This window comes from Uranotaenia lowii, chromosome 2, assembly GCF_029784155.1.
Source record: "Uranotaenia lowii strain MFRU-FL chromosome 2, ASM2978415v1, whole genome shotgun sequence".
Classification (NCBI taxonomy): Eukaryota; Metazoa; Arthropoda; class Insecta; order Diptera; family Culicidae; genus Uranotaenia; species Uranotaenia lowii.
In genome coordinates this window covers 31616774-31687402 of record NC_073692.1, presented here as the reverse complement: position 1 = coordinate 31687402, position 70629 = coordinate 31616774, and the positions used below count along the sequence as shown (strand labels likewise).

The following is a 70629-nucleotide window of genomic DNA, read 5'->3' as shown; positions in this document are numbered from 1 at the left end:
TGACAACTTCAATAGTCAATGCTAGAGCCGCTTCAATACCTAAAGTTAAACATAAATTTAATCAACCTTTAATTGATGATGATCTTCAGTTTTTGATACGACTGAAAAACATTCGTCGACGCCAATTTCAACGAACTAGGGATCCTTATTTGAAATTAATTTATTGCGACCTTCAAAAAGAGATCAAACGTCGTTTAAATTTCATTCGTAATGAAAATTTTGCTAAAGCAGTAGAGGACATAAAACCCTACTCAAAGCCATTTTGGAAATTAACTAAAATTCTAAAAAAGCCCCAGAAGCCAATTCCTACTTTGAAAGATGGGGATAAACTTCTTTTAACTAATTCAGAAAAAGCTCAAAAATTAGCCCAACAATTTGAGTCTGCTCATGATTTTAATTTAAACGTTGTAAGTCCAATTGATGCTCAAATTTCCCTAGAATTTGATGATATTCTTTCTAAGCAAATTGTGTTTGAAAGTTCTTGTGAGACAAATATTGATGAACTTAAATTGATTTTCAAAAAATTTAAAAATATGAAAGCCCCGGGGGAAGATGGGATTTTCTATATTCTTATTAAAAAGTTGCCTGAAAGCACTTTAAATTTTTTAGTTAAAATCTTCAATAAATGTTTTCACTTGGCTTATTTTCCCAATAAATGGAAAAATGCCAAAGTAACTCCAATTTTGAAACCTGGAAAAAGTGCTTCAGAGCCTTCAAGTTATCGACCAATTAGTTTGCTTCCTTCTTTAAGTAAACTATTTGAGAGAGTTATTTTGAATAGAATGATGATTCACATTAATCAGAATTCTATTTTCCCTGATGAACAATTTGGTTTTCGTCATGGACATTCTACTACACATCAACTTTTGAGTGTAACTAATATGATTAACGCTAGCAAATCTGAGGGTTATTCAACTGGTGTTGCTCTTCTTGATATTGAAAAAGCTTTTGACAGTGTTTGGCACAAAGGTATAGTAGCTAAATTAGCTCGATTTGATTTTCCTGTATATCTCACCAAAATTATTCAAAATTATTTGACTAGCCGAACTTTGCAAGTAAGCTATCAAAATTCATGCTCTGAAAGGATACCCATTAGAGCTGGTGTCCCTCAGGGTAGTATACTTGGGCCCAGTCTTCTGAAAATCAATCAAAACAAACACTCAGGATGCGTTTCCTGTTGGAAACATTCAGATTGTATAATGGGATAGCGCCTCTCGCAACTGCTTCGCCTGGCTGGTATGCAATCTCGATCAGCGCTCCTATCAGCTATGCAAACCGAGTCGCATCATTCAGAATCATCGGTTCAACAAACATCGCATATCGGAGATGAGTGAGATACAAACTGATCCATTCTGAATGTATCTCACTCAGTATCGGCCTGAATTATATGAAATTCAAAATTATGTTCTGCAGGACGAGAAAAATCAAACAGTTGTGCGGGACACCATAAATTCTCAGTAGTTTTAACGTGACGGACGACAGTTTAATAAGAGAACTTGTAAAATTTGTAAAACATGGCGAAAGTGAACATCTTTCCCTTACAAACACAACTTCAATTTGATTTTGATCATACTGATGTTAAAAAACGTTATAACAACAAATAAATTTATTAATTTGCTATATATCAAATCAAACAAAATACGCTAATGATCGGCTTCATGTATCACTCACTCACTGCCTGATCCATTCACTCCTGATCGAAGACCAACAAGATTCGCCATATGCATTGCGCATTGGTGAGATTCCAATTTGATGATGGTGCTGCACTGTTTTGACAGCAAGCATCGTACGAGGTGATCTGTATTTTAGCGATGAATTGAACGATCGATGATCGGGTAGGTCCAGTAGCAATCAATAACGAAACCCGACCGTTGTACGTTCAGTTGCGAAGTGCAATCAGAAACATTCATTGAAAATGAGTGATATTCAGAACACTGCTTGGGCCTATTTTATACAATATTTTTACTTCTGATCTTCCTGATGTCCCAGCAGGAAAAGGTAGAAGATTATTTGCTGACGATACTTTGCTTTCAGCCAAAGGTCGAAATTTACGGGTGGTACGCAGTAGATTGCAACAAAATTTAAATTCCTTTTTGAATTACTTGAAAATGTGGAAAATTTCTCCTAACGCTTCCAAAACTCAACTTATTTTATTTCCCCATAAGCCAAGAGCAAATTTGTTAAAACCTAATGAAAATCATTCCATTACTTTTAATGGGGTTTCTTTAGAATGGTCTGATCACGTGAAGTACTTGGGACTCACACTTGATCGGAATCTTACTTTTAAAAATCACATTGAAGATATTCAATCTAAGTGTAATAAATATACTAAATCTCTTTATTCTCTCATCAACAGGAAATCCCGGCTGTGCCTGAAGAATAAGATGCTTATTTATAAGCAAGTTTTCCGACCAGCGATAATGTATGCAGTTCCGATTTGGTCTAGCTGCTGCGCGACGAGGAAGAAAGCCATCCAGAGGATTCAGAAAAAGGTTCTGAAAATGATTTTGCGGCTTCCACCTTGGCACAGCACCGAAGATCTTCATCGGATTGCAGGCATTGAATCTATCGAAGAGATGGCTAACAAAATCATCTCCAACTTCAGAAGCAAATCGATGCAGTCTTCCATCGCAGAGATTCGCTCTCTCTACAATTAGTTTAATTTTAGGATAGCTTTAGTTTTTAGTTTAAAATATTTTTTTTTTTCACTACAGGATGTTCTCCTTTATAAAAATGCTTGATTGTGCTCAGCAAATTTAAATCGAATAAATAAATTTTAGTGATTATTAAACTATAGGGCTCTGAAAGTTCATTATTGAACTGAACACCTAATTTAATGTATTAATCTATATATATAAAAAGCAATTTCTGTATGTTTGTTTGTTTGTTTGTTTGTTTGTCCTCTATAGACTCAGCCGTCTTAAGAGCTGGAGAGCTGAAATTTGGCATGGATGCTCATTAGGACCAGGAAGGATGAAAAATGTTTTTAGATTTTCGGATGACCCCTTCTGAAGGGGGTCGTCCATAGAAGACAAATATTGTTTTCGCGATATTGACGTTACATTTCGTCGGATCGTGTTGGAAATTTGCACATGAGAGTTTTGAAAGACGAGCAATCGATTTCTGGTGTTAAATTTTGTGTAAGAGGTCAGCCAAAGGGGTCATCCATATAAACTGTTCACTGTTTTTGCGATATTGACGTTATTATATATCGTATTCAGATGAAAATTAGTACACGAGAGTTTTGAGTGACATGCAATCGATTTGAGGTATCAAATTCAGTGTAAGGGGCCGGCAAAAAGGGTCGTCCATATACAATTTTCAGTAGCTTAGTGATATTGACGTTTTTATACATCGGATTGGGATGAAAATTTGCACATAGGAGTTATTAGGGACAATCGACTGATTTCACTTATCCAAACTAAAATCAGGGGTCGGCCAAAGGGGTCGTCCATATTAACTATTCACTGTTGATGCGATATTGTCGTTATTATACATCGGATTCAGGCGAAAATTAATACACGAGTGTTTTGAGAGAAGAGCAATGGATTTCAGGTATTAAATTCACGTACGGGACCGGCAAAGGGGGTCGTCCATATAAACCTTTCAATTATTTTGCAATATCGTCGTTATTATACATCGGATGGGGATGAAAATTTTCACACGGCAGTTTTCAGGGACGGGCAATCGATTTCAGATGTCAAATGTTTTGCCAGGTGTCGACGAAAGGGGTCGTCCATATCAATTAATTTTTCCCTGTTTTTAGCAATATTGACGTTATTGTACAGTGGATAGCTTTGAAATTTTGCACACGGGAGTTTTGAGGGAAGGGCAATCGATTTCAGGTATCCAAGATTGTATAAGAGCCCCCGGAAGGGGTTTAACTTTTGGCAATAATTGCGTTGTTATGCAATAATTTAGTCGAAATTTATACACGTGGTTTTTTGGCACGGTCAATTGATTCCTGATTTTAAATTTAGTATCAGACGACAGACAAAAGGATCGTCCAATATTTTTTCAATTATTAATAACCAAAGAATTCAGAAGTGCATCTGGAGAATGCTTGGCAATAGACTTTCATACAAACTGTTCATGACATCCTACTCAAAGTTGAAAGCGAAACGGAGTTCGTATGGGATCAGCTAGTGTAATATAAATGTAATGATGAATTGGTACTAATAAAGATATATTTAAAAAAAAAAAAAAAAAAAAAAAAAAAAAAAAAAAAAAAAAAAAAAAAAAAAAAAAAAAAAAAAAAAAAAAAAAAAAGGTTTCTCGAAATCATCGGGAAACGGCGTTGATGGTCAAGAGAGGTTGTTCTTCTGGGGTTACCAGAAAACAGCCTGCTAGAAGGTCCCACCGCTCGCAAGCTGAGGTTATCAGCCACCAGAATCGACGTAAAGTTCGATTTGTCATCGATTCTGGTGCCACTCAACACATGGTGCGAGATCAGAGCCTGTTGGTTGATGTCAAGACTCTGGAAGAGCCATATGTCATCAACACAGCTAAGACTGGCGAGTGTTTGAGAGCCAAGCGAACTGGAACAATGCATCTGAGCAGTGTAATTGGAAAGTCCATTGTTCCAATTATACTGTACAATGTACTTGTGATTCCAGAACTCGACGAAAACCTACTTTCGGTCAGAAAGTGCACCGAGAACGGGAAAAGGGTTACTTTTCTCGGAAAGCAAGTCCAGTTTGAGTATTCAGGGGAGGTTTTCGCCCAAGGAAAACTCCTGAATGACTTATACTGCTTGGATTTGTTTTGGAGCCCTAAAACCAGGCGGAAAGCCTTGCTTGGAAGTCAGCCAGCAGTCAAACAATGGCATATGCGTCTCGGACATCTTGGTGTTGGAGCGTTGCAGCGAATGGTCCGTGACAATATGGTAGAGGTATCTGCCATATTCCAGCCAAGGTGAAGAAACAAGATGTCTGCGAAAGCTGTATGGCAGGTAGACAAGCAGCCAACAGTTTCCACAACGTCGAGTTGCCTAGGTCGGGTAGACCATTAGAGCTTGTGCACTCGGACGTGTGTGGGTATATGGAGGTGCCGACGTTTGACGGATTCCGTTACTTCGTCACGTTCATTGACGACTTCACCCACTTCATGACTGTCTATCTGCTCAAACACAAGAGCGAGGTGTTCGAGCGTTACAAGCAGTACGAGGCTATGGCAACTGCACACTTCGGTCAGAAGTTGTGCAAGCTGCGATGCGACAACGGGCGTGAATACGTTAGTAACGAGTTTCAAAGACATTGTTCTGAGAAAGGAGTTCAGATGATATTCACGGTCCCGTATACTCCGCAGCAGAACGGCGTCAGCGAGCGAGCGAATCGTACACTGATGGAGAAGGCCAGAGCGATGATCCATGGTAGCGGATTGTCGAAGACGATGTGGGGCGAAGCTGTTTTGTGCGCTGCGTACCTCACAAACAGATCATCAACAAGAGGTCTTGTGGTCAACAAGACTCCTTTCGAGATGTGGTACGGTCGGAAGCCAAAGCTGAGTAACCTGCGCATTTTCGGTTGTCCAGCGTACGCACAGATTCCCAAAGAAAAGCGGCAGAAGCTTGATCCGAAATCCAAACGTCTGGTATTCGTGGGATACGCGAATAATGAATATCGGCTTTGAATGGTTCGAGCCGATCCATCGAGATTCACCGCAACGTGGTTTTTGATGAAACCAGTGTTCTGGAGCCAGTGCGTGGCGGTGCTGCGCCAGAGAAGGGCATTGAGAAGCCTATCGAAGACCCACCAGAGGCCATCACATTTGAGCGGTTAGCCGATGTGTATGAGCCAGAACAACAGCACACATCCGAGCAGCCCATCGAAGTGCGTGCACCTGAAAACACATTCGAGCGGTCAGCCGATGTGCCAACAACAGAAAACACATCTGAGCGGTTAGCCGATGTGCCTGCTGATCCCGATCACACTGTGGTTAACAGTGTGGTTGTTGACGATCACGGCGAGAGCGACTACGAGAGCAGCGCGGAATTCCCGGACGATGACGATGATGACCAAGATTCCGTCACCCCTGAACCGGCCCTGAGACGAAGTCAGCGAACAAGAGGGACTACACAGCGTTACGTGGCTAACGTAGCTGCTGTTGTTGATGAGGAGCTACCTCAGAACATCACGGAGCTGAAGCGCCGGGAAGACTGGGATTCCTGGAAGGTCGCCATCGACGAGGAGATGACAGCCCTGAAGGAGAACAAGACTTGGGAAGCGGTTAGCTTGCCCCCGGGCCACAGGAAACCCATCCTGTCCAAGTGGGTGTTCACCGTGAAGGACGATGGTCGCTACAAGGCTCGATTGGTCGCGAAAGGATGTTCCCAAAGACCAGGATTGGACTACTGGGAAACATACGCTCTGGTCGCCAAGATGGAGAGCGTTCGGACCGTCTTGGCGTTGGCGAACGAACACGACATGGTCGTTCATCAGATGGACGTCAAAACTGCATTCTTGAATGGAAATTTAGAAGAGGTTATCTTCATGCAGTTGCCAAACGATGACGTCGGCAAATCGAAGGTCGTTCGATTACAGAAAAGCCTGTACGGCTTGAAGCAAGCGGGTCGTGCTTGGAACCAGCGATTCGACGACGAGATAAGAAAGCTTGGTTTCTATCCGTTGAAGAGTGACTGCTGCGTTTACCGATCCTGTAAGCGAGGACTCACTCTCATCCTGTACGTGGATGACATCCTGATTGCTGGAAAAGACGTTTCAGAGGTTATCTGGATCAAGACCGAGCTTGGAAGGTTATTCCAGATGAAGGATCTCCTGGAAGTCAAGACTTTCTTGGGGATGACCATGAAGCGAGACTTTCCGAATAGCGTCATCGAGATTTCGCAATCAGGATACGTCGAGAAGGTTCTGCAACGATTCGGTATGGCCGATTGTAAACCCGTAAGCACACCGCTTGACACAAACGTTCGCTGGACGAAGCTGAACGATGGTGAGGCTATCACCGAACAACCATTCAAAGAATTGATCGGTTGTTTACAATATCTGGCAACATCTTCGAGACCAGATATCTGTGCTGCGGTTAGCGCACTGAGCAAGTACCAGGCCAGCCCGGCGGATAGGCACTGGCAAGGCCTGAAGCGTATTCTGCGATACCTTCGAGGTACGACCGATACGGCGTTGGTATTTCGCATAAACGCGAAATTGGAACCACTCATCGGATATGCTGATGCAGATTTTGCCAACGACTCTGATGATCGAAGATCTGTATCAGGTTACGCTTACATGATCTTCGGGAATCTAGTTTTGTGGTCAACGAAACGTCAGCAGACGGTCAGTCTGTCGTCGACCGAAGCTGAGATAGGAGCCCTTTGCCATGCGGTCAAGGAAGGTTTGTGGTTTACAAACTTCCTTGGTGAATTGGGTGTGGTTACCCCTCCTTTCACGTTAATGGAGGACAACATCCCGTGCATCCAGTATCTGGAAGAGGCGCGGACTCATCAGCGGATGAAGCATCTGGATGTGAAGTATGCTTTCATCAGAGACATCATAAGAAGCGGTCAGCTATCTTTGCGACACATCTCCACTGAGGATCAGCCAGCTGATGCGTTCACGAAGGCGTTACCAAGGGCGAGGCACGCGAAGCTGTTCAGCATTCTCAATCTGCGAATTGAGGGGAGGTGTTGATACTTACAGTTTCGGCAGAGGAAATCTGCCGCTCCGTCGGTGAAACCAAAACAGTTTGTTTTGGTTCCGCATGCTTTGAGTCAATTCGCAATTGAAACAATAGCGGTGATGATTGATGATGACAGCTGATGATGGTAAACACGGTATAAATGTTTACATCATCACACGGTCAAGCGAGACAACACAAATTGGGTTCGTGGTAACACAACAGTGTTGCCAGATATTCTGGGTAAAAATATCAAAGTACTCATTGAGAAATGAGTACCTTCCCGGTTAGGGAATATAAGAGGTGGAAGTGACAATTAGCTATCGCTAATTAATATAGTTGTAATCTAGTGACCTCATAGACGAAACATGAATAAAGATAACTCTATTCCACCACTGAAACCTGCGTTTTCAACATAAACTATGCGTGCTTTCGTAGAAAATATGGCAGGAACTGAGCGCTCACAACCAAGACGATCCATAGTTTGGAGACGAATTTCCTTGAGTACGAGTCTTTAGCAAATCACCAGGTTTCTATTCGTCAGCGTCTGTGGGGATAAATTAGAAAAGTAAAGTTTACGCCAGCAAACCGAAGAACACTGATGAACTTGAGGCAAAAAGCCCGAAATACTGGTCAATATTAAGCAAAATGCCTGCAAAAGAGCTGCTTTTGTGTATCAAATGGAGATTGAAATTTTATCGATGTTTTATTCTAAATCTGGTTTGGAATAATTTGTGTAAAATTTTCGAAAAGAATCTGGTTTGTTTTATTAAAATCAACTGAAATTTGCGAGGGTTATTCGAAGTTGAAATTAGATACATCCTGATGGCGCTCCTTGTAGAAACCGGTTTTTTCATTAATTAATTTTTTCAATATTTTTTGAAATTTTTAATTTTTATAAATACGACATAAATTAAGCGAGAAAAATGTGCTAAATCATTTTTTAAGCATTGCAATAATCTTGGGCAATAATAAAATTATGAAAATTTGACTTTTGCACAAAAATCCGTATGTTCTCTTTCAAAGGGCCTTCAAATATGAGAATTTGCATTGAAAATGAACTTATTTTGGATTTTTTTTTTCTCGAGACAAGTGAAATCTAGTTGGGCATATCAGGGCATATTGTTTTAAACCTCCCAAACTTTGCTCGGCTTAATTTGTATTATTTGATAAATCAAATAAAAAAATTTCTCTTTGAAAATTTTTAGATTTTGTGTATAAAATCGATTTAAAAAAAAATCAAAATGAACATAGTTTTTTTTAATCCTTGGATACAATTTTAACACTGCTGCTGTAATTTAATGAAAAATTTTAATTTAACGTATTTTTTTTCTTTTTCCTTTTGAATGTTTAATAATAATGTCTAGATTTTGTTCAGATTTGCCAATTTTTTTAAATAATTTTTTTTCAAAATTCGCCCCGAATTGCACGACCGTGGGGTTAAAATAAGGTTGCCAGAATTTTTTCCACTCTCATCCGGGCCTAGCAATTCCGGGCATTTTTTCAAAAAAACCTGGCAAAATCCGGGCATGGATTTCAATTTTTCAAATTCAAAAACCGGGCAAAATTTAAGTTTTATTACATATATAAAAAATGGAAAAAAAAAATAAATTAACATTTTATTAATGTAATTGCAGACGTCCAAAAAGTTTTTGGAGCACTTAAAAAGTTAAAGGTTTATAAAAGTGAATCCGCGAAATTATTTGAAACAACCGTTGAAAATTTCCATTCCGTTAATCGATGTTGCTGAAACTTACTCAAAAAATTTGATTTTTTTTGGTTCCTTGTGAAAATTGTGAAAAAATCCGGGCAATATCCGGACTTTTTTCACGATATCCGGGCAACCGTGCCGGACCGGACTTTCTCGAAATTTTGCATCAAATATCCGGGCAAACCCGGATAAATCCGGGCAATCTGGCAAGCTTAGGTTAAAAGTATGGTATGCTTAAGGATAAAGATCATCGTTTTTTTTAACAACTATTTTGAGAATATCTTTGTCGAATTCTATCTTCATCTAATTCGATATCAAATAAACAATTTCAAAGTGCTTGGCACTTGTATCGACATGTTTGGTCCCAGATTTTACAAGAACCGAATCTTCTTGGTGATAAACGCTTTCGAAGCGAAAAGTTATCTGATAATCTTTCAGATATTGGTGACATTTTGGAAAATCAGAAAGACCATTACTTGAAAAAGATCTTGTAGCACAAAATCTGGTAATATCATCTGGTTGAAAATGATCGATGCAAAAACATGAGAGGCATGAGAATGGAAAAAAGAGGAGGAAAGTGAAAAAGTCGCTTTATTCATTTAAAACTCAATAGAATGATTGACCGAATATTGGGCGTAATATTCGTTTGGCCGAATAGTTGACAAGGCCAATATTCGGTATTCGGCCGTCTCTAAAATTGGCCAATTATCTTTCGATATGTATAACAAAATATTTCAGTGTTCGGTGATTGAATATTTTAAGGCGATGTCTATCAACTTAATAATGACAAGCAACAAACCGCCAAATTAAATCAACTTCCTGCGAGACCTCAACGTAAGTCGTTTTAATTGTCACGCGTCAACACACCGATAGACCAATATAGACATAATGAGTTAGGAATCGATCGTTTCTGCCCCCCAGAACTGAGTGATGAAAAATTAAACTTTGATGACAGTTTTGCTTGGTAAACTAGAAACAAAAAAAACTATTTTGAGGTAAGCAACAAAGTAAAAAAAAATACATTTTTGTTATGAAGACATTTTTGGATTGAAGAAAATGAAATTTTCAAAGGTAAGGATTTTATGAGATGTAGAAACCCAAGGAAAACTGTTAATGGCTAAGGATTACAATGCCAAATGTTGCAAAAAAACTTTCTTAAGGCAAAAGTGTTAAACCACCTTAAATGATAGGGCAGTTTGTATCAATTAGTTAGGCATCCCATCGCGATAAACGGTTGCCCCTCACTAATCAGCGCGATACGCTCTCCGCTAAAACACAAGAAGGAAAAATCTGAATCCAAAAGAAAGGTCGAGGTGCTGCAGCACGTCCGAAAGGTCTAAACGACACACCGGCGACTGTAATGTTTTATTTGTTTTTTCGCGGCTCTTTTTTGCAAAAAAAAAAACATAAAGATAACGACTGGGTCTTCTCCGTCGCGACCGGTGGCACTCATCATAAACATCTAAATCATTTATGATCATAAAGCATGGCGGTTGGCCGGCGGCGCCCAACTAGCGAACTTGACCCTCGGAAGCCTTAATTTGACCCCCCAGATAGATGGGGCCTGTCGGCAAAGTTCGCGAAGACGTCGACAAGGGAAAACATTCGCGGCCACCAAATAAACTTCACAACTATTATAAGCGATCACCAGACGGTTTGACACGGTCAGAGTTCAACCGATCGTTGACAAGAATTGGAGTGTTTTTGGTTTGGCGGTGTCGTTTTTTTTCGGAGGCTAAGATGAAAGTAGGTCTCTAAGTGGATCTCACTTTTAAAATGGTGTGATTTAAAGGGTGAAGTTCAAGTGCTATTTTTATTTGTGGTTTCACAGGTGCTGTGGATCACCTTCGCTGCGATCGCGATAGCCGAAGGATTCTATTTGCCACAGGAGAGCTTCTATGATGAGTCATATCAGAGTCCGGAGTATTACGAAGCACTTCCGGAAGTGAGTGGAGATGATTGGTTCCTCCAAATGGCACGGATCACTTACGATTGGTTGGATTATTATGCTCCGTTTCTGGATGAACAACCTCGTTATATGAGCTTTGTGGCTCCACAAAAGTCTCTTATTGACTATACTCCAGTGCAGCCAGGATCTTCCGAAAGGCCGAACGTTTTCGTCGAAGGCCAAGGTTATACCACGAACAGATACGTTGCGCCGAAAATGGTGAAACGATACTTGGCCATGAACCCGCGGTAGAAATCGTCAACGACACTAGCACAATATTAGTGATATTAGATAGATGAAATTACCAAATTGTTTTCTGTTATAGAGAAATAAAGTGACTTTATTCAAAGATCTTTGCGCACTGATAGATAGGAAAGAAAGGGGACATCTCTAGATTGAAGTTTTGTGTTTGACTTTTTTTGGTGATAGGATAGAAGCGGTAAGATCGACAGTTCTAAGCGGTTCCTGGAGCCGGAGCAAGATTGAGCTGATGCTGGTTGATGGCATGTCCCGGAAGTGGGGCCACGTGAACGGCTCCTCGATTGGCCGTTACGGATGTAGCTGCCGGAACTGGAGCTGGAGCAGCATCAACGGCCACAACGGGACCAGCTGGAGCTGCAATCGGAGCAGCTGGCCAGGCTGCCCAGTGTCCTGGCCATGCTCCTGGCCAAGCTCCAGGCCACGCCCCAGCCCACGGAGCCCATGGCCAGGCCGGATTTGCCTCAGCAGCCAAGGCCAAAGCCAACACGACGAACAAAGCGGCAGCCTGCGAGTAAATTTATAACCACATTATTCACTTTTCCACTCAAAAAACAACCCCAAAAACCTTCACTCCCAACACTCACTTTCATGTTTGGTATTCTAGCTTCTGAAATTTATTCCCGTTAAAACACTTAACAACCTCCAAGCTGTAGAACGCACCAACTAACTGTGACATTAGGACCTCACCCTTAGAACCTTTTTATACTCCAAAACCTCCAGGAACTAGTCTGCGCAAGCAACTCCCCAGGCCAAGAACCAGACCCATTTCTTTTCCTTATCTCGTCAACCGCTGTTGTCTGTCTTGTAGTCTCAAGCTTCCAGTTCTAATCCAGAGATAGCTTTTTCCAGGTATCCACCCTCAGAACACCCCCGCGAATCCCTTTAGTAGGTATTCTAATGATCGACAAATAAAATCAAGCAAAAACCGGACCCAGACCATGGAACAATACGCCGAAAGCAATGTCTCAACTAATTCAAATCTCAACGCACCCCCATCTCGCGGCATGCATTATTCATCATAAATGCACTTTTCAACGTGGAAGTTGCTTTCCTTGCGACCACGGCGTGGCGTGGCGATGATAAAATAAATTACCTTACCCTAATTGAGACACTTTCGGTCCGGATCGAGAAAGGTGGTTTCGATTAACAAACTTTGTCGCTAAACCGTCGATGCTGGTGCATACGATTAAGCTGACGAAATGACTTAGACTCAGCTAGCGCCACCCGCTGCGTCTGACGCAACTGGTAAATCCTGAGTCATCAAACTTGACAGTTACATTCGATCAACATTTTACGTCTGGCGGACATTACATGATAGTACATGACAAGTATTTTCCCAAGCTTTTTTTTGGAACCGTCAAAGAATTTGGGATACAAAATTGGCTAAATAAGTATCACCAGAAAAAAGCTCAGCTGATACCTATTGAGCGATGTTCAAACCTAAAGCTACATAAAGGGTGATACAGTCAAAATTTGGTCAAAGGAAAACGCGTGTAAATCGGAGAAATCGTTTATTTAAAAAATCAAATTAAATTTCTTTTTCAAGTTTAATTAGTATAAAATTCAGGAAAATATTCAGCTAGGCTTCCGCTTTTCCAAATCCGAATTACCGGGCCTTACGCTTAGGGGCTGTTCACTAATTACGTTAGCACATAGGAGGGGAGGGGGGGGGGGTTTTACATTTGCTTACATTTTCTTACAGGGGGGTAGGGGGGGTTTCCAAAAATCTTACTACTGCTGGAGCAACATACTCGGTTTTCTATTGATGACTCAACCTACGAAATAAAATGGCACAAGTTGAATCGAAAAGATATACAAAAGGTATATGTAACACAAATATTATTGACCGTTTGAGTTGAAAATAACATTTGTTTACTCGTGTATTAGATTCCGTACACTTTTTTGAAAAATTTTGCTGTGTAGTATGAAATTCAAATGTACGTAAATTTTTCTCAGTGTGTTTATTCAATTCAGAGTGCAACAGTTGACGCAATGTTTTTGTTTTGAAGTGACGACGTGAATCAAAGTGGCAATTTGTTATTAATCCTAGTGATTATGTCGAAGCAAGGAGATCTCCACATCAAGCTGCAGCGAGCTTTTAAGGAAGCTCATCCCGAGCTCTCTGCAGCTGGTGCTCAAATAAAAGCAAACGATTCGTGGCGTGCGCTGAAAGCAGCTTCCAAATCTGCAGATGAATTCCATAGTTTAGTGGCTTGTGAAATTAAAAAGCTGGAAGCGATTAAATTGAAGAGGCGCGGTAGTTATGCACATTTCTTTAGTAAAGTAACTAGCTATCATTTTTTTTTATAAATCCTTTTAGTATTAAATGTTCGATTCACATTATGCGGCTTCTCGGTCGAGTGATGACAAATCATCTTCCGATCAAAACTCTTCCTACCATTGCGATCAAACTGATGTGAATTCCCCAACAGAAGGGCAACCAATAGCAGGAACCAGCTCAAAAAAACATCACACTCCGTCGCAGGATAAAATTGTGGCTGAAGTTGCTGCACTTGTTGCCAAGCAAACAGCTTTAAAAACAGCGCGCGATGCAGGTTTGGACAATGGCTCGGAGGCAAAACTAAGAAAAGTAAAAAAAGATATTGATCAGATGCAACAAAATTTGAAGCGTATGCGTGATAATGCAGCATACCAGAAAAAATTCCGGGAAAAGAGACGAGAACTAATGAAGAAACTGGTTGAAGCTGCACCGGATGCGTCTACATTAATAAACATTCAGGAAGCACCTGGTCGTCCTCGAATGGAAAATGAAGATGCAATGCTAGCAGCTATCGTTGATTTAGTTCTGCTCAAAAGTGCGGCTGATGATAAGAGACGAACCGAAATGATTCGAACTTACCGAACGTTAAATGATTTGCATGAAGCTGTCAAGGATCATGGATTTGAAATATCTCGAAGTGGATTATATCTAAGGCTTCTGCCGCGGAATTCGGTTACAATCGATGGAAAAAGGCACGTTAAAACCGTCCCGGTAAGCATTTCTTCATAAAAAAAAAAAATTAAATTGATAATTTTTTAAATTATGATGGATTTGTTTGAATTATAGGTGAAATTATGCAAAGCACAAACAGTTGAGCATAAACTGCATATTTATGGCGTCTTTTGTACTTCAACCATCCGTAGTGTGGAGGCGCTAGCGTCTGTTTTGGGTCCGGATTAGGCAATATTTTTAAGTCAGGATGACAAGGCGAAGGTTCCAATTGGCCTTACTGCGGCGAACAAACAAGCACCGCTGATGATGCACCTTGAGTATCGTGTGAAACTGCCAGACCATGACTGGGTTGTTGCGCCCAAACACAAACTGACTCCTTCAGTCTACAGCACGATGGTTATCAGAGAACAGGGTCTTGGTTCACCTGATGCAGTTTCGTACTCTGGTCCGACGTATATTGCAATCAGGAGCCAAAAACACTCAGCGTCAAATGCCAACACACATGCTGAAGATTTCGACAAGATTCTTAATTTCGAGATTTTTAGAGAGCATACCAGAACAAATGCTGGTTTGTTGAAACCAGTTGTGATCATTTCAGTGGACGGAGGGCCAGATGAAAATCCAAGGTTTGTTTTACCATTGCACCTGAAATTATTAGTAGCTAAAATGTATCAATTTTCCACAGATATCCGAAGGTGATCCTGTTTGCAATCAAACATTTCAAAGATCACGACCTTGATGCAATGTTTGTTGTGACGAATGCTCCAGGAAGAAGCGCTTTCAACAGGGTTGAGCGACGTATGGCCCCTGTGAGTGCTCAGCTAGCCGGATTAATTCTATCTAGCGACACATACGGGAGCCACCTAAATGGAAGGGGTGTTACTCAAGACACTGATCTTGAGATGAAGAATTTCAAAGCTGCAGGTGAAGCTTTGTCAAGCGTTTGGAACACATTGGTCATCGATGGCTATGAGGTAGTTGTAGAATATAAGGAAGCCAATAATGTTCCAGACTTGCCTCGTCAATCGGATCCAAAATGGTACTGTGCACATGTTCGAGATTCACAATACGCTCTTCAAATTGTGAAATGTACTGATCTATCATGTTGCAAACCGATGCGAAGTAATATCCTCAACGTACTACAGAACCGATTCCTGCCTCCACCGTGTCCGTTGAGACAAACGTCAGATGGGTTGATAATTCCTGATGTGAAAGATGTGAAAACGACGGATCATTTTATGGCTTTATTTCAAAATTTAACGATAAATCTTCCTCGCCCCAAGCCAGCTCTGGCGGAAATGATGCCATATGATATGTTTTGTCCTTCGGTTGCATCTGAACTTGTCGGAAGAATCTGTTCAACGTGTGGATTGTACTTTGCATCAAAGAAAAATTTGGAGATCCATTCGAAGGCTCTTCATGGTGGAATTAGTAAATCTAAAAAAACCGGTAGACAATCAACACGCGTCAGTGGCAGAAGAGGAAATGAAGTACTGTGCTTACTTCACGACGAGGTTACAGGATATCAAGATGTAAAATGGATAGATATCAACGATATTGCTGTAGGAGAAATCCACCAAACAATCGATTATCCCGATGGATCTTGCGATGCTGAAATCCACCCAGTCAATGAGTGGGCACAAAATGAGTTCACTCTTTTTGATCAGTAAGCCTGAAGCAAACGAATCTTTTTTTTGTTATTTTTTTTTAATAAATTTGAATTTCATCTATAAAATCGTTTCTTAAAATTATTCCAATAGTAAGATCTTATCAGGGGGGGGGGGGGGGGGGGGGAGGGGGGGTTATGAAAAATCTTACTTTTTCTTACATGGGGGGGGAGGGGAGGTTCAAAAATTCAAAAATCTTGCTTACGTAATTAGTGAACGGCCCCTTAACCCCTGCCATCAGATTGTGTACAGCAGCCTTGTCAACCTTTTTCGCCGGAGAAAGCCAGTTTGCCTTGAACTGCTGCTCGTCCTAAGCAGTTTTTATGGTCTTATTTAGGTTACGCTTAACAATAGCCCAGTATTTTTCAATTGGGCGGAGCTCTGGCGTGTTGGGAGGGTTCTTGTCCTTGGGAACCACCTGCACGTTGTTGGCGGCGTACCACTCCATGGCCTTTTTACCGTAATGGCAAGATGCCAAATCCTGCCAGAACAGTACGGAACAACCGTGTTTCTTCAGGAAAGGCAGCAGACGTTTATTCAAACAATCTTTCACGTAAATTTCTTGGTTGACCGTCCCAGAAGCTATGAAAATGCTGCTTTTCAAGCCACAGGTACAGATGGCTTGCCAAACCAAATATTTCTTCGCGAACTTTGACAGTTTCATGTGCTTGAAAATATCTGCTATCTTTCCCCTTCCTTTTGCCGTAAAAAACTCCTGTCCTGGAAGCTGCTTATAGTCGGCTTTGACGTAGGTTGCGTCGTCCATTACCACGCAGTCAAAATTCGTCAGCATCATCGTGTACAGCCTCCGGGATCGCTTTGGCCGTCGTATTTTGATTATCATTGCGATTTAGAGTCACTACCTTCTTGTAAGTCGATAGTCCGGCTCGTTTTTTGGCTCGATGCACGGTTGTAGACGATACACCCAGCTTATTTGCGGCATCTCGGAGAGAGAGGTTAGAGTTTCGCTTGAAACTACCGGCTACTCTCTTTGTCGTCTCAGTGGCTTCCGGTTTTCGATTTCCCCCCGATCCAGGCTTCCTGGCTGTCGACAAACGTTCCCCAAACACTTTAACTACATTTGTAACGGTTGATTTGGCAACTTATAGCGATTTTGCCAGCTTTGCGTGCAAGAAGCTCGGATTTTCGAGCGAAATTTTGATACGCTGCTCTTCTTCCTTGGACGGCATTTTGACAACTGAAGAGTGAATTCCAAAATCAAAATAGTAGCAACATTCTACACACACACACACCTTCAAATTGAGGGGTGTTCAGGTTTTAATGCAAAATTGAAAGAAATACGTCAAGTTGATATTGACCAAATTTTGACCGCATCACCCTTTATTCGGCCGATCGAATATTCGCTGCTACTCAAGTTTGGACGATCTGGGATATTTCTTTGCTTAGTATCTGCTGACTTCCTTTTCTCTTTATTCCAATCGCTTTGTAATCTTCAGCAAAATTGCCAGTGAATCCATGCACGGATATTTTATCATTTGCAGGGAGGGAGTGGAGAAAATTTTGAACACAGGATAAATCAATACTCTTCAAAAAAAATTTAACAGTTTTTTCAAAACATAATTTCAATCCACCTCCTATCCTCATTTAAAAAATTAAAAAAAAATCATACGATGGTTTTAACAAAAAAAAAAAAGAAAATATCAAAGACATTATGAATTTTCATATTCATAAATTGATCGAAAACTGTGCGAAAACTTTCTTACATCCATTAATCACTGTCATGTTTGGAGGCAAAAACTGTATTTGCCTTGTAGCGATTTTTATTACACAAGTTCTGGTTTGAATTTTATAGGAGTTAATGATAAAAATGTAACTTTCGAGTAATACTGTTAGCAAAAGAGTCATCAAAATTGATAAAATTGAAAAAATTGAACAACTTGAAAGTATGAGATACTTTATTGAGCATTCCTAATTTAGGCAACGATCAACTTCTGGTTGATGGCATGACCTACCAGAGGAGCAACATGAACTGATCCTGGATTGGCAGCAACATACTTGGCAGCAACGACTGGAGCACCATGAGCAACATAGTTGTTGTATCCATGTCCATAGCCATATCCGGCCCATGGAAGACCCCACGGATTGACCTTGGCAACATTGGCCTGAACTACGGTTGGCTTCGCTCCATACCATCCATTTCCGTTGATCCAGGCATTGTCATAAACGGAGCTCACTGCTGGCCAGGATCCATGAACGGAAGAGTAAGGATACGAAACCAGACCCTTGGTGTTCCAGTTGTTCCATTCATTCCATCCATTGTTCCATCCGTTGTTCCAGGAGTTCCATCCCAGGGATTTGACTGGCCACGAGTTCTCGACATATCCGGCTTGAGCTGCAACGGCCAAGCTGGCTACCAGGAATGCGACGAATGCCTGTTTACAAAATAGTGAAATTAATTAATAAGCTTGTAGGTATATGAAGAAGTTGACCAAATTTACCTTCATTGTGTTATGGTTGGATGAGCTCGGGAGCTACTGTTTGGTTTGAAGTACTGCTGACTGAGTGTGTTGTTTGCTCCTCGTTGCTTGACTATTTATATCCTTGCAAATATGAAAGGTGCTTCAATCGCTTCCTTTTGCTTCTCAACTCACTGAACCATTGATGGTTGACATTATTGTCGAACCGTACTTGTATTCTTTGAACTTACTGGCCAATCATGGTTTGAAAAAAAAAAGGAAAAGTGATTGGAAACACATTTCATTTTCGATTTACTTTCCAAAACAAAGTCTCAGGATATAAAAAGGCTGATTGCACTAGTTTACAAAATTTAAAAAAAATCGTGAACTTGATTAACTGACCAACATTTTTAATGTAAAATCGGGCGCTGAATCCGAAAATGAAATTCAAAAAAATCTCAGTAGAACCGTTTTTGAGTTATGCTCCAAATATGAAATTTCAGAAAAATTAAAAAAGTTCATGTACTTAGATTTAAATATCTCGGACGGCATAACAGTAATTTGAAATCCCTCTTTTGCATATTGAAGGTGAATAAATTTTCTATCGATCGTCTGAACACTGTTTTTGCGTTTGACTAACAATATTATTGATATTAGTGACTTTATGAGAAAAAAATTTATAAAAAACGCATTTTTTTAGAGAAAATTTTATTTCAACGAAAGTTTTAGACTCGATGGTAGCATTTAAAAAATCTGATTTTCTTTTGCGCTTAAATGTCAATTTAAAACAATGTTTTCAAGTGGTTATTTATCGAAATCGGTTGAAAATTGAAGAAGTTATGGCTGCTTTACCATAATAGTATTTTTTGTAGTTTTTCATAATTTAACGAATCTCAGTACACTTATCATAGTATAGGAAGAATGAAACATGATAAATCTCACTCGCTCCAAGTCAAAATTATTTATTAGTTTACCAGAATGTCATATGCCAAGTTTCACTGACCATAAGGAGGGGTTGCTTGAGTCTCGAACGTGAATAAAATTTTGAGGTATTTTGCCCGGATGGAACGAAAAATACTGGTTTTTCCTCTATAACTTCTTTCATCATTAGCTGATTGTTTTTTAAAGCTGATTTTCTTAAAGCCTAAGTTGAGACAAATATTTCACCCGAAGACTGTAACTCGATTGGATTTGAAACAGAACAGTGAGTTGAGAAGCAAAGGAAGCAATTGAAGCACCTTTCATATTTATTTATTTTTCCTCAAAAAAGGTGAGCAAGGATATAAATAGTCAAGCAACGAGGAGCAAACAACACACTCAGTCAGCAGTACTTCAAAGCAAACAGTAGCTCCCGAGCTCATCCAACCATAACACAATGAAGGTAAATTTGGTCAACTTCTCATAAACCTGCAAGCTTATCAATTTATTCCACTATTTTGTTAACAGGTATTCATCGCATTCCTGGTAGCCAGCTTGGCCGTTGCAGCTCAAGCCGGATATGTCGAGAACTCGTGGCCAGTCAACTCCTTGGGATGGAACTCCTGGAACAACGGATGGAACAATGGATGGAATGAGTGGAACAACTGGAACACCAAGGGTCTGGTTTCGTATCCTTACTCTTCCGTTCATGGATCCTGGCCAGCAGTGAACTCCGTGTATGGCAATGCCTGGATCAACGGAAATGGATGGTATGGAGCGAAGCCAACCGTTGTTCAGGCCAATGTTGCCAAGGTGAATCCATGGGGACTTCCATGGGCCGGATATGGCTATGGACATGGATACAACAACTATGTTGCTCATGGTGCTCCAGTAGTTGCTGCCAAGTATGTTGCTGCCAATCCAGGATCAGTTCATGTTGCTCCGCTTGTTGGACATGCCGTTAACCAGAAGCTGATTGTTGCTTAAGTTAAATCAATGAATAGAAACTAATGCCAAATTGAAATAAATTTCTTGATATTAGTTTAAAATGTGCTTCATATTTTTCTCATGTTTTCTTCCTTTCAGTCATTTCACAAGTTTGGTTTTCGATTTTGCATTTTTTTTAAATATTGGTTTCTGAAATAACGAACAATCAACTTTTGTTCTTCACTTTACTATTGTTGATAGTTTGTTAACTAGAGATTAACCTTCATGCATGAGAGAGTGCAGTAGGCGTTGATAGGATCGGACGTAAAATTTTTTTTCGCGTGTGTCAAAATTGTAGTCGAAAAAATTCTTTTCCATTTTATTCAATAAGGGGCAAATTAAGTTAAGCATTTTCCTCTAATAGTAGAGATGTATTAACCTAAGAGGCCCTCAAATTCTGATGCTGCTCTTCCCAGAATTTCCAAGAGCGAGTGAATAAGTCTAACGAGTGTTGTTCCCCGGCCGGGTGTGACCCAATGGCCGAACTGCGCGCGATTCTTTGGCAAAAATTCAAGTAAACTGAAGCTAAGTATTCTTTTAGTTTTTAATTAATTTTTAAAGCGAGTTCCATGATTTCAAAATGTTGTTTTGCAACGGTTTGCGATGCACATTAAGTGTTCTAAGAAGCATGAAAATTCTGATTCACTTTCCGTTTTTTTTAAGTTTTAGTTTAAATTAAAGTTTTCGTTTTAACATTTCACGGTTCGTTTGAGTTAATCAGGGATTTTTATATCATAATTTATTTTTATTCTGCAATTGATTACATTTTATCAAAATTTACTCGTTATTACAATGAATCTGTAAAATCTGTCTTACAAAAATTTTAAAAGAAAACACTTTTCAAGTAAAATTTGACAATATATATCGTATCTTTATATCGATCTTCACGAGGTTTTTTTTAAATCAGTAATGTATATCTCTGTCGTTTTTTAGCGATCTTATTTTGAAGTTTAATTTAGAAGAGCGAAATATATCAATGTCATTATTTGGTTTCTCATCATTTTAAGGTCAATTGTAAAAAATAATATAAGCATATTCGGATAACTAGGTTCAAAATAATAGGTAAAAATCTCAAAAATTTTCTAGACTTTTTCTTTTATTATTGTTTAAGCAATTGTTTTCTATCCCTTTTATAATCTGTCAACGTAATATCTAACGCATAATTTACTTGCTTCAAGAGAAAGCATTTTTCAATTTGTCTTTTTAGAAAAACAAAAATAATGGGTAGTATTAAAGTTCGCGAGCTCAAATACTTAAGTACCAAAAAGTATTAAACTTTCTGCAAACCTTTCCCAAAATTCAACATGTTATCAAATTGCATCATCTTTAACTTTTTGATTCTTCATTCTTTGTTTTTTTAGTGTTCATTTGTTAATTCTGTTCAATAGTCCTTTCGTGAATCAGTGATGTGTTAGAGATTATAGTGAGGGATATAGCTAGCATATAGAAAATTCGAATGGTTGCTTTTCTAATTATTTGAGAGTTCATAATTCTTTTTAAATTTTCTAATTAAAACACCTCGCAGATACTATTATGAGTTTCCTTACGAAAATGACTAGGAGCATAGGAGGTTTAGGTCAACCAAAGATCGCACCATTTTCCAAAAATGGCTACTGATCTAAACCTCTCCCTTACCACAGAGAACAGACGTACAAGCTCGAACAAAAAATCTTAAAAAAAGTGTGTAAAATTTCAAATGCTGACACCCAAAAAATACGTTGAAAATTGACTTGAAACAGTGCCATCTATTGCGCTGTTCAAAAGTTACAAACCAAATTTTCACAGTTCTCTTTGGTGTATTTGGAGAAATCTGGTGACTAAGCTAAAAAGGAAAAATTGGTTAAAATGTTCGTTGGAAATTTTACACAAGTTTCGTGAAATAGCTTGTACGTCTGTTCTCTGTACCCTTACTAAAAAAACCCTTTCTGAGATACTTGAATATAGATTCGCAGACGTATAGACGGTTTCTATAGCGGGTGATACTGATTTTTCATTGTTTCAGAGTTTTCAAAACAAGCTTTTGAAAAAAAAACTGAAATAACAGATTTATGGTTGATCCTAAAAAGTATCTTACTAACAATCCTTCCTTCATCTCTATTTGACTACTAGGACGTGGCCGGCACCGTTATTGATCACTAGCTGATCCCATACGAACTCCGTTTCGCTTTCAACTTGTTGTATGAATACGCCAATTGTCAAGCATTTTCCAGATGCACTTCCGAAATCATTGTTTAGTTATTTTTGCAAAAATATTGGACGTTCACTTTTCTGTCGTCTGCTACTAAATTTGAAATCAGAAATCAATTCAACGTTCCAAAAAATCACCGTGTATGAATTTCGACTCGACAGTTTCATAACAACGCAATTATTGTCAAAAAGTTAAACCCCTTCAGGTGGCCTCTTATACAATCTTTGATATCTGTAATCAATTTCCTTCCCTCAAAACTCCCGTATGCAAATTTTCAAAGCAATCTATTGCATAGTAACGTCAATATTGCTAAAAGCAGTGGAAAACTAATGGACGACTCCTGTCGTAGACCCCTGGCAAAACATTTGACAACTATAATCGATTGTCCGTCCCTGAAAACTACCGTGTGCCAATTTTCATCCCAATCCGATGTATGGTAACGACGATATTGCAAAAATATGGAAACGTTAATATGGACGCCCACCTTTGCCGGCCCCTTACCCTGAATTCAATACCTGAAATCGATTGCCCGTCCCTCAAAACTCTCGTGTACAAATTTTCATCCCAATCCTTCATCCTTTCATGAAAAACATTTTTTACACCCATCATTTTTTAGGAAGCTTGAATAGATTTGGCTTAATAGTTTTATCTTCGAAAGATTAAACTGCTTTTTTATCTTTTCCATCCCCTATCTAATGAAAATATTTGTTGAAGATACACTTTGCATATTTTTTTTTTATTTGCTTGTATGTATTTTTTCGCTTTTCAATTTCGCACTGTTTTTAAATATTGAAAGTTCTACTAATAACTTTTTGAAGTTATCAACAACAAATCATCTCGGACACACCATTTTTATATTATGAAAAAGGTTTTTTTTTAGTTCTGTTATTTTTTTTATGGGTACAAACATCCCATTAAGAGATGGTAGAATCGACCACATTTTTCATCAATGATAACTCAAAAGTTCAGAATGGGGGTAGGCTTAATAGCGGCACGTTATCCAAACATACGGGAAAATTGTGCCTAAAAATGGTTGACTTTCAAAGCCCCCAGCAGCGGTAAAGAGCACTTTGAAAGCCACTACTATTCTAGTCAATATATTCCTAACAGGCTAGTTGTATTTTTCAATCAAAATGTAGGCTTATAATTGGCGATTTGCAGCTCAAAACGACTCTCAGAGGGCCCTGCGATCAAAATGATGATGTTATGAGCTCTTATGTCAAAACACGTATTAATTTTCCAAAACAACATATAAATTTGCGAAATTTCGGCATTCAATAAAATAATTATAAGAATTTCACGACACAATTAGGTAAGAAAATGTGAATTACGTCGACCTGTTCAATGTTGAATCTTCATTTTATTTTAGTTTCTTGAAAATTAGCCGCAGCTTGGGAGAAAGACCTGTGGTTGTTATCATGTTTCCAATGTAGGCTTTTGGAAGCAAGGTTTTTTTTAAAGGAGCAACTTTATGGACGCAGTTTTAATCACTGGTAATCTTGAACAATGATCAGATCTCGAAAAAACTGTTTTATTATTTCTGGAACGTTTATTTGTAGATATTCACCAAGCATTGAAGAAGATTTTTTCAGATAAATAAATTGCTGCCAAAAGCATTCGGTTTGCAATTATTTAGCCTAGTCCACACTAGGCAACATGAACTACTGTTGTTGTTGTTGGAAACCTGAGACGATCTCAGTGTCTCCCGAAGAAAATGGGTCTCGAGACGAACCGTCTCCTAGGCTTTAGAGAGAATTGCGTGTGTGGAAAGTGCTCGAAATAAAAATAAATTTGAACTAAACTAACATAGGATTTATTCAAAATATTATTATGCGCGTAAGTCTAAAAAAGATAAACTGATATTTTTTAATTATATGTAGATGAATTAACACGCAATCTCTATCTGCGAAGGAAGAACATTAAATTCGAAAAATTCAAACAAGGAGATTCAAACGAGAAAATGTATTAAAATCATTCAATTTATTGTTGAAAATTCTATAATAAATGAGGATTTGATGAAAATTATTTAAATTTCTAAAAAAAATCCGAAAAATAATCTAACAATTTATAGGGACAATGCGTTTTGAAATTTAGTATTACAAGTTAGAATAATCAAAATATGGTCACAAATTCAAACGAATCCAAAAGGAAAATAGTCAAAATTCCCAGAATATGAGAATAATCACTATCGATTCAACTGGCCGAATATAGCTTCGAGTTGGACGAAAAAAATCATCACCAAAATCTATTTCTTCTGAAATTGCCTCTTCTGGATTCAAATCCAAAATAAGCGCTTTGGTGTGGTGGGCTGCTAACAAACAAAAACTCAGTTGATTTTATTAAGAAAAACTATATTTGCACATGCAAAAAGTATTGGCACTAATAATTTGATGATTTTCTTACAAGATTCAGTCGTTTTGATATTCTAAAATTCGACAGTTTTCCCAGAATAATGAAATTTATAAACAATTTGTATACGCAACCATGTTAAAATTCAGTTATCATCACCCTTTTGTTAGTTCCAAATGTGAAAATCAGTTGGCGTTGCATGTCAAAAAGTTTTGCTGCAAATTGCCAATTGTATCCAAATATCTCGTACCGGTAGCATGTGCTTTGAACAGTAAAAGGTACAAAAAACACCCGCCAAAATTTTCACTTTCAAAATTTTAATGCTCAGCAAGCTTCGATTTGCTACCCAGTACATGTGAGCTCTGGATGGTCGTTTCTAATAGCCTGCCCATGGTGATGGTGAAAATAATCCCGCCAACGAAACGAACGGAAACGAAAGTCGGTTCACAAAATGGGTGCCATGACTTTTGGTTCGGGAGAATAAAACCGTTGTTGTTTGGATGACCGCCCTCAAAAGGGGTCATCCGAAAATCTAAAAACATTTTTCATCATTCCTGGTTCTAATGAGCACCCATGCCAAATTTCAGCTCTCTAGCTCTTAAGGCAGCTGAGCCTGAGCCTATTGAAGACAAACATACAAACGAACAAACGGAAATTACTTTTTATATATATAGATTTTTTTTTTAAGGGAGAGCATTGTATCTTCTCGATGCGTTATCTCAGGATTGGTTGAAGCTTAAAACAAGAAATTTTCTGACTTTTTCTGAAATTAGAAGCTCTTCAACCTCTCATTTTTTTCTATTTTTGAATAGTGTTACCAGAGTCACTGAGCAAAAAAAAAGGACGGCTACCGGTTTGCATGGGATGGACCAGGATTAATGTATTTGAGTTTCTAAATTAAAATTATCGAACCGATTTTCATGTACTAGATATACCATATTGGAATCTCTCACATGTTCACTATCTATTCATGAAGCAATATGAATTGTGGCTTTGAACCAGATGTTTACTCAAATTATTTTAAAATAATAGTTATAGGTATTGAATGCTGTAAAAATGATATTTATGTATATCAGGGCCGAAAGAAGAGCCGGCTCATTGGGGAGTGGTGTTGGGGAGAGAGGTTAGGCGAAAAACTTTTCTCATATCAGTTTCGCTTGAAAATTTCAATATTAAAGAGCAGAAAAAATGTGTTGGTTCTTTAAAATTATTCAGCTTTGAGTTATTGCACTATCAGAGTTAGATATCTGTTTTAAATCCCAACTTTAGAAACTAAGTCTTAGAAATTAAAATTTGTTTTTATGAAGATTCATACATTAAATAATGGAATTTCGAGGTTTTATTTAAGAGGAAAGCATTTTGTATGTACCTGAATAAGCAAAGCTTAATCTTATTCTTTTTAACCACAAAATATTTAGAAATAAAAATGAGAGATTATGTTTGCGATTCAAATCAGATTCATTTTCTACTTTTATATACTCGATTAAATTTAAAAAGAAACATTGTTTTTGAATAACTAAGCAGTTTTGAATAGTTTATTCATTCTGTGAAGTCTCAATCGACTAAGGTGGTGTATGTCTTAAACTTGCAATATAAAAACAAATAAAATATATTTAGAGCTTAATTTTCGCTTGAAGATAAAGTTCAAGTTCTTTGACCAATAAAAATTCATAAATAATTTCTACACAATAAGAATTCTGTGAAAATTATTTTTTAAACAAAAACTTATATCTGTCAAAGAATGAAACTTTCGAAATGAATCCAAACTTAATTTTATATATTTTAAAGAAGAATGACCTTAATCGGTCTAATTCCTATAAATAAAATTATATACGTATTTCGCCTGGTTTCTGTTTAAAACCGACTCTAATTAAGTATAAAATTTAAATTTTGAATCTATATTGAAAACTATGAAACTGCGATCTTTCGAAGTTTGAGCCCTCATGAAATTCTCTTATTGATATAATTCTCTTAATTATTAAACTTTACTTTAATCTGTACCTGAATTTGATTTTTTTTCTATTTGAATTTTTGATCTGAATCCTGCCTTTTGAACCTGAGTTCAAAATCTGAGTACGAATTTTTTAAATAGTTCCGGAAAATAATCTCTTTTAATTATGAACCAACAAGCGAAATTGTTATCAAAACCCTCAACCAGAAACCTTAAGCTTGAATTCTGAACTTTGGCCTTTTTATATAAATTCTTTCTTCAGTTATTTATTTAAAATTCAATTTGTAATTTTAAATAAAAATGTTCAATTCTTGATCCCCGTTACGAAGCTTTCTTAAGTTCCGAATCTGCAAAAGTATTGAAAGTTGAAGTGTTAAGTTTTTTTCACATTTCGAAATGATAAGTATTAACGATGGAAAAGGCATCCAGTTGAGGTTTCAAATGCAACACCAAGATTCGAATCAGGATTTTTCCCCAATGATGATTCAAACAGGCTTTCTAAGCTTCAGTTTATGTTTGAGCTTTAACCAATCCTGAGATAATGCATCGAGAAGATGCAACTCGGGTCATATATGTAGACCCTAATCGAGCATGAAGGTTCTTATCAAACTATCAACAAAGACCGGTAAAGAAAAAAGGTAGATTATTCTCTATTCGAGAAACCAATATTTAATTTTTTTTTTTGTAAAATCGATAACCAACTCGTGAAAAAACTTCAAGAGAACACCTGAGAAAAGAATGAAGCCCATTTTAAACTAATATCACGACATTTATTTTAATTTGGCATTAGTTTCTTTTGATTGAATTGACTTAAGCAACAATCAGCTTCTGGTTAACGGCATGTCCAACAAGTGGAGCAACATGCACTGTTCCTGGATTGGCAGCAACATACTGGGCAGCAATGACTGGAGCACCATGAGCAACATAGTTGTTGTATCCATGTCCATAACCATATCCGGCCCATGGAAGTCCCCACGGGTTGACCTTGGCAACATTGGCCTGAACAACGGTTGGCTTTGCTCCATACCATCCGTTTCCGTTAACCCAAGCATTGTCATAGGCAGAGTTCACTACTGGCCAGGATCCATGAACGGAAGAGTAAGGATACGAAACCAGACCCTTGGTGTTCCAGTTGTTCCATTCATTCCATCCATTGTTCCATCCGTTGTTCCAGGAGTTCCATCCCAAGGAGTTGACTGGCCACGAGTTCTCGACATATCCGGCTTGAGCTGCAACGGCCAAGCTGGCTACCAGGAATGCGACGAATGCCTGTTTACAAAATAGTGTAATAAACTAGACAGCTTTTAGGTATATGAAGAAGTTGACCAAATTTACCTTCATTGTGTTATGGTTGGATGAGCTCGGGAGCTACTGTTTGCTTTGAAGTACTGCTGACTGAGTGTGTTGTTTGCTCCTCGTTGCTTGACTATTTATATCCTTGCTCATCGTTTTTGAGGAAAAATAAATAAATATGAAAGGTGCTTCAATCGCTTCCTTTTGCTTCCCAACTCACTGAACCATTGATGGTTGACATTATTGTCGAACCGTACTTGTATCCTTTGAACCTACTGGCCAATCATTGGAAACACATTTCATTTTCGATTTACTCTCCAAAACAAAGTCTTAAGATATAAAAAGGAAGATTGTAGAAGAACTCATCATATTCAGTTAGCAGTACTTTGAGGCAAACAGTTGCGCCTTAGCTCCATCACCCAAAACAATGAAGGTAAGAATTTCAAGACATTCTACTAGTGTTGGTTACATCAATTTTGTTTTTCCAAACAGGTATTCATCGCATTCCTGGTAGCCAGCTTGGCCGTTGCAGCTCAAGCCGGATATGTCGAGAACTCGTGGCCAGTCAACTCCCTGGGATGGAACTCCTGGAACAACGGATGGAACAATGGATGGAATGAATGGAACAACTGGAACACCAAGGGTCTGGTTTCGTATCCTTACTCTTCCGTTCATGGATCCTGGCCAGTAGTGAACTCTGCCTATGACAATGCTTGGGTTAACGGAAACGGATGGTATGGAGCAAAGCCAACCGTTGTTCAGGCCAATGTTGCCAAGGTCAACCCGTGGGGACTTCCATGGGCCGGATATGGTTATGGACATGGATACAACAACTATGTTGCTCATGGTTCTCCAGTCGTTGCTGCCAAGTATGTTGCTGCCAATCCAGGATCAGTTCATATTGCTCCTCTGGTAGGTCATGCCATCAACCAGAAGCTGATCGTTGCCTAAATTAGAAATGTTTAATAAATAATGTGATACAATCAAGTTATTTGATTTTACAATTTTGATGACAGTTATTGCATACAATGTCAAGATTTAAACTAGATCTTGATTTCAAAATTTCAAAGAAGTGTAAAATCCATACGCCATCGCCTTTTGTACTTAGCACTATGGTTGACATGCATTACAATGTGCAAATAGCATAATTAGTCATTGTCAATTTGAATAACGACAATGTCATTCCTAGGTTCTTGTGTACACAGGTTAATTCTGGGAAGAAAAACCTTCATTTCATGTTTGTTCAAAGTTTAAAGGAAAAAATTATCTAAAATAACCTAAAAATATCTTTTCAAATTCGCATTGCACCGGTCCTTAGAATATATCGGAGATCTGCCGGGTTTTTTTTTTTTAATTTTTCCGGTATTTTCATTCTCGTGGATAATTTATCTCTTAGAATTGAATAACACAGTATCACTTGATCCCCTTTTCGTATTTTCATCATATCTTTATGGCAAAATTCAGCAACTCACCGTCTTTTGCATTTTCCGTCAGCGTGTAAATTCAAGTTTATATTCTCCAAAAGTTGACGTAAACGGAGTAAAAAATATTTCACAAATTAATTAAAACAAGTTAATGTATGCTTTTTAATTATATGGAAGAGTGGGGAATCATGGGCCACTTTTTTTTGTTGCTCCATAACTTCTTTATTATAAAAGATAAAATGCAAATAAAAAATGGTATGGTTTTCTACATTTCCTAGGTATCATAATGTATTTTTTTATAATTTTAAATAAGTTATTTTCCCCAAATTCTGACTGTTTTAAAAATAGCAATATTTTTTGGATTTTGAAAAATGGTGGGGAATCGTGGGCCACCAAATCCAAATTGACCAAATAACAAGCAAAGTTAATGAATTGACCCAAAACTGTGATTTCCTAATTCATTTCGTCATTTTAAAGCAATTTCAGATGATGAAATAAAAAAGAGAGCTGTGTTTGATCGCATAGATTCCAAAACCTGACTCGCGAACGTTTTGGCAAAATTTCTTAAATAGGATGGACAAAATATTTTTCATAACTCTTTATTTGGCATCAGAAAACTTTGCAGATAGGAATGTGTATAAAAACATAAAAATATTGGTGGTTCAAGTAGTGTGGCCCACGATGCCCCGACTTATTGATGTTTCAACAAAAATTCCTTTTCCACGTGAAAGATCATGACAAAACTAAGATCATAAGCGTATGAGCATATTTTTGTTATGCACTTTAGGTTCCCCATCGATGAAATAAGCGGGTGTTTTTTTAATATGTAAGTTAATTTTTCTAACTTTTTTTAGCTTGATAAATAAAAGAAGCATATGATGCGTATTTCAGTCAGCAACATATAGAAATATATGCTCACGCAAAGCGACGACGATGACAGTTGGTTTGAGATTTGTATCTCAACACACATCTGAGATATTAAAAGTGGCCCACGTTTCCCCATGGCCCACGATACCCCACTCTCCCCTACATTTTTAATAAGTTTTTATGAACAACTGTGGGTTATGTAGTTATAAAGAAAAAGTTTTTTAAGAGCATTCGCGCGCGAGCACTCGGGTAGTTCGGTTCGCTGATTTTGGTTGCTTGTTGTGTTCGGATTTCGAAATGTCGGAGAAAACTGGATTTTGGAGTGATAATGTTAGTTGTACTTGCTGGGCAAACTGGATTAGTTTTGTCAATTATTTGAATGATAGTGACCGAATCAGTAATAGTGTGCAATATCAGCGAAAATTACGATAATTCTTGCTTGAAGAAACATATTGGGGAAAGTAACAAAAAAAAAAGTCCCAGGTGACGCAGTCTTCCGTCGTAGGGGTGAAAAATTGTGAAATGGGAGAAAAAATGAAAGTGATGAGAAAGATTGTGTGACTGTGTGTATTGACGAGTTGAATTAAGAAAATACGTCAACGTATTCAAATTTGATAAGGGCTAGGAGAAAATTATACAGTGAAATATGTGTCCGTCGAATTTGTTCAGCCTTTTGAATAGTGTGAGGTGTTGGAATCAAAAATGAATCATTGAAGAACTGTCTGGGGGGTTATTTCAATTATTTTAACAAATTTAATTAAATATTGGAAGGTGTAGCAAAGCACACCGGGTCAGCTAGTTTTATAATATAATTCTTACTGAAATAAATGCGAATTTTGGGGAATCAAGTAGTGAACATAATTTTCATAACATACGGGAATTTATGTGCAATATGATGGATCTGTGGAACAGTGTATGTGTATTTGAAGAAATTAAGATTTGTAAAAGAGTATAAACAATTTATTTGATCTAAACCTAACATTGAGTTAACTGATTGCAGTCTTCAACAAACGTGATGATAAATAATAAATTTTAAAATATGTCAAATTCAAGAAAGTTCATAATATAAAAAAACAAAAGCACTGTTTTCAAACATATTTTGAGAAAAGTGTTACTTTTACAATGTACTCTAATGCCTGTAAAAATTTGCAATAACAAATAGATCTGAGAACATGATCAAGTTTTTGCTATGAGGTAAGGTTGAAGAATCGCCTCTTTTTTCATATAGAAGGTGTTGTTAAAATTTTTTGACCGCAGTGGACAGCATTTGGTCCACAATATTGAAACTAAAGCATTAATGCTACAGGATTTTATAATATATCCATTGAATTTAAGGACAGATCGTCAACCTTGCCCAGAGTGTGTGAATTTTTTAATCATTAGCCGATCTTTCGTTTGTCAACACTTCTGCTGTCGATCATATTCCTCTGACAGATAAAAAAAAAATTGGAACGCGACAAGCATGGCGAAAACATTACATCACATATTGTAATTTTTTTTTCTTAAGACGATCTGGATTGACAAATTTTCCCAAAAACAATTAAATCGTTTCATGATCTCCAAATTAATAACTTTCCAAAAGGTATAAACATACATGCTTGCACTAATTCGCTGAAGTTGACCTTCAAAACATGTTGCGTAAAATATTGGGAATTGTGTTTCTGTTCATTTTATAATTGTGATATGTATGAGATGCCTATATACTGTTACGCATGGCTAATTCCAATAAAAACCATCACTAAGAACTTTATCGGTTCTATGATAGAAGAACTTTCAAATTCGAAAATAGTTCAACCGTGGAGTCCTATTCCTATAAACGAGAGGCTAAATACTATAAAAGAAGCTCCCCAATCGACTTCAAATATCAATCAACTTCCAGATTACTCTAGGAAAACATCCTGAACTTTTCGCAAAATGAAGGTAATTTGTTGGCTTTACTAAGCTTCTAATTAGATTGTAATAAATTCCTTTCGCTAGATCTTCATCGCATTCCTGTCCTTGGTGTTGGCCGTTGCTGCTGAGCCATCGTATCTTCCAACGACGACGGTTGTTGCCCATCAGGTTCCAGTGAGCACCTCTGTTTGGCCCCCGTATGGCGTGTATGGAAAGGCTGCCGTCCTGAACAAGTACGCATACCCAGCATCAGCAGCGGGAGTCTACGGAAGCTGGGGTTGGCCAGCCACGTACGGCAACCGCCTTGCCTATTCGGCTCCAATTTTGACCACCGGAACAACAGCCAAGATCGTCGATAACGGCCTCTGGAACTACGCAGGCTACGGCCATGGCTATGGATTGAGACTCAACAACAACTACTTTCTTTAAATTCATCATGGCAAAATAAAACTTAATTGCAACGAATTGACGGGGCAGTGATTGATTTTCATTCCGATTCCGAAACACATAAACCTACTCGAATTGTGTCTCATGAGCGTAATTCAACCTGTATGGATTTTCGAATCAACGAACTTACGGAAGCCGACAGAAACATGTCTCGACGGAAATCGCGCCAGTCCGTCAGTCAGTCAGTCAGTTAGAATGGCGAGACACGGTTCATTGAGATGTGATTCGAAATTGTGTCTCCCTCGTTGGAACAAACGTATGTGAGTCAGGTATGTAAGCGGCCACTCCAAGAAACTGTTGTTTGTGATACGCCCACGCGTTCGTTCTCATATTGGTCTGTTGAGACCACGGTTGGCGCTCGATCGATCGATCTCTCGTGATCAGTCATAATACCTACAAGTTTGCGGGCGCATTTTTTTTTTTGTTATTGCATTCTCGCAAAGTTTCTTGCTGGTTTTGCTGTTTGACCGTCTTGAAGCAGCTTACCTTGTGGTGCCGTGAAGGTGCAAAACTGTTTCAACAGCAGCCGAGGGCGAGCCCTTATCCAGAACTTTGGTATCCACTATTAGTGTCGCCAGTTAGCAGCATTGCGCAACCCCACATCCGCATCGATTTACATATTCAGATTACCTTGGTGAGTAGGGTTAGAAAACGTATGCATTGTGTTACAGTTCTTTGTCAAAGATCTAATGAGAACAATTCCATCATAACTGCATCAAACTACAAGGTCGGGTATTCAAATAAAACTTCCATAATAATGGTGGTCACTATTTATTGATCAATTTGAATTATTCCTGATTCAAATCGATGATACCTTATCGCTGTATTCCCATGGAACTATTAAAAATATTCTACACAATAAGAATAGTTAAAAAAAACCTTCAAATGTGGGGGAAAACAGCAAAAAAACACTTCGCTGATGGTATAAAATTATTTTCACCCAAACCATATCCAACATATTTTGCGTTTCAGAGATAATACGGACTTGGACTAGAAACGAGCTTGTGCTCAAACTTTTTACTATAAGCGATTCCTTGTAACAAGCCAACTTTCCTACGTAGCACAAGGCGTTTTTATTTTTCCAAATCACAGTAGGTACGCTGTTACACAAACGTCGCCTAGGTCCCATAGTTGTTAAGATAACCGACTATGAAAAGATCTAAAGCTGTTCTTCAAAGATCCTGTTTAAAATTCTACTTCCAACCACACAGCACAAATTGTTTCATTCACTTCTAGCACCCGTGTAAATTAAAATTAAAATTGTTTACTCATTTTCAACCACAACACTAAAAAGTAAAACTTCGACCATAGTTTCCTTCACAATTGTTGAGGTCCGGTTCCCAGCAGAGCTCCAGAAAGTACAAATTAAACACCAGAGAAGCGCTAAAAATTCTCTTCCAAGCTGCTTATGATTATACTGAATTCTAGCCTTTTTAAGTCATATTTCGGTTATGATCCTTTTAACTCATTTTCGTATTTATCTCCAAAAAACACAAATTTTCGAAAATTATCACGAGCGAAAAAAACGCGTGCGTTTGCCGTTGCTCAACGCCTACTTCTCCGGAGGGGCTGCTTTTTCGTAATACCTTAAAGCAGGCATGTCGAACTCGTTTAGGTGTGCGGGCCGCATTAAAATTTTCTATGACGTAGAGGGCCGCAGCCAAAATCAGTAAGAAAACATAACATATTAGTTTCGCGGAGATCAGATACAATAAAATGGAATATAGTTATAAATAAACTTGGAATGAAATTTTGCGTTAAATTTTTATGTAAGCTTTTAATGTTTAACATTCTAATATTATAATGCATTATATCTATTGTCCTGATATCAGGTTGAAGTTTATTTGTCACTGAAACTTTCATTATTGATGATAAATTTTTATCAGATAATCTCGAACCCACTTCGCTTTTAATAAAGAATCGCACTGCAGCTTTATCAACTCTATTTGCAAATTATCAGCAGCATTTTTAGGAGCAAACGAAAATGGAGATACAAACAACGAAAATTCTTGAATTAAAGTCACGACAACGGCTTTTGAATGCATCTAGTAACGATTCTAGGTGAAGTACGTATTTGCCAAATGATGCAGCCTCATTTCATCTTTTCAGTTCTTGACACGTAGAGAAGTGCATTAGGTTTTTTTTGGAAATTTGCTTGATCCATAACCGAGACTTCGCTTGATAGTTTTTAACATCATCACAAGCAGTTATGATATTTTTTTTCATTTCCCTGAAGCTTTAAGTTCAAATGTATAGGGATGAATCATCCCAGAGGATGAAAATCCCGTACAAAAAAAAATTTAAATTCAAATCTTGCAGGTGGCCAGTGAGATCAGCGTCAAGGGCCAAATCCTGAACCCAGTCGTAAATAAAATGTTTCTTACAAAAACAGATTTCAAGTTTCGGGGTAACTTTTATCACTATTGTTTTTAAAGTACCTCAACATCTTCAAAACTACTTTTATGGTGCCATTTAGTACAGAAGGCATAAACATTAATGACAGTAATTTTGTTTAGGACTAAACTGATTTTCTCAAGGTTTTTTTTCAAAAGCTTTTATAATCAATAGATGGACAATGTTGCTGCATACATCAAGGGGTAAAAATTATAAACTTTTCTCAATATTTTTGGCCTCAAAAACAAATAAAACTTTGCCTTCATGCGATTCCCTAGGTCCTCGCACTGTTCCCATGTTCTTTTTTCTTCAAATTAAACCATTTGATAAGTTTCTAGCCATTTGTGCTTTACGGGCTTTCTCATGGAAAATCACCATATTTTTCCATATCCAAAAATTATCACCAAATGACCATAAAAATATCACTTAAACTAAACCTAAAAACAAAGAAGAAAGTTGAACTTTTACATAAAACAACCTATTCCTCCTTAATGCCTAAATTTGATCAGAAGAGATGTTTGTTTGCGAGCCTTCGAAAAACCAGATATTTTAAGAATTTAAAATTACATTTTAAATAATATCAAAAATCTTCTAATAAAAACTAAATTTAGCTTATTTGTAACTCAATTTATAGGCTTTCAAACGTATAAAGAAGTTTTCAGATATTTTAACTTTTTGTTTAGTTAATGATGATTATCTGCACAAAATTAATGTTTATCACTGTTACCCCGGTGATCAAAGTTCCCCTAGTTTACAGTAATTCAAAAAGGAGTTTAAATAAACTTCGACCTTTGGCTTAATCGTAACCTTCTACCTTTTCCTTCTGGTACATCAGGAAAATCAGAAGTAAAAATATTGTATAAAATTGGCCCAAGTATACTGCCCTGAGGGACACCGGCTCTAACGGGTGTCCTTGCAGAGCATAAATTTTGATAGCTTACATCAGCTAGTCATGTTATTTTTTAATAATTTTAGTGAGATATACAGGAAAATCAAATCGAGCTAATTTAGCTACTAAACCTTTGTTCCAAACACTGTCAAATGCTTTTTCAATATCAATAAGAGCAACACCAGTTGAATAACCTTCAGATTGGCTAGCGTTAATCATATAAGTTACACACACAAGCTGATGTGTACTAGAATGTCCATGCCAAAAACCAAATTGTTCATCAGGGAAAATAGAATTCTGATTAATGTGGATAGTTTTCTTAAAGAAGGAAGCAAACTAATTGGTCGATAACTTGAAGGCTCTGAAGCACTTTTTCCAGGTTTCAAAATTTGAGTTACTTTGGCATTTTTCCATTTATTGGAGAAAACATTTATTGAAGATTTTAACTAAAAAATTTAAAGTGCTTTTAGGCAACTTTTTATAAAGAATCTAAAAAAATCTCATCTTCCCCTGGAGCTTTCATATTTTTAAATTTTTTGAAAATCAATTTAAGTTCATCAATATTTGTCTCACAAGAACTTTCAAATACATATTCCTTAGAAATAATATCATCAAATTCTAGGCAAATTTGAGCCTCAATTGGACTAACAACGTTTAAATTAAAGTCATGCAGTATCCAGGCACTTCATTTCGTTGATAACTACGATACTATTGCCTTTTTTTCAGATGGCCAGTTTGTTTTTAAATAAACGTTTGTTTGAAATATTTACGATGCAAAAAGACATGGTAGAAATAATTTTGCACGATCGCCTCGAAAATTCTTCATTATCGACATGAAAACTCATAAAGAGTTTTTTTTTTTTCATATGTGATGAAAGAAATTAGAGAAACATGAACTTTCAAAGAACGAAAGAACATAAGCCGTAAATATCATGAAAATTTCGAAAAAGATACAACGGCTCACCGACAGGACTTGAACCTGCAATCTCCGCTTCGGTACAACGGCGCTCCATGTGCTCGCTCGGCTAAAATCCCGAGTCGATGGGTGGGGTTAGAGAAACAAGAGAGATCAATAGAGGGAAAGATCACATGCGGGATATACATGGTGTTTCGATAGAAGGTCCAGCAGTTGATCGGCAGAGCTCGATTGCTCGTGTTCGCCGGTTCCATCACGTTCACCGTGGTGGAATTGGCTAACGCGCCGTTGTACCGAAGCGGAGATTGCAGGTTCAAGTCCTGTCGGTGAGCCGTTGTATCTTTTTCGAAATTTTCATGATATTTACGGCTTATGTTCTTTCGTTCTTTGAAAGTTCATGTTTCTCTAATTTCTTTCATCACATATGAAAATGTGATCATTTTCAGGTACAAAGATGTACCAAGCGATTTCATAACATCAGTATTGATTTCATAAACAGTTGATTTTTTTGTGAATTTTGTTGAATTTAATTTGTTTAATTTCTATCATCCACTGAAATGGACAAACACAAACTTCTGTCATCAGAACCTTAACGTTTATTTTCAAAATTAAATATACTTAATTCATAAAAATGTTTCAAACCTTGGTTGAATCTAGCCTTTCTTTTAAATTTTTATCATGAAAAATTGATTTTTTCAGATCTAATTTTTATATGCTTATTGTAAACCTCAATCACAGTTAAATCACAGACCAATATAGACAGGGCACTCTTATCCAGTTTTTCGCAAGATTTATGAGCAATGTTGGCATCAGAGGCGCATCGATCGCACGAAAGATATCTAAGCTGGCGATGTTATTTTGCTTAAATTTTAAACTAAAAATTCAAGTTACTATGGATCGAATGTTTTTGTTTGTTTGATAGAGATAACGTGAAAAGTGCCAAGTTTAATATCAGAATACGCAGAAAGTTTGGGATAGTGTTTCTCAATTGCTTGCAGCAGAGACATGGTTTTTATCATTTAAGTGTTTAAATTATTCAAAAATAAATTTCCTCCAGCTTTCTAATTTTGGTCACACTGAGAAACAGTCTCTGCATGTTATTTATTCAGCACAATGAAACTTACAAAACTTAAGAACATAAACCAAGAACAAGTCTTGAAAAAAACCTACAGGTTCATCCGGTTTGGATGTCTTGAGACCTTTAACCAATGTTGGCAAACAGATGAGGTAAATCCCGCCGTTATCAACTATCGTGCAGCATAACCGATGTAATAAAATAAATAATGCGGATAATAAAATAAATAATGCGAAAAACAAATAAATTGAAATAAATTGCACGAAAGCTTTATCATTGCACAAAACCTATAGCCTAAAAATCAAGTACTTTTTTTTGAAAAATTCAATATAATTAAAAAATATTGAAGGTTCAATAACTTTCATTTTACAATTCTGTTTTTTGGTCTTGAAATCATCCGGATATTTGAATTTTTTCTCGAAATTTAAATAAAATATATTTAACTTTATTTATTCCTCCCATCGGTTTTTTTTTTTGGAAATTTCGAAGGGGGTGGGAGGGGGGGTGTGGTGGCAAAAGAGGAAACTGATATTTGCTCCAGCTTAAATTCTTTATTTAATCTTGAATTGTAAAAAATCAAGAACTCATGGCTGCCATGATCCTTCGAGATCAGGCTCCGGGATCAGATTCCGAGAATCAAGATCCATTTTTAGAAGGAGTGGAGGGAAACTTTCTCGGCTATTAGTCAACTTTAATAGGAACAACGACAATTTGTTTAGATCCTTATAGGATAATCATCGGGTATTGCAATTTTGTTATATCTTAACACAGTTTTATAAAAAAAATATCGTTTTGGGTTGATTTGGCTGATCAAATAAAGCTGTCTTGTTGATCCATCACAAACTTTTACGGATGATTTTAAATTTTGTAGGAATACATGTTCTGTGAAAAAGGACGTAGAAGGATTCAGAATTCGGGAATATGGATGATCAGAGTTCACTATCCAAGATCAGAAGGTGGAATCGGGGTTCTAGATCCACAATCAAGATGAGTAATAATACCAAGTATTTCATATCCAAGACCAGGATCAGAATCGGATATCGAGAACAAGGGTCCAGGATCAGCCATTATCTGTAATAAGGGTCCAAAATCAGCATTCAGGTCCCATGATAAGGAATTGAACCGGGAGTCAGGATCCAGGACCGGCTTCCACGATCAGAATCAGAAATTAGGACCAGTAATTCGGGATCGGGACATGAACTAGGATTCCGGGATTACGATCAAGAATTAATAATCTTGGATTAGTGTTAGGATCAAATTGTGAAATCAGAATTCTAATTTTTAAATGAGGATAACGATCCAGAAATTTGGATCGGCATCACATAGTCAATTTTCGGGTCAGGATTGGAAAAGGGAGTTCAGGATCAGAATCAGAATTCAATATCTGAAATCAAGATTCAAGACCTATAATTTGAGTAATCAGAATCCGATGGTTTAGGGTCTAAGAACGGATTCCATAATAAGGATTTAGGATTCGAGATAAGAGTCTGAAATATTTGAACAGAATTCGTATCACAATCTACGATCAGGATGGAGGATAAAGATTGTGATCCAGAATCACTGTTCAAAATAATGGTAGAGGACTTTTGATTATGATCACGTATCGGGAATAATGAAGCAGGAATAGAATCAGGATTACAATTGAACCAAGAATCGAGTCAAGACTAGATTGGGGATCATGATCCAGGATCTAATTGCATCTAGGCAGATTCATTTCTTGGGGAGACAATTTCGGATTGGTGTGCTACGAACAAATAATTTGATTTGATATAAAAATGAGCATCATTTTTATTTCTTTGCTTCAGCTTGCTACATAAAAGAAACTCTCTATTCTGAGAAACACAAATACGCCTCAAGCATTCACGTGCATTCCTCCCACCTTAACTGCCTAATGAGTATTTATCACTTATGCCGAGTTCTGCCGAGATTGTCCGACCATCAGAATCAGGACAGAAATATCGTCCAGGGTTGGTTATCGTCGCGTATTCCGGTTACGATTGCTGTCTGTGCGTGACTAGTTTTGTACTTGATCGACGGCTCCTCGGTTTAGATGGTTCCTGGGGCTGGGGCCAGGTTGAGCTGCTGCTGGGAAACGGCATGTCCTGGCAAGGGGGCAACATGAACGGATCCACGGTTAGCGGTCACCGAGGTGGCTCCGGGAACAACTCCGGCATGGTGGGCAACCGAGGCAACTGGTCCATGGACCGGGGTAGCTGGCCAAGCACCAGCCCAGTGAGCACCAGCCCATGGGGCACCTGCCCAGGGAGCTCCGGCCCAATGAGCTCCAGCCCAGGGAGCACCAGCCCAGTGAGCAGCACCGGCATGTGGCCAGGCAGCCACTGGAACGGCCGCCGGGAGGGCAGCAGCATGGGGCCAACCCCACGGAGTAACTCCGGCCTCGGAAACGGTGGCCAGGGCCAAGATGACTGCAGCGACGATGCACTAGAGAAAATGTTAAAAAAAAAAGAGATTTAGTCCCTTAACTAATTGCAGATTTCCCAAATAAAAATCTACCTTCATGATTGGTCTTTGAGGGTGGATATTAGGCAACTGCTCAGCTGAACGTTAGTTCTAATTATGATGCTTATCCAATCGGCACCGTTTCTTTTTATACCGAACGAAATCGATCTAAGGCCGACTTCTTAGTGGAATTTAGAATTCTACTGCACACTGCAGCTGAACTGCATCGAACTTCCATATGGTTCTCCCTTTTTCCCGGCCAGGGTGCAACCTTCTCCCCGCGAAAGGTGTCCATTCTGAGCGGTCGACCAGAAAAACTATTTGCCGTTTAGCTAACAAAACACAATCAATGTATCTAGGTAATAGGTAATGATACACATTCGGTCCACCACCCGCCCTAATGGAAAAATAAAGGAAGTCGGCCTGGCAGTTCTAACTTCTAACTTCTAAGACCCAACCCACGAGAACCTGTGCTGTGACAGTGTGTGTCTATTTGTGTTTTGTTGACTCCATTACCAGATCAGGAACAGTGAACTGTAATTAATGGAGAAAACCCGCCAAAACGGCATCGCAGCTAGGAACCTGCAACAGGGATTGCAGGCAGCCACGTTGTTTGTCAACATATGTACCTACTACACGTACATTGGTAAATGTATGGAGTGCGAAAGTGTAAATCACTTGCCATCAATGGAAGTTTTTAAGATAGGCTTTTGCCAGCTAAATGCCTACCTTCACCACTGCACTATTAATCGGATTAGGTCGGCTCGACATTCTCGAATGCAGTTCAACTGTTATTGTATCATACCTACATGCATACATTGTGAATTGCGCAAGAATTTTTCAATCAATTTTTTATGATCGTAATAATCTACTCGTAAGCGTAGGAAAGCTCTTTTATCTCAATTATAACCAGTTGTTGATAATTTTCTATTCTTTTGAATTTTGTTTTTTTTAGAAAAAAGGTCGGAACAAATTTCAAATTCTTCTTTTGTCACTCGGAGTTGGAACATCGCGAGAGAGGGGGGGGGGGGAGAGGGGGGGGGGGGCACAATAAAAATAATGCGAAAAACAAATAAATTGGAATAAATTGCACGAAAGCTTGTATGCAACCAACTTGCATACTATATCATTGCATAAAACGTATAAATCAAGTATTTTTTTAAAGAAAAATTCAATAAAATCAAGAATACAAAATGTGAATTAACTTCTATCTTCCAAGATTTGGTTTTTAGGTTGGTTTAGATTACAAGCTATCGAATATTTGAATTTTAATTTTAAATTTACTTAAAATACTTCAAACTTCGGGATAATGGAAATTTCGAAGGTGGGGGGGGGGGGCAAGGGGCGGTGACAAAAGAAGTAATTGATATTTGTTTCAGCCTAAATAATTGAAAATAATCTTTCAATTCGTCATACTTTAAACAAAAACTTAAATAACGTATCTGCATAAAACGGCAAATGATTTTAAATTTGAAATTGAATTGTTGAGGCTTTAAAAATGTTTTAAATCTTTTTCATTACTACTCCCAAAAAATAAAAATAATGTATTGATAAGGTTTCGTATGCAGTAGAGTGTTAAAATATTCATTTTCAATTTTTCTCGGGATCCTGAGATACCCGGGAAAATAATCGTAAGGTTTCCCGGGAACGCTAGAATGGCCGGGAAATGAAATTGAAGTATTTTTCGAAATCAAATAGATATTCAATTTGAAATGCAATTAGTTTCACTTGAAAGCCATCTCAGTAAAGCTACCAGACGAGAATTTAATTAATCAATTAATTTAATTAATAAACTAAACTAAACAAAACATTAAATTCTCGTCTGGTAGCTTTACTGAGATGGCTTTCAAGTGAAACTAATTGTATTTCAAATTGAATATCTATTTGATTTCGAAAAATACTTCAATTTCATTTCCCGGCCATTCTAGCGTTCCCGAGAAACCTTACGATTATTTTCCCGGGTATCTCAGGATCCCGAGAAAAATTGAAAATGAATATTTTAACACTCTACTGCATACGAAACCTTATCAATATATTATTTTTATTTTTTGGGTAGTAGTAATGAAAAACATTTAAAACATTTTTAAAGCCTTAACAATTCAATTAATAATTGAAAAGACCTAAAAACTCATTATGTCAACCGACAAACTTGACTGATTCTTGCATCAAAAATTTTAAATAAATCAGGAAGTTTTAGAAGTTGGCTAACTAGACTTAAAGTTATTCATCAAATCTCGTAATTTTTTAAATAACTATCCTTATATTTAAAAATGTGTTTTTTCTTTGCCGATCATTTTGCTAATACTATCAACAGTTTGGGAATCGGAAGTTCTAAAAGATGAGTGTTGCAGAATAGAACATTCAGATTCTATTCGTTGCGTTTCTTTATTGAAATTATCTGGTTTTATATATTCTTTGTAGTTTTTCACTTTTACACTAAGTTTTCAAACGAAAAACATTTTTACCAAATTTAATGTATAAACCAGTTATAAGAAAAAAAAAACTAAGTCTAAGCCAAATGTCAAGGTTGAACTATCACTATCCCTGCTCAATCTGATCCATTTTCCCAATTTCGACCGTGTAAATTTTTTGTTTTATAGCACATTTTAATGGCTTTGTAAATTCCCGGGATATTCAAGCGTTTTCTGGGATTCGAGAATTCCGATATTGATAATTCTCGGAAATTTCCGGGTAGGACACTTCAATTTATTGCTAGATTGCGGTAGTATTCTTGAGATTCATGAAAAAAATCGTTTTTTTTTATTTCGATACATTTAAGAAATTTAAAATTCAAAAGCAGATAAAAATTGACGAAAAGCCTATAACTTTGGAAAAATAAAAATTATTTTAAAAAAATTAACAAATATTACAAAAAAAATTATTAAACATACCCAAAATAAAATATATCAAATTTTCTTATATTCAAAGAATTTAAAACAATGGATGAAAATTCGGGAAAAATGAGAGTAATCGATATAAGATAAATATTGTTTTATCAGGAATTATTAAATCAGCAACTTTTTTTAATTTTCAAAACATACTGAATTTTTTTAAACTTCAGATTTTTTCAAACAACATAAAACAAGAGTTGATATTCGAGCTAAGAAAAATATTATTTTACTCAGTATCAACAAATCAAGATTTTTTTATAACTTTCAAAACATGCTTAATATTTTTTATAACATTAGATTTCTTCAAATAACATAAAAATTCTCAAATAGCCAAAAAAAATTCTATGCACTTCAAAATGATTATACAAAATTTCAAATCAAAACAAAATTTAACAATTCTGCAGAAGAACTAAAAAACGAACACACACATATAGGATCTCAGTGAAACTTCATGTTTCTTTGAAGAGATTTAAATTTTACTTAAGACTAATCGTACATCTTTCAAGGATATAATGGCTAACATTTTACTAATGCTAACACCACCAACCCACAGAAAGAGTACTATGTTTGCCGTGACCAAGACTTGATCTCATGACCTCTGGCTTAGAAGACATGAACGCTATCCTCTAAGCCACGGTCGGCGGCGACCTAAAATATATAGAAACGAAAATCGGGAGTTTAATACAATAAAAAAACTGAAAGTTTTTTTTTAATTACTCAAAACACTAAAAATTATGCATGGACTCTGAAAAAATTTCAATTTCAGATTTTTTTTTATTTTGGAAACCTCAAAAACTTTAGAAAATTTTGCACCTAAAAAACTAACTGTGTAATACGCACATTTTGATTAAATATTCGTTAACATTTGAAAGTTAGAGTCAGCGAAATTTTTTTTTAAATTACCGAATTAAAAAAATGGACAAAATTGACAAAATCGACAAAACTAACAAAATTGACAAAATTGACAAAATTGACAAAATTGACAAAATTGACAAAATTGACAAAATTGACAAAATTGACAAAATTGACAAAATTGACAAAATTGACAAAATTGACAAAATTGACAAAATTGACAAAATTGACAAAATTGACAAAATTGACAAAATTGACAAAATTGACAAAATTGACAAAATTGACAAAATTGACTGAATTGACAAAATTGACAAAATTGACAAAATTGACAAAATTGACAAAATTGACAAAATTGACAAAATTGACAAAATTGACAAAATTGACAAAATTGACAAAATTGACAAAATTGACAAAATTGACAAAATTGACAAAATTGACAAAATTGACAAAATTGACAAAATTGACAAAATTGACAAAATTGACAAAATTGACAAAATTGACAAAATTGACAAAATTGACAAAATTGACAAAATTGACAAAATTGACAAAATTGACAAAATTGACAAAATTGACAAAATTGACAAAATTGACAAAATTGACAAAATTGACAAAATTGACAAAATTGACAAAATTGACAGAATTGACAAAATTGACAAAATTGATAAAATTGACAAAATTGACAAAATTGACAAAAATGACAAAAATGACAAAATTGACAAAATTGACAAAATTGACAAAATTGACAAAATTGACAAAATTGACAAAATTGACAAAATTGACAAAATTTACCAAATTGAAAAAATTGACAAAATTGACAAAATTGACAAAATTGACAAAATTGACAAAATTGACAAAATTGACAAAATTGACAACATTGACAATATTGACAAAATTGACAAAATTGACAAAATTGACAAAATTGACAAAATTGACAAAATTGACAAAATTGACAAAATTGACAAAATTGACAAAATTGACAAAATTGACAAAATTGACAAAATTGACAAAATTAACAAAATTGACAAAATTGACAAAATTGACAAAATTGACAAAATTGACAAAATTGAAAAAATTGACAAAATTGACAAAATTGACAAAATTGAAAAAATTGACAAAATTGACAAAATTGACAAAATTGACAAAATTGACAAAATTGACAAAATTGACAAAATTGACAAAATTGACAAAATAGACAAAATAGACAAAATTGACAAAATTGACAAAATTGACAAAATTGACAAAATTGACAAAATTGACAAAATTGACAAAATTGACAAAATTGACAAAATTGACAAAATTGACAAAATTGACAAAATTGACAAAATTGACAAAATTGACAAAATTGACAAAATTGACAAAATTGACAAAATTGACAAAATTGACAAAATTGACAAAATTGACAAAATTGACAAAATTGACAAAATTGACAAAATTGACAAAATTGACAAAATTGACAAAATCGACAAAATTGACATAATTGACCAAATTGACAAAATTGACAAAATTGACATAATTGACAAAATTGAAAAAAATTGACAAAATTGACTTAATTGACAAAAATAACAAAAATGACAAAAATGACAAAATTGACAAAATTGACAAAATTGACAAAATTGACAAAATTGACAAAATTGACAAAATTGACAAAATTGACAAAATTGACAAAATTGACAAAATTGACAAAATTGACAAAATTGACTGAATTGACAAAATTGACAAAATTGACAAAATTGACAAAATTGACAAAATTGACAAAATTGACAAAATTGACAAAATTGACAAAATTGACAAAATTAACAAAATTGACAAAATTGACAAAATTGACAAAAATGACAAAAATGACAAAAATGACAAAAATGACAAAAATGACAAAAATGACAAAAATGACAAAAATGACAAAAATGACAAAAATGACAAAAATGACAAAAACGACAAAAATGACAAAAATGACAAAAATGACAAAAATGACAAAAATGACAAAAATGACAAAAATGACAAAAATGACAAAAATGACAAAAATGACAAAAATGACAAAAATGACAAAAATGACAAAAATGACAAAAATGACAAAAATGACAAAAATGACAAAAATGACAAAAATGACAAAAATGACAAAAATGACAAAAATGACAAAAATGACAAAAATGACAAAAATGACAAAAATGACAAAAATGACAAAAATGACAAAAATGACAAAAATGACAAAAATGACAAAAATGACAAAAATGACAAAAATGACAAAAATGACAAAAATGACAAAAATGACAAAAATGACAAAAATGACAAAAATGACAAAAATGACAAAAATGACAAAAATGACAAAAATGACAAAAATGACAAAAATGACAAAAATGACAAAATTGACAAAATTGACAAAATTGACAAAATTGACAAAATTGACAAAATTGACAAAATTGACAAAATTGACAAAATTGACAAAATTGACAAAATTGACAAAATTGACAAAATTGACAAAATTGACAAAATTGACAAAATTGACAAAATTGACATTTTTGTCATTTTTGTCATTTTTGTCATTTTTGTCATTTTTGTCATTTTTGTCATTTTTGTCATTTTTGTAATTTTTGTCATTTTTGTCATTTTTGTCATTTTTGTCATTTTTGTCATTTTTGTCATTTTTGTCATTTTTGTCATTTTTGTCATTTTTGTAATTTTTGTCATTTTTGTCATTTTTGTCATTTTTGTCATTTTTGTCATTTTTGTCATTTTTGTCATTTTTGTCATTTTTGTCATTTTTGTCATTTTTGTCATTTTTGTCATTTTTGTCATTTTTGTCATTTTTGTCATTTTTGTCATTTTTGTCATTTTTGTCATTTTTGTCATTTTTGTCATTTTTGTCATTTTTGTCATTTTTGTCATATTTGTCATTTTTGTCATTTTTGTCATTTTTGTCATTTTTGTCATTTTTGTCATTTTTGTCATTTTTGTCATTTTTGTCATTTTTGTCATTTTTGTCATTTTTGTCATTTTTGTCATTTTTGTCATTTTTGTAATTTTTGTAATTTTTGTAATTTTTGTTATTTTTGTAATTTTTGTAATTTTTGTAATTTTTGTAATTTTTGTAATTTTTATAATTTTTGTAATTTTTGTAATTTTTGTAATTTTTGTAATTTTTGTAATTTTTGTAATTTTTGTAATTTTTGTAATTTTTGTAATTTTTGTAATTTTTGTAATTTTTGTAATTTTTGTAATTTTTGTAATTTTTGTAATTTTTGTAATTTTTGTAATTTTTGTAATTTTTGTAATTTTTGTAATTTTTATAATTTTTGTAATTTTTGTTATTTTTGTAGTTTGTGTAATTTTTATTATTTTTGTTATTTTTGTAATTTTTGAAATTTTTGAAATTTTTGTTATTTTTTGTATTTTTTTGTAATTTTTGTAATTTTTGTCATTCTTTGTCATTTTTGTCATTTTTGTCATTGTCATTGTTTGTAATTTGTTATAGTTTTGCGAAAAGTTCTGAAAATTTCGCATTCTTTTTCTTATTTGAAAACGTGATAATTTTTTAAAATGCTGAGATATACTGCCAAATACTGTTTAATTTTTAAAAAAAAAAATCCGATTTAGTTTTGAAAAATATAGAAATCTGAATTTATTTCCTAAAAATTCTGAAATGCTTACCAATTTTGAGAAAAAACTATAAATTGGAAAAAAATCATTTTAGTAATTGTCGGGTCGGGCAGACCCTAGCTATATTATCAAAAACCTGGAAAGTTTCGGGCATCTTATTCCGAAATTATCAACCCAAAATCCGGACAAATTTAGTCAAAAGTATTGGAATCTCTTAACAAAAACTTTGAAGAAAAATACTTGTACTATTTTTTTTCTTGTCTTTTCTTGTCGAACACGTCAGCATTTTTTAAACTGTATTGAAGGTTTCTCAAAACCCGTTCAACGAGAAAATCCCCCCATCATAAAAACATATACGATCTCTAAAGACATTTATAGCAAATTCCGAAATGCGATATTGCTACCGATCACCGGACAGATTTGGGGTTGTAGATACATTAGCAAAATTGCAAAATAAACCTATTATAGAGAGAAAAATATATCTCAACTCAACACGCTGTCTCCTATATGTAGGTCCTACTGCACACCCAGGAGAAGGTACCCGAACGCTAGACAGCACTTCCAACCCAACCAACTCTAAGCAGGAACTCATTTCAAGTTCAGTTCAAACTGTTTTTCCGTTGCAACTTACTATCGATTGACCTGCGAACATTCATTTCAGTCGCCCCTTTAAATTTGAAACTTGGTAAACCGAGTCAAATTTGAAAAAAAGGTTTTCGTTTTTCGATCTGTTCATGGTAAGACTTAACTTTTCTTAATGAGACTCCTTCTTTATGACCAATTTGATAGGTCCCTGGAAAAATTCCTCAAATTAAAAAACTATCAACCAAGCTATCCAAAGTAACTGAGCCAGAGGGTGTGAGAATAAGCAAAAAGTAAAAAACAAGAACCATTTCCAAGAACGACCCTGGCATTGTTTGACGTCCCGCGGATGGAAGTTGCAGTCCATGTCAAAGTGCCTGATGTAGGTGCATAAAATGTGCATTGGCGCAAAGTGGCCCACGTGCTGGTAGCGCGCGCGAGAACATTGCGCCTAAGCCATGTGCGATCGCGCATGCTTAGCCCATTTGGGACAAATCTCGGAGATTTCTCTGTGACCGGGGCGGTCTGAAGGGATTTTGTATGTTCTAGCTAGTAGTTGAGAGGGGAAAATCAATTTGAATTGAACTGCACTGCAGTCAGTCGAAAGTTGAATAGTTTTCCGTGCTTTGCTATAAAACCCACTACCGGGTCGATCCGGTTGATCATAATTAATTCAGGTGTTCTACCGCGCACATTTTGCTCAACTCACTCGGTGTGAAACGACCAACAAACAGATCCAATCATGAAGGTTTGAAGCGAGAATTTTAGGCCCCGAGGGAGTAAGTTTGATCTAATTCTATTTTTAATATTTTCAGTGCATGGTAGCTGCAGTCATCTTGGCTCTGGCCGTTGTCTCGGACGCCCTTCCGTACGCCGGATGGCCCTGGGGAGCTCCCACTGTGGTCCAGGCTAACGTTCTGGCTCACCCATATGGAGCTCTGTCACATGCCGCTGTCCATGCTGCCTACCCAGCAGCGGTTGTTCATGCTGCTCCAGTTGTTCACGCTGCTGCCCCCATTTGGCCAGCTGTTCCAGTTCACGCCCCGGTCCATGGGCCAGTTGCCTCGGTTGCCCACCATGCCGGAGTTGTCCCGGGAGCCGTATCCGTAACAGCTAACCGTGGATCGGTTCATGTTGCTCCCCTGCCAGGACATGCCGTCTCCCAGCAGCAGCTCAACCTGGCCCCAGCCCCAGGAACCATCTAAGCTATCCGCCTAGAAGAACTCAGGACTACCCCCACCCATCTTTCAAGGGCCCCTCCCCCTACATCTGTCGTTCTATCACACACACCGCCTAACGTTGAGCAAAAACAAAAGTGCACTCTATCGCAAAGCCATATTTTTTTGGTTATTTTCTACCGAGAAGGTTTGGAGCTACTCTGTCAATAAATTGATTTCATTCTTTCCTTCTTCATTGCTTGTATGTGTGATATTATTTTAAAGATAGCCTTAATCTCATTCGATTCAAAGAAAGTATAAGCCTTAGGAATTTTTTTTAGGGTTTACCCGAGCAATCTAAAGTCACTTGGTAACTTTAAAATATAACTTGACTAAGTAAAAGTTACCAGTTTGCTGAATTTTTGAGGGATTTTTTACGATAGATCACAAATTTCTGGAAATTTCCACAGATTTTAATGATGTACTAAAATTTTACTCGTTTCCAGAATAATAATATTTCATGTCATATTACGCTGATTGATAAATAAAGGTTTTTTTTTCTAGAAGATTTAAAATAACTTTTGGGTGAATCTCATGAGAATTGCATTACGAAAAATCTGTCACAGACTTTATGGTCATAAATCACATGTATTTTATCAAGATTTTTCCGGTACTGTGTGGAAATAAAGCGGTGTTCCCCAGAGTATTTGAATTATAGGGTACCGTAATCATGCGTGAACGTATCCCCACGCCGGGCATGATGACGTAGTTGTTATGAGATTCTTCATACATTCCATAGGAATAAAAAATAAATCTACATTTTTCATCATTTGCATACAAAAGTTCAGTAATAAGTGTTAAAGAACTTAAGTTAGTGTTGAAACAATTGATTTCAATATGAAATGTATTGAATAAAGAACTTGGAATCATTCCAAAACTCGAATAAGAAAATAGTTACGAGAAAAGATGATTTATCTATTTCATATTTTACTGTTAACGAACTCAAAATTTGCGTTTTAAAAGATTCATTAGAACTATTAAATGTGTCCTTATGCGATATTTTCAATTTTTAAGCTAAGAATTTGCTTAGAAATAATTTCGAGTAATAACAATTTCCCGAATAATTAGACGTTTCCGCGGTAAATTAGCATTTTATACAGAACCGCAAACCAAACCGTGTTTTTTAAAGAAGCTCATAAATCAGAGAAGTTGAATTTATAAATTTAAGGATAGTGGCATACAAGTTACTGGCATAAATAATAATTTTAACTGAAGAATCCAGTACAATGCTTGGTACTTTTCATAACAACTACGTCATCATTCTGGAAATCTGCCAACCAATATGGCGGATGAGGTAACCTGTTATTTCGAAGAACTTTGGGTGTTCCCTGTGTGTCCGAATTTTCAATAGATTCTCTTTTCAAACAATAGTATATCTCCTTTCATAGTTAATATTGTAGTGGATTATGTATTTGACATGTTCCACAAAATTGTGTGTTTCAATAATTTTAACAACTTTCTCAAATAAACTTAGTTTGTAAATCGTATACTAAAAAAGATATTAAATAAAAACTCAAAATTACTTGTATTATTTTCAAAATGCTCGTAACTTTTGTGATTTTCATATGATCTTGATGGTGTCTTAAACAAAGTTTCTTAAAATAATATTTAAGATCTACAACTTTCGAGAAGACTTCAAGTCTCTAAACTAATTATTCTAAGAAATATTTCTTTATTTCCCTTCCAGGTGGTAAAATAATTTTTTTTGTTTAAAGATTTCGATAGATTATCAAAAAAAAATGTCCATCGTTTATCGTTTGCCGGCAAATAATTTTGATCGCTTTTTAGGTGCATTTACCCCTGTGTGCCGCGTCTGCGCATATACTAAATTTCGTTTAGTTTTTAACATCTAAGCTAAGGTTGTCAGTATTCTACGTATTTCTAGTACGTAGCCGGGCCGAACAAATCCGGCCTATTTTATCTGGAAACCTGGCAAAATCCGGGCATGATTTCAAAATTTTCGACCATAATCCGGGTAATAAATATCTGAGCAAATTTGCTCAAAAAATCCATCAAAAATCCAGAGAAAAAAAATTAAAAAAAAAAATTCATCAAAATTTATTAGCAGATTTTAAATCGCATTTGAGGCTTTCCAAAAACTTTTCATGATTATTTTTATGAAACTTGCTCAAAAAATTTCGTTATGGACGCATAAATAATAAATTTTTACAACAAATTTTATTATTAAAGTTTGATTTCAGAATAAGAATGAGAATAAATCTGGCAAAATCCAGGCTTTCCCAATGAAACCCGGGCAACGGTATCAAACTGGACCTTTCCCAAATTTTATATTAAATACCCGGGCAAACCCGGATAAAACTGGGCAATCTGGAAACCTTAATCTTAGCATGAAAGGAAGAAGAGGAGATTATCTTACAGTGGCAATGGGCGATAAAACTTTCTACATAAAGATTGATGAGCATCAATAAACTTTTGGCACCTTCCTATTCTGGGTGGTTTTAATGAAAAAAAAAATTGGATGCCATGAGTTTTATTTAATACGCATAAAAACCTCAAATCAACTAAAACATTTTCTCTTCGTCGTGCTTGCAAATCGGATGAACTCTGCAAGAGTAGTTTGTGTACGTGTTACGTCTCCATATTTGTATATAAGACGATTCATGTCTGGAGAATCGCTCAATGAAGTTCGCAATTCAACTATGAGAGCATTTTTATGATCATAATAATTCAGAAAGGTCATTTAAAAAGTGATATTCTGTATTCAGAGAATTTTTTTTTTAAATGATCATTTGAAAAAAGTACACTAGAATCAAAAGTAGGAAATTTGGGCACAATCAGTTGGAAAAGTTTCATTTAGAATTTCAAATCTAAGATTCAAATTGCAATTGATTCAATAGCGGAACTCAGTTTTGCCGATTGATCCAATTAAGTCAAATGCAGTTACCACTTTTTCAAAATCAAAAAAGGTGTTGAGTGTATAAAGCAACGTTTATTTAAATAATGACTGAAAAACTTTTCAATTTTTTTTAATGTTTTTCACTTTCTTCACTGTTTTTAATTTCTGCAAATTTTCTTTCAAAACTGATAACTTTTGTGGTTTTTTTTAATTTTGACAATTCTAAGAAAAAGTTAATCTATCCCCCGTAGAAGCCGTTACATTTCGAAAATTAGGAAAAAATTCTTCCTTATCAGAACATACAGGGTGACAAAAAAGTCCGGTCACACAGGAAAATCTCAATATTTCAAAAAATAAGAAGAAAATCTGAATCTGGCTTTCAAAGCTTTATTCAGTAACTCATGAAGATACTTTACAGACTTTACTCTCAGATCGAACCAGCTTCAGACGTCTCGGAAAGTCGTCGTAAGCGGCGCGCAAGTGCTCCATCGGCATCCCGTCCCAGTTTTTCGCGACAAATCGCTTAAATTGCTCCAAATTTGTTTTTTTTTATAGTCGTTCAGCTTCGACATCATGTATCCTCACACGAAATAATCCAGTGGATTCAGATCCGGAGACGACGGAGGCCATTCATTCTTCGAAATGAAATCAGCCAAGTTTTCCTCACATCACGCCTGAACAACCTTTGCGGTGTGGGATGGGACGCCATCTTGCTGGAAGCAGTAATAATCGACTTCAAACAATAGTTCAGCTTGAGGCAGAACATTTTTTTTCAAAACCGTGTCCAGGTAGTACGCTGCGTTGATTTTGACCCCTTTATCGATAAAAATAAGAGGCAGTTTACCTCTCTTGCAAATGGCTCCCCAAACTATCACTGACTTCTTATTTTGGAACCGGAAAACGTTCAGCTTGTCCGCAGGAGCTTGCTGGAGGCTCACACTACAAACTCTATCATTTTGGCGATTGACTGTTTGCTCCAAAACGAACATCTTCTCGTCCGAAAAATAATCTCGTCATCTGCGCGCCAACAGAGCAGCGATAACAGCTGTTCTGAACTCTGCCATGGCTCATAACTCAATGTAAACTAACTGCACAGAAACGAAACTCTGCCACTTTGTGTAGCAAAGTTAGCCCTTTCATTAGACATATAGATGGCACCAGAGAGATGCAACGTGTAGGCTACAGGCGACCCCAAAAAAGTGTGACCAGACTTTTTTGTCACCCTGTAATGCTTGATTTACTGAAAACATCTGAATATATAAGATAAATAGGGAATGCATCCCAGATTCCTCGGATTTATTCGGATATGCTCGGGTTTTAAAAATAAAGTGGATAAATTAATCAATCTAATTTCAATGAGATATTATTATCTTATTCAGATTTAGCTTTGATGTCAACATCTTCGTTATCGTCGTTTCGAAAAAAAATGATATCATTTGATACAAACAGTTATTTTTTCTTGCCTCAATTTGCCTGCTTGGAAAGCTTTTATTGGAATTCTGAAGCTCTCATTTCAATGAATCAATACCTGAAAGTTTGAGTTCAAGACGACTATGCAACCTTTGTTGTATACAAGTAAAAAAATAAACTTTGCACGAAAGCGTGCATGTAAGACTCAAATTTTTATCTTTTTGGTGGTCAAAATATCTGATTGAGTTTAAATTATTCTTGCATGAACTTTTTGTTATAATTTGAGATACTTTAACATCCCACGAGTACCAAATTATATCTCATTTTGGTATGAAAAAATTGAATATCAAAATATCTCATCTTGATATAATTGAATTTTTCTCTTCTGATCGAGTTATGCTCAATTTTTCTATGCTTGTTTTATCCAAATTTGTTTTTGGGGAGTTTAAAAAGAGTTTGAACGCTGCTTACGTGTTTCGAAAAAAAAATTAAAATTTTAAGTGGTGCAGCCAGCGGACCACGTTTGGCCCGCGAACGCCAAATTGTCGCCGCTAAGCTTTGAAGGGGAGAATTATGTTTATAAAACAAAGAAAGGTGAGAGAAATGATTAAAGAAAAGATTTTGAACCCTTTTTCAAATTCAGTGTTTAGAATTTGAATCTAAGAATTATTCGTAATTATAGACGTAGTAAAATGTTAATGGACTTGAAAATCCGCGCGAACTTTACAACGCAACGTTATTTGATAACTTGAAACAAACGACAGACATAACAAAAATGGATGCTGATAAATACGCCGAGAAGATATTGGACTTAAAACTGGAATTTGAGTAAAATTCAGAGATTATAAAAAACATCGTTTGGTTTTAAGTGTTATTGCAAAACCATTCTTCGTTAACGTAAGCTTCATTGTGTTTCTAACATTGTGAATCGTGCTGTGATATTCATGTAAAAGACAAACACGAAGAGGAATATCATGTTATCAACATGATTTGTTGATGAATTCGCTATTAAGAAAGATCTATAGATTAGCATTTTTATAGTTGAATGAAGCACAAGTGTCTGGCACAAAAATTCTACTAACTTTTGATAAGCGAATTGTTTTCTCGATAAATTTTTCTTGATCTATCGCACAAGTTGCTAATTTCAAGTACCGCTAACTGAAAAATGCTAAATCATTGAAAAGAAAATAGAAATAGATCATCATCTCATCATCATTACGATTCAAACACTAATATTCGTTCAGGTTTTTGGATTGTTTCTAAACGATAGTGCATTTCAGTCATGTTCAAGTTACAGAACAAAATGAAGGACTTTCTCCGAAACGTCACTATTCATGGATTTATGCACTCCTTTGTAAAAACCTTTCTAGAGCGCAGACGTCACAAAACATTTGCTGTACCAAATCTTTATCCTGATTTTGGAAAATAAATGAATGTGGACTTGTCGATGTCCGTGCTGAAAAAATTCCAAAATTTCCCTGTTAATATTATTTTGTGGCGTCACTTTTTTAATGTTTAAAAATATTCTTAGTTTTTTTCTAAATTTTTTTCAAATTTCTGTTTCAATTAGCTAGCACTTATTTTCACACTTTTATGTGTTGTGAGCATTTAATGAGTACATCTAACTTTCTAATAAGGGATGCCGAACAATGCGAATTACCGTCAACTGGAGCATCATGCAACACTTTTAAACTTCAATTGCTTCTTAAAACTTTACGATAATCATACCGCTTGTATATCAAAAGTTTTAATGTTGATGGGACATCAAATTGACGTAGTCAGAAAAATTATTTGTTTCACCAAATATTTTAAAACTTACATAAATATGCGATTTCTACCCTACTAAGAAAAAGGGGTAAGTTTCAACAAACTTTGTTTTTCAAGAAAAATCAAATGAAATCTTATAGTTTTTGATATATTTGTGATGTCATGACGCATAAAACACCAATTGCAGCAATTCTTGGTTTTGCTCGAATCAAATGTTACCTTTTTTCTGAAAAACCTGTTTTGAAAGAAAAAGTATAAGGGTACTGCATACATTCAGGAGTGAAAAATACTACAAAAAATTCTACTAAATCATAAGAATTAATGTTTGAATGGATGAATTTTTGAAATTAACAAACGCGTGATACAAAACAATCATATTCCAGCATATGGAAACGAGATTGAAATGGTGAATGTTTAATTTGAATTTTGATGCATTTTAGCTCAGACTGGTAGCTAACAGAACTATAAAAATATTTATTAAAAAAATGTTTGATTGCCCGAAACATATTTTTAAGCCAACAGTTTTGATGAAGGATAATTAAAGCAATATAAAGTTTTTAGGTGAAATCATTAAACTTTTTATTTTTTTTTTTTTGTTTCGATTATAGTCGTTTTAACATGAAATCATTAAACTAATCCATCATACTAGGTACAAATTTTGAAGGCATCGAAAAATGTAAAAATTTTGGACTTTTATTGCTGGTTTTTTAAATTTTATCTGAGATTCTAAATCTTGAAAAAAAAAACTATCTCACGATGTGAAAAACTATGTCATCATCATTTTATTACTTTATTTTAAAATGAAAATTTAATACTTTTTTTAACTTTCTTTAATTAACAAACCGAAGAAGTTTTAAAAGTATGGTCTTGGACCCTTAATTCATGACAGCCCCAACTGACCGTTCGCTATGCTTTTCTGTAAGAAAACCAAAATGAATAGACAAAATGTGCTTGCAAAAATTATTTGGTCCGCGAACATATCTCAATTCTAAAATTTTGCCCGCTGGCTGAAAATGTTGACTACCCATACTTTAGCTATTAAAGCTCTTGGTCACATTGTTTGGATCTTGTTGGAAATTTTGAATATAGTTTTTTTTTTAATTCGTTGAATATCCTAAGAAAATTCAGGATGTTATTTCAGAGTTTCGATAAAGACTTTTACCTCAGAAGCTTCAGCATAGATAAATTGTTTTGTGTGATAAGATATGATATAGAAAAAAAAACTGTAGTTTACTCTTATCACAACAAAAATATATTTTCTTTACCAATGGTTTGCCTTCCAAAATCCAGATATTAGGTTATTCTCAAGATGTTTTCTCATTCTTTAGCCTCCCGCTTTGCAAGCGGAACATTTGACATTCGAACGTAGTTATTGTAGTTCCATCCGTAGTTGCCGTAGGGAGTTCCCCAAGGAGCAGCCTGTCCATAGTTCCACGGGTTGGCACCATAGGCATTTGCTCCATAAGGATAACCACCATAAGCGGACACTTCGGCTCCATTCCAATCGTTCCATCCGTTCCAGCCGAGACCACTGTTGGGACTTCCGAAGCGATTGAAGATGTTCTGGTTCCAGAGGTCGGTATTCCATCCATTGGAACCCGGCCATGATCCGCTGAATCCCGTGAACTGACCACAGACAGCAGCCAATGCCATTGATAAGATAACGAGAACCTGGAAATAAAATAAAATTGTTTAAATTAAATTTTTTTATAAGTGAAAATTTTTGATCATACCTTCATTTTGGTTGAAAGGTAGTAATTTTAAAATGAAGTAGATTGGTTATCAATCGAAGAAGACTTCTTGAGAACTATGATGTTCAGCACAGAAAGAACGATTTTTATAGCACCCAAAATGTGTGTGTGGATTATCAATAACTCATCTATCTAATTGTAATCCGTTAGGCGTTAAATCAGTTTGGATTTTTCATTTTGGTTGCTTCCGAAGTGCAACTATAGCGATGGTTGGAATTAAAAAAAAATAACACAGAGGAACAGCATTTTTTGTGCTTATTCCTCTAAAACTTATTTTATTAGATTTTGTTGTCATGGATTCAAAACATTTGTCAGTTTTTTCTATCACCTCAAGTTTCGGTGATATGGCGTTTGAAAATTATAAAATTGAACAGTCTTGGGTTAAAATGATCTTTGATATAAGTACCTTCCGATAAAGTAATAAACCTACATGAAAAGTTAAAGCTGACAAGACTAAAATTTTTTGATATTACATAAGATAAGATAACAACAATTTCTGAAACCATTCAATTAAGTTGGAATTTTCGTCAAAATTCTCGTACTTTGCATCTTTGGAAAAAATTAACAGAAAGGAAACTTCTAAACTTTTTGTCAGAATTCAAAATTACTAGCAGTCTTGAGGAAAGTTGATTATTGAGTTAAAAGCTTTATTTTAAAACTATTCGTAATATTCAAATGTTTTGATAAACAAGTTGGCATGCAAATTGATTAATTGATTTTTATCCAATTTTTGAAAGTCATCTTACCACGAGGCCAGCTTTACAGACAAAATAATAATAATAATAATAATAATTTGAAAGTCATTCCGCTAACTAAAGCTGATCGAACGAAAAACTTTTGCATATTTGGATACAGCGCCTCGAATTAGGTCAAAATCAGTTCAGAGATCAGAGATTCCTTGCACTTCGGATAAATGAGAATTGTATTGCCTTGTTTAATGGAAGGTAAACATCAATAGAAATAATAAATTTGAATCAATAGCCTCATTTTGTTCGAGAAAAAGGATATTCCAATATTCGCAAGAAATGTATGACCCTCAGAGCTTTCAGGCTAATTAAGAAAAAAAAAATTTCTTAGAAACTTGATCAATTATTCTTGAGAAAACAAACAAGCTAAAGAAGCATTCAAAATTATACAAAGAGATTAATTTCACGCCTAGCGGATGAAAAACAGATTGATAATCAATTTTAAGCTTTTGGTAGGTATAAAAACCGCACAGTCTGTGGTTGAAATCATAGTTCATCGGAAGTTCTCTTCGATTCCAAATCAACCGATTCACAACCAATTTCATTAACCATCAAAATGAAAGTACGTTGAATTATTACAGTTTTCAATTACTGAACACATCTTCAATTTTGTTAAATTTTTAGGTTCTGGTGATTTTCTCCATGGCTCTGGCTGCTGTCTGTGGTCAGTACACGGGATTCCCAGGTTCATGGCCCGGTGCCAATGGATGGAATGGTGATATCTGGAACCAGAACATCTTCAACGGCTTCGGCAGCCCCAACGGCAGTCCCCTCGGTTGGAATGGATGGAACGATTGGAATGGGGCCGGAGTGTCCGCTTACGGGGCTGGTTATGGTCCTTATGGAGCAAATGCCTATGGTGCCAATCCGTGGAACTATGGACGGGCTGCTCCTTGGGGAACGCCTTACGGAAACTACGGGTGGAACTACAACAACTACGTTCGGATGCCAAATGCACTGCTTGCAAAGCGAGAGGCTAAAGAATAATTTTAAATTTTGGTGATTACTTGAATGAATGCAATTTTGCGGGCGAATGATTGGCAATAAATTTACATATTAAGGATTCGAGCAAACTAAAGTTGTGTTTTTTTTTGAAAACTTATGATGACTTAAACACTAAAGAGTTCGGTGGGGTAAAAGTACGTTTCCTGATTTCCAAAAAAATGAGAACAATAAAATTGAGCTCTCAGCAAACATTAATTCGTATCTGAAATGAAAATTTAAAGTCGTTAACAGTTGTATTCCAAAAACCAATTTCAACTGAATAGTAGAAAGATCGTATAAACAGTCGTCGGAAGTCGGTTTCAATCGGATTTGATAGAAAGTTCGCCATGTTTGTCAATTTTGGAATGATGTTGCTCAATTTGTCCTCCCGCGTGGTCTTCAAGTCATATCCTTTGCTTGTTCTCTCTGCGATCAGCAGTGCCAACAGATGGTTAAAAACCCGACGGGAAGTGAAAAACGATGACCAATGAGAGAACTTAAAAGTACTGTCGCTGTCAAAGATTTGAAGACTCTTGCATACTTCCGATGTACTCGAAAGAAAAACATAGTGGAACTGCTGAATCTGTTTTTGAGTCAAATATGATTTGTTTTTTTAAATACCTCGCGCATAGTTATTTCCCTGTGTGCTGAATTTGGCTGCGCATAGTAAATGAAAGGATGCATTGTTGTACTTTGTGCGTAATAAATCTGATATGTTTCATGATCACGGAGAAAAAAGACGATAGTTGTTCCAACTATCTCAGCTAGTTAAAACAATCATCAAAGTGTAGTTAATTTTTCGCACTCAACTATAAATAAAACAGATTCAACTACAAGCTGCAGATTAACCTTACGCAATCAACTATGAATATAATAGATTCAACTGTTATGGTATCATTAATTCAACTGTAAATATGATAAGTTCAACTACAAATGTATGATTAATTTCAGACACTGAATCATAAACATAGTATATTCAACTATTTATTTTTATTTACATAGTATTCCGTCCCACGACATAACTTGACGAACATATTTCCTAAAATTCACTCGGTTCATAGCAACCGTTCTCCAATTTCTCGGGCACCCCACGTTCGCCAGATCACGCTCCACTTGGTCTAACTACCTCGCTCGTTGCGCCCCCGCTCGTCTTGTTCCTACCGGATTCGTAGCGAACACCTGTTTTGCAGGACAGTCGTCCGGCATTCTCGCAACATGTCCCGCCCAGCGTATCCGGCCAGCTTTCACCACCTTCTGGATACTGGGTTCGCCGTAGAGTCACGCGAGCTCGTGGTTCATCCTTCGCCTCCGCACTCCGTTCTCCTGTACGCCGCCAAAGATGGTTCTTAACACTCGTCGCTCGAATACTCCGAGTGTACGCAGGTCCTCCTCGAGCAATATCCATGTCTCGTGCCCGTAGAGAACAACCGGTCTAATGAGCGTCATATACAGGTTACACTTCGTGCGAGGGCTAAGTCTTCTCGACCGCAGTTGCTTGTGGAGTCCATAGTAGGCACAACTTCCGCTGATAATTCGCCTCCGGATCTCACGGCCGGTGTCATTGTCTGCGGTCACCAGTGAGCCGAGATAGACACAGTCTTCGACTATCTCCAGCTCGTCGCCATCGATCGTGACCTTGTTATTACTGGACAAGCGGGTTCGGTCGGCCTCGGATCCGCAGGCCAGCATGTACTTCGTCTTGGACGTATTAATCATCAACCCAATCCTTCCTGCTTCGCGTTTCAGTTTGCGGTAGATCTCCTCCACCGCCGCAGATGATCTGCCGACTATATCAATGTCATCGGCAAAGCAGATAAGTTGACTGGATCTGTTGAAAATCGTGCCCCGCATTTTGCCCACCGCTCGTCGAATAACACCTTCTAGCGCCACGTTGAACATCATGCAGGATAGACCATCACCTTGTCGAAGCCCCCTGCGCGATTCGAATGAACTCGACAATTCACCCGAAATCCGCACACAGCACTGCGTTCCATCCATCGTCACCTTGATCAGTCTGATCAGCTTCCCGGAAAAGCCGTTCTCGTCCATGATTTTCCATAGCTCGTTACGGTCGATCGTGTCGTATGCGGCTTTGAAGTCGATGAATAGATGGTGCGTAGGGACTTGGTGTTCCCGGCATTTTTGGAGGATTTGCCGTAATGTGAATATCTGGTCCGTCGTTGACCGTCCCTCCATGAAGCCGGCCTAATGGCTTCAATTTGCTTGTGGCGTTAGGCGGCGGAGTAGGATTCGGGACAACACTTTGTAGGCGGTATTGAGGACAGTGATCGCTCGGTAGTTCTCACAGTCCAGTTTGTCGCCCTTCTTGTAGATGGGGCATATTACTCCCTCCTTCCACTCCTCCGGTAGCTGTTCTATGTCCCAGATCCGGACTATCAACCGGTGTAGGCAATCGGCCAACCTGTCCGGGCCCATTTTGATGAGTTCAGCTGCGATGCCATCCTTCCCAGCCGACTTGTTTCTGTTCAGCTGGCGAATGGCTTCCTTAACTTCACTCATCGTTGGGAGTGGCTCCTCTTCGTCGTTGGCTACGCCGGCGATGTACCTTCCCCCACCGTCTTGATCTCCTGCATGTGCGCCGTTCAGGTGTTCATCGAAGTGCTGCTTCCACCTTTTGATCACCTCACGATTGTCCGTCAGGATACCCCCGTCCTTATCCCGGCACATTTCGGCTTGCGGCACGAAGCCTTTGCGGGATGCGTTGAGTTTCTGATAGAACTTTCGTGTTTCTTGGGAACGATGCAGCTGCTCCAGCTCCTCGAGCTCCTCCTCCTCCAGGCGGCGCTTTTTCTCCTGGAAAAGTCGGAATCGCTGCCTCTTCCGCTGTCGGTGATTTTCCACATTTCGACGGGTGCCTCTTTGCACTACTGCCGCCCGCGCGGCATTCTCTTCGTCCATCACCCTCCTACACTCCTCGTCGAACCAGTCGTTCCGTCGAGATCGCTCCACATAACCGATGACGTTCTCCGCAGCACTGTTGATGGCTGTTTTGATGGTATCCCAACAGTCCTCGAGAGGGGCTTCGTCAAGCTCGCCCTCTGCCGGCAGCGCTGCTTCGAGCGATTGCGCGTAGTCTGCCGCGACCTCAGGTTGCTTCAGTCGTGCGATATTTAACCTAGGCGGGCGCCAGTTTCGCGTGTTGTTCACTACGGAAAGTTTTGGGCGCATCTTCACCATCACCAGATAATGGTCCGACTCGATGTTGGCGCCCCGACAGGATCTGACGTCGATGATGTCCGAGAAGTGCCGGCTGTCAATCAAAACGTGGTCGATCTGTGATTGCGTTTGGTACGGTGATCTCCAGGTGTACTTGTGTGGGAGGCGGTGCTGAAAAAAGGGACTCCGTAAGGCCATTCGTTTGGAGGCGGCGAAATCAATAAGTCTGAGGCCGTTTTCGTTGGTCAGCTGGTGCGCGCTGAACCTTCCAATTGTCGGTTTAAATTCCTCCTTCTGGCCGACCTGAGCATTGAAATCCCCGATGACGATCTTGGTATCGTGTTTTGGGCAACGGTCGTTTGCGATATTGGCGTTATTAAACATCGGATTGTGATGAAAATTTGCACATGAGTGTTTTGAGGGACCAGCAATCGATTACAGTTATCAAATTTAGGGTCAGGGGTCGGCCAAAGGGGTCGTCCATATCCACTGATTAATGTTTTTGCGATATTGGCGTTATTATACATCGAATTGTGATGAAAATTTGCACATGAGTGTTTTGAGAGACGAGCAATCGATTGCAGTTATCAAATTTAGGGTCAGGGGTCGGCCAAAGGGGTCGTCAATATCCACTGATTAATTTTTTTGCGATATTGGCGTTATTATAGATCGTATCGTGATGAAAATAAGCACATGAGTGTTTTGAGGGACCAGCAATCGATTTCAAGTTTCGAATTGTGGATCAGAAGTTGGCTGAAGGAGTCGTTCATACCCAACTTTAATGTTTTGCTATTTTGACGTTATTCTACATTGGATTGAGATGAAAATTTCCGCATAGGAGTTTTGAGGGACGTTCTTTTGCTTTCAGGTTTCAAATCTTGATTCAGGGGTCGGCAAAAGGGATTATAATCTGTTCACTGATTTCACGATATTCTCTTGATTGAGCATAGAATTGTAATGAAAATTGACACATGGGAGGTGTAAAACTTTAGCTTCTGTGTTCACGGGAAATGTTCCTCGGCTTCATGGATTAACTCCAGAACGTGCTGCTGCCGATGGGCGTCTCGCGCACCTGACCTCGAACGCTGTCGAGTCGCGACTGCCGATGTCGATGATGAGTCGATGATGACGCGTATGTCGACTGCTGAAGGGATGCCATGTGTCCATGTCGAAATGTATACGATAATAAATACATATCATATTAGCCACCTATTACATTCCCCCTCTACTCTATTAAAAAAAAGAAAAAAAAAATGCTCTCAACGCGGACTCCCTCTAGGCTCGGAGAATTTCATTGTTGTCCTTTTTACTTATTTTTCTATTTTCTAGAAAAATTCAACGAGCTTTGGCACTTTAAACTCTAAAAGGATGACTAGTTTCAACAGGAATTGTAAAAACAAAACTCATCAAGGGAAAATAATTTGATTTTAAATATAGCTAACATTCCGCATTTGTAACTATTTCTCAATAATCGTAAACTGAATTTTTATATAAATCGTTCAAATTTTGTTATCATCAACTACGAAATATATTTTTCCCTCGGTGTAAAACGACATGTACGCATGCATGGAATAACCGAAATCCATTATTGATTATTTCTTTTCGACCGTGTACAGATGTCAACAAAATGACATATCTGTTTTTGTTTTGAAAATTACTTTTGCCAAGCATAGCAATCTGCACAGTAGAAAGTTTTGAGAAACATCCGCATGCAGCAGCTTCAACTTCAAATAATGGAGTGGAATTCCGAAAAGAATTTGGTGTATGCATACTGCTGCTTATCGCAGCACCTTCATACGAAACCTGTGCCGCTTCCAGAAGCGCTCCAGCTCTTGCACAGACAGCGCTTCCAGTTACGTAGGAATTGAAATCTCCGCAGAAAGACAACAGTTAAACGTTCGTCCAATACCCAGCCATCAGTGCGATTTGGAATCAGCCGATCAAGCCCACTCAGCAGAAAAAAAAATGAATCAGGCCCGCTTACACCCCGATATAGAAAGTGCCTGTTCCAAACAATATGCATTTATGCAGTCCGCGTTATCTGGACGAACATCCGGTATACTTCAGGTGAAGATCGTTCTATTTGACTCTTGCTCGATGGTGATTCAACAATCCAAATTTAGTGCTTAAAAAGAAAGTCAGCCTAGCACAAGAACCAACTGATGATCGCAATAATAGTTCAGAAGACTCACTCAAAAATAGGGGAAAAGTTCATATAACGCCCCATATGGCTAATACGCGCCACTCTTGTTTTGAAGAATCTGAAACATTTTAAGCATGCAAAATATTACCAATTTATTTTAAATGCTGTGATTGGTCATGGCAAGTATGAATTTTTCCTTAAAATGGCCCTGTGTCGTGATAATTTCACAATTTAGGTTTTTCTTCATTTCGATCTAAATTTTAAAACACTTTTAATAAGGTGTCACCAAGCATAGAAAAACGAATAAGACAATATTTTCTGACACATCGATAGAGGAGAATCTAAATTATGATTTTATGCTAAAAAATCATACTGAACTCGCTAAGGTATGCTTTTCATGGGTATGTTCTATCACGGCCCATGCGCTCTTTATAACGCGCCCATCGTAGTAGGCTGAAAAAAGCATTCATTTTTCAAAAAGGCCAATTTTCATTGAAAATGAACAAAAAGTCTAAAACCATATTTTGAGCGTCAATTTAGCACAAAAAATCTATTTTTCATTTTTTGTTAAATTTCTATTAGTCCATTTTGATTTTCTTTTCAGTCAAAGTGTCTGTAAGTATTGGTGTGTTTTCAGTCTTCGGCTGCTCTCGGGTGTGTTCGGCTGCTAGGCGCGTATTGAATACACAGCGGCGCGTATTCGCAACACAGTTTTGTTCTGTGGCTTTGAATATGGTTTTTAAAAATCATGTTTTTGAAGAAACTATAGCAATTTGAGTAGTGAAAAATCATAGGATTTTGTAGAAAACACTTTTCTTCAACGATTACACCCATTTTTAACACAATTTGTACGTGGAATACATAGAAAACCAGCGATTCGCTTAGGTGGCGCATAATAGGGCATGTTCCCCTAGTCGCAGAACTCGCAGATAAGGTGTAAGTCTCATTCAACAGTAGCAACTCCGCTCTTGACCTGTGCGCTCATTTTCGAACCTCTCCGATAAGATGCATTCCTACATTGGTAGTCCAACGAAACCCCTCGTAACAGATCGTAGATGTTTTAAACGTCTCTCTACTTTGAATGGACTTCATAAGCATGTCAAAACGAAGCAACATGTGAGTATTTCAAATGCATAACTACACATAGCCAACACACAACAGACCTGAGATGTTTGAGAGAGTAATCTTCTGTTATTTGAAAGACATGTTGTTAGTTTACGCCCGTATAACTTTTTTTATGTTGATTCTCGACCGCTGCTCTTGAATTTCAGGTTCCTGTTTATGATTCCAGCTTCTAGATAATGCGAGTTTAATTAAACCGAATCATAACGTACGTTAAACTTAAGGAAGCAATGTGTGTAGATGCAAAGCTATGACGTTCCAATAAGAAGTGCAGTAACTTCTTTGGGCTAAAAGATTACTTAAATCTGAAGGTCCCTTGAGGACCCTAGCCCAGATAATTAACACAGACTTCAAATTGTATGAAATATAAAGCATTTATTGACCTTCGATCGGGTCAGCATCAGAATATAGCAGCTGTGCTACCACAATAATTGTCTTGAAAGTCTTGATTACTTTAACCTTATTAAAATCGACATGAACAAAAAATCACTTTTAAATCTATGCTAACAATATCTACGAATAGACTGATCGTCAAATCCATGACAATTGAACCATTTTTCTATACAATGAACCAAAAGTAATTAAAAACTTCAAAGCACTGTGGAGTCTTAAAAACATTCCAACAACTTATCAGTGTGGTGTGCATTACTTTTGAGTTTAGCTGAAACCAATAAACCATTGTTGAATGTATCTACTTACTGTACTAAATAATTGTCTTCTCTATTTTTAGAACTAGTTAAGTGGCAGCCGCACTTAAAAGGTGTTTATACATTTTTCAAAGTTTAGACGTGACTACCTGTCAGATACGATTAGCTTTCAAACTTGTCTTAATTTTGTCTCTGACATAAGTACGTTCTCAAACAACGTTAGAACTTATATATGCTTATGTTTATCTGAAATTTGCGATAACACTCCCAAAAGCTGATAAAGGTGGAACTTGAATCCGGATCTAGAATCATCCCATTCTTGAAGTTTTGTGTGAGTGAACTTACACTTAAATTTTGGATCAAAAGCTTATGGGTTCGTCTTATCGACAGCTTACAAAGAAATGTACTCCTTTGGGACCTTAGCTGTGTTAAATGTGATCTAGCTCTGCAATTTCGACGGGTACCTCATGAGCGTTAAAAATACTAGGACGAGAAGTTGAATCTGTTGAAATCTCTAGCGCTCTTCAAGCATGAATATTCGCAAAGAATCCACCGACTTGAGGCATCTCTGAAAACTAAAATACTTAGAGCGATTGATAGATCAATGCTACTCTGGAGATACTAAATTATTTCCTATTCATTTCCTAAAAATGACCTTGAGCATGTTTCCGGCTTGTATTCATTTGACCAGCACTGCGCCGTAATATCTGACTTCCACAGCCACTTACTGCTCCTAGTGAAAAGAACTTTGCTGGCGATCATCACCAAGACCGAATTTCATACTCAAATTAATGATATCTGCATGAACTGATCATATCTCAACTTCTGGCTGCTGGCTCATGCCGCACTCAAAATTCCTTCTGAAGTATTCTCTCCCAGAATTATATTTTTTCCTAAACTGTCAATAGTCTGGCCGGTTTCCGATTTTGGACTGAGGCACCTGTTTCTTACAAACTTTTAATTTTCTGAACCGACCCTGAATGGTTTATTTAAACCCACTCGCAACCTTTTCTGAATTTCTTTGAGCTATATGATTTAACTTACCAAATATTCTATACTGGAATATTTTAACTTCAATCTCAGGCGAATAGCTTGGCACAAATTTTCACACCCTTCTGGCTGGTATAATTTGCCTTACGAGCTTGCGGACCTCGCTTGTAAGCCGGCATTTACGTTTAACAGCTGAGAATTCTGCCAAAACCTCGTGCTTTCGCATGGTAGCTAGCGTTTCAATCATCCTAAACGCTGGCCTCTCCGCCTGTTAACTGCCTACAGCTGGCGTTTCCGACTAAGAGTTGGCATTTCTGCCTAGCGTTTCCGCCTAAGAGCAGGCATTTCTGCCTCAGGGCTGGTGTTTTGCCTAAGGGCTGGCATTTCTGCCTCAGAGCTGGCGTTCCCGGTCAATAGCTGGCATTTCTGCCTCAGAGCTGGCATGTCTGCCTCAGAGCTGGCATGTCTGCCTCAGAGCTGGTATGTCTGCCTCAGAGCTGGCGTTTCCGCCTAAGAGCTGGCATTTCTGCCTCAGAGCTGGCTTTTCTGCCTGAGAGCTGGCCTTTTCGCCTAAGAGCTGGCACTTCTGCCTCAGAGCTGGCGTTTTCGCCTAAGAGCTGGCATTTCTGCCCAAGAGCTGGCATTTCCACCTAAGAGCTGGCATTTCAGCCTCAGAACTGGCGTTTCTGCCTCAGAGCTGGCGCTTCCGCCTAATCGACTTTGCTGGCAATCTCTGCCTTCCATCCTCTGCTGTTTTAAAAGAAAAATAAATACCTGTCTTCGAATAGGCACCACGACCAGCCGCCATTTTTATCTTAGTTGTTTTTTTTCAAAGCCATCAGGGAGCTTCTCATATAATCACGCAACAACTTTACCTGCAACAATCTTCCTACAAACTTAATTGAGCAAAAACCTGGCAGGAATCGCCAATGTAAAACTTTAGCTTCTGTGTTCACGGGAAATGTTCCTCGGCTTCATGGATTAACTCCAGAACGTGCTGCTGCCGATGGGCGTCTCGCACACCTGACCTCGAACGCTGTCGAGTCGCGACTGCCGATGTCGATGATGAGTCGATGATGACGCGTATGTCGACTGCTGAAGGGATGCCATGTGTCCATGTCGAAATGTATACGATAATAAATAGGGGAAGGTAGGTTAAATGCGCATATTAAGGAAAAGGCAGGTTTTCTCGAACACAGCAGTTTTATTTCTAAAAAAAATTATAGCATCCAAAAGTTTGATATGTTTTCTGCAAATTTGATGATTTTTGTTATTGTACGTAGCAACAGTGAAGAGAAATTGAATTTTCAATCAAAAAAGTCAAATCACAGTATCATTGATTCCTAGCAGGCTAAATGCGCATATGGTATTACTATATGCCAATATACAAATTGCAAAACGACCGTAAACATAACGAATTATATATGGAATCGAAATGCCCTGCCGTATGAAATCGCTTTGTAATGTTGAATCAACGATATTTTAGTTTTCAAACTTCTGTTAGATTATTCAAATATTGTTTTGGTAGTCTATCGTTGGGTATAGGAGGAATACAGCTGGTGCTGGTTTTCCGTATTTATCATACATGTTTTCCATAAATTTAGATAAAAGACATAATTTGAAGAGCTGAGAGTGTAACTCATTTTTAACATTTACGTTAACTATTATATTTGACTTTTACACCCCAAAACAATTGGACAATGACATACGTAAATCCCAGTCCACACTAGATATTTTTGGTCGTTGCAACAAATTGAATGTCAATTTTTTCGAGAGACTTTAAGACAGCCTCAAGTTTCCTGAACGACAAAACTGTAAGAGTTGAATCATCCTAAAAGTCATCCATCCATGTAAGAGTTGAATCATCCTCTTGTAACCATAAAAGTTTGGTGTGAAAAGGCTTCTTTCTTGAAAGCAGATTGCCTGGTGCTTCGGAGAAATGAAACTAGGTAGGTATTATTGATATGCTAAAGTAGAGAATAATTATATTTGTGTTTAAAGTGTTATAGGCTGTACAAGTTTATTCAACCAATACATGTGATATTCTTAAATAGTTGTTTAATACAGTAAGTAACTACATATTGGAGAGTTTTAATTTTTATTTATTGACATACATGATATACAAGAAAAAAAATATTCTGGATATATTTAGGTCAACTTGGAGAATGTTTGTGTTGTAATAAAAGGAGTTAAAAAAAGAGGACAATGAATAATTTTATAAAAATTTTAGCAATAGTAACTATTGCGAAAAAAAATACATTTCATTTAACAAAAAAGTAATCAATGAATATGGAGGATTTCAAATAAAAAATTATCGGCAGTTTTCACATCTTTTAACAAAATGTCCTGAAGCATAATCATCTAAGCACGAGAGATGGTACCATTCATTGCAGTTTATACATTTCAACCAGTTGTCTTGCCCATCACTCAAGCTAAATAAAGTTCCACAGAATGAACATCGTAGTATCGTAGCACACGGAATTGTCTTTGCGACCTCCACGTTTTCTTGTTCCTTTTTTGATATTCTGGGCCCTTTTTCGAGCCTGCGAAAGGATTAGATCTTTTTTATGTTCTGTTGAAGTTAATTCAGCAGCTTCTTGCTTTTTTTTTAACAACATTCCTTTTTCTCTTAGTCGCTGCCGCAGACGTCGACGCAATTGGACCATGGGTAGCTGTCATTTCCAAGTCTGAGCTCATCACCACATCGATAGAAGCTTCTACTATGGTTCCCTTTTCGTCCAACACAAAGAACGTGTTTGGATCGATTTCTATCGTATCTGAAATAAAAATACATAAAAGATTATTCAACTGTAAACGCATGAGCATCAAGACGATTAAACATAAGATGGGCTTTTTATTCACAACTTAAAAACTGAATTGGATTTGCGCTGACCATAAGGTTCAATGCACATTTTCAGCTCCACTGGTTAAGTCTAATTTCTCTTCTTTTATATTTTTTTCGATTGTAAATGAGCGACCCACACACTTTATCAAGAGGAGAAGAAGAAGACCCACATACTATTTAAGAACCCACGTTCAATGTAAAGTATTCTTAATGCTTGGAACTTCTGTTGGTTGAATTTGAGTGGAACTAGGTTTAAATGCTATCAAATAAATAGGCTTTCTGAATAACTTCACACCATGTCATTAGTCTAATCTTTTGCGCCTTTCCATTCATATGGGGTAGCTCTTCCAAACTATGCCAGCTCTTAGCCTGAGGCTCTTCATTACCAAGGGCGCTAAGATAACCGTTCGATTGTCC

The 70629-nt window shown here is 36.8% G+C and overlaps 6 protein-coding genes across 7 annotated transcripts; 3 read left to right on the top strand and 3 right to left on the bottom strand.

The window, feature by feature from the left end:
* Nucleotides 1-11025: 11025 nt before the first annotated feature.
* On the top strand, nt 11026-11543 carry LOC129744823 (uncharacterized). The gene is made up of 2 exons (XM_055737545.1): nt 11026-11089; nt 11175-11543. The coding sequence occupies exons 1-2, from the start codon at nt 11084-11086 to the stop codon at nt 11541-11543; spliced, it is 375 nt and encodes a 124-aa protein (XP_055593520.1). The 5' UTR covers nt 11026-11083.
* Nucleotides 11544-11705: 162 nt separating this feature from the next.
* LOC129745043 (adult cuticle protein 1-like) lies at nt 11706-12213 on the bottom strand. Its single transcript, XM_055737866.1, has 2 exons — nt 12137-12213; nt 11706-12057 (listed from the first exon to the last, which is right to left on the bottom strand). Exons 1-2 carry the CDS (start codon nt 12140-12142, stop codon nt 11746-11748), a joined length of 318 nt encoding a protein of 105 aa, XP_055593841.1. The 5' UTR covers nt 12143-12213; the 3' UTR covers nt 11706-11745.
* A 21207-nt stretch (nt 12214-33420) lies between these two features.
* Nucleotides 33421-49970, top strand: LOC129745031 (adult cuticle protein 1-like). 2 transcript variants are annotated; one of them, XM_055737854.1, is made up of 2 exons: nt 33421-33540; nt 49372-49970. In XM_055737854.1, exon 2 carries the CDS (start codon nt 49375-49377, stop codon nt 49759-49761), a length of 387 nt encoding a protein of 128 aa, XP_055593829.1. In that variant the 5' UTR covers nt 33421-33540; nt 49372-49374; the 3' UTR covers nt 49762-49970. The 2 variants fall into 2 exon arrangements, with proteins under 2 accessions (XP_055593829.1, XP_055593828.1); XM_055737853.1 differs by lacking the exon at nt 33421-33540 and adding an exon at nt 49204-49304.
* Nucleotides 40116-40809, bottom strand: LOC129745030 (adult cuticle protein 1-like). The gene is made up of 2 exons (XM_055737852.1): nt 40695-40809; nt 40116-40622 (listed from the first exon to the last, which is right to left on the bottom strand). The coding sequence occupies exons 1-2, from the start codon at nt 40698-40700 to the stop codon at nt 40227-40229; spliced, it is 402 nt and encodes a 133-aa protein (XP_055593827.1). The 5' UTR covers nt 40701-40809; the 3' UTR covers nt 40116-40226.
* Nucleotides 49971-57124: 7154 nt separating the features above from the next.
* Nucleotides 57125-57546, bottom strand: LOC129741213 (sulfur globule protein CV1-like). The gene is made up of 2 exons (XM_055732923.1): nt 57541-57546; nt 57125-57478 (listed from the first exon to the last, which is right to left on the bottom strand). The coding sequence occupies exons 1-2, from the start codon at nt 57544-57546 to the stop codon at nt 57125-57127; spliced, it is 360 nt and encodes a 119-aa protein (XP_055588898.1).
* A 1314-nt stretch (nt 57547-58860) lies between these two features.
* On the top strand, nt 58861-59291 carry LOC129741212 (sulfur globule protein CV1-like). Its single transcript, XM_055732922.1, has 2 exons — nt 58861-58866; nt 58929-59291. The coding sequence occupies exons 1-2, from the start codon at nt 58861-58863 to the stop codon at nt 59289-59291; spliced, it is 369 nt and encodes a 122-aa protein (XP_055588897.1).
* Nucleotides 59292-70629: the final 11338 nt, after the last annotated feature.